Source organism: Oncorhynchus masou, chromosome 25 (assembly GCF_036934945.1).
Source record: "Oncorhynchus masou masou isolate Uvic2021 chromosome 25, UVic_Omas_1.1, whole genome shotgun sequence".
NCBI classification, from domain to species: Eukaryota; Metazoa; Chordata; class Actinopteri; order Salmoniformes; family Salmonidae; genus Oncorhynchus; species Oncorhynchus masou.
Window position 1 is genome coordinate 13,296,380 of NC_088236.1, and position 72,089 is coordinate 13,368,468.

The 72,089-nt window shown below is 44.0% G+C and overlaps 2 protein-coding genes across 3 annotated transcripts in view; both read right to left on the reverse strand.

The window, feature by feature from the left end:
* selenoe (selenoprotein e) overlaps positions 1 to 1,874 on the reverse strand; it is a 2,055-nt gene extending 181 nt beyond the window's left edge. The window contains exons 1-4 of the mRNA XM_064936376.1: positions 1,677 to 1,874; positions 1,407 to 1,483; positions 768 to 846; positions 1 to 105 (exon numbers count right to left, since the gene is read on the reverse strand). The exon at positions 1 to 105 is cut by the window's left edge and continues 181 nt beyond it. Coding sequence (XP_064792448.1) covers positions 1 to 105; positions 768 to 846; positions 1,407 to 1,483; positions 1,677 to 1,790 — 375 coding nt within the window. The 5' untranslated portion in view covers positions 1,791 to 1,874. The remainder of the gene's footprint in view (positions 106 to 767; positions 847 to 1,406; positions 1,484 to 1,676) is intronic.
* Positions 1,875 to 26,484: 24,610 nt separating this feature from the next.
* On the reverse strand, positions 26,485 to 56,510 carry LOC135513803 (scavenger receptor class F member 2-like). Of its 2 annotated transcripts, none has more exons than XM_064936739.1 (11): positions 55,643 to 56,510; positions 49,038 to 49,096; positions 48,780 to 48,881; positions 47,993 to 48,512; positions 45,265 to 45,483; positions 44,422 to 44,550; positions 43,722 to 43,825; positions 40,623 to 40,737; positions 39,868 to 39,953; positions 33,638 to 33,796; positions 26,485 to 31,858 (listed from the first exon to the last, which is right to left on the reverse strand). In XM_064936739.1, exons 1-11 carry the CDS (start codon positions 55,747 to 55,749, stop codon positions 30,618 to 30,620), a joined length of 2,841 nt encoding a protein of 946 aa, XP_064792811.1. In that variant the 5' UTR covers positions 55,750 to 56,510; the 3' UTR covers positions 26,485 to 30,617. The 2 variants fall into 2 exon arrangements, with proteins under 2 accessions (XP_064792811.1, XP_064792810.1); XM_064936738.1 differs by having other exon boundaries at positions 39,868 to 39,980.
* Between the last annotated feature and the right edge of the window lie 15,579 nt (positions 56,511 to 72,089).

The window sequence follows — 72,089 nt, forward strand, 5'->3', positions numbered from 1 at the left end:
AAACTTCTTTGGCACCTCCTCTCCCTTCTGAGATCTCTTGTAGAAACCCAGAGAGTCCAGCAGGCTACTGATCTCATCCACCTTCATCTTCTTCACAGGGACAGTCTGATACAACACACACAAAATGCTTACATTCAGTACATGCAAGCGACCATGATAACCATAATAACCATTATGACCATAATGACCATAATAACCATAATGACCATAATGACCATAATAACTATAATGACCATAATGACCATAATAACTATAATGCCCATAATATCTATAATGACCATAATAACTATAATGACCATAATAACTATAATGACCATAATGACCATAATGACCATAATAACCATAATGACCATAATGACCATAATAACAATAACAACCATAATAACTATAATGACCATAATGACCATACTAACCATAATAGCTATATTGACCATAATAACTATAATGACAGTAATGACCATAATAACTATAATGACCACAATAACCATAATGACCATAATGACAGTAATGCAACAGGTTCACAAAAGACACAGAGGATTTATTAACATCACATTCTGTTTAACTGTTTCAGACTACACTGATATGCTCTTGTTTTTTTCCTTGCGTAATGCCTTCTTTAATTAGTTATTTATCCCTGCCTAATCTTGCAAGGCTTGAGTCAAGCTCGAGAAAATCGATGTTATTTCCCCAAGCATTTTGCTGATAATCTTTGTCTGACACATACAGTAGATGACATGGAACACCTTGAATGGGAATCCATATCTAACCTGAACAACCTCATCCTTATCATCATAGAAGATCAGACGTGGATTCTTCTCCTCTCCTGAATCATATTCCAGGTTGTGACTTCAGTGGAAAGGAGGATCAAGGAAAAAACATGTACAGCCGATATCCTGAAGACAGATTAAACCCAGTCCTGGACTAAACATCTATTTCTAAGAAGATTCTCCATAAAGCATTATCTGATGTTCATTCCCTGATTCTCCAGTTCAAGTCCAGGACTAGGCTCAATCTCTGTCTGTAGAATACAAGAACAATCTACTTATGGATATATTTCCACTGAGGTCAAACATCATTAAACATACTTAAACACTGACACATGATGGTTTCAAATAATTATTTTTCCCGAAGGCCTGGTTAGACACACTTGTGGTTTGAGGCCAATTCATGCTAGTATAAAACTGGGCTGTCGCTAACACAAATTGTCTTGTTTATCTGGGAGGTTGTGAGAAAATACAAAAAGGCTTTCTAACCATATGAGGTAATAACAACTCAGTACAGTTCAATGCAGACTTGATCTGACAAGAAGCGATCAGCCTGTTACAAATCTGCGTAGTAACCACAATAAAATGCTACTGCCCATAATTGTATCTGAAACCTCCACAGAAACCACAATAGAAGGATACTACAATGCCCATCGCTCCATAAGGAACGTATAGAGCTCAGGCATCTTCTTGATGGCTCATCCAACTACACTTGGAGCCTGAGGGAAAGAGGAACAGACAATGAGCATTCGTCATTCACCACGACCACCATGTCTAATGTGCTTCTCTGCAGTTAGATTAAAGATAGTGTAGCCTCCATGTGTTAGCAATAAATGTGTCCTGCTCCGCAGTATAACGTTTAACCAAGTACAGTCATTTGACGATCTGAATCACCACATCGGTAAGACTTACCTTTAGTATGCCCTTGGCTATTACAGGTCTCTCTTCAATAGCTGTATCTGTGACAATTTCTTCCGTCATTCCTGTGGCAGTAAAGGCCAGCGTGAGCAACAAAAAGGTCCACATGTTCGAGCCTATACCTTGCTTCTTGAGTCTTCAGTGGAGTTCTTTCGACAAATGACACAGAAAATTACCTTGGGGGTGACACTAGACCCCTTTGCTCAGGTTGGACTGAACCAGGATGCAGGGCTGAGGGGGGAGAGGGTCCCTTGAATTTTTTTTCTCCTATTTTTTGGGGGGGGTTATACTCAATGACAGACATTATGGGAAATTGTCACCAGATGGGAATAGTACTTGTTCTATTTGCAATGGATTGGATATAAATAAAGATGTTAATGAACACTTTCTATCAGGATTGAAACCCCCTGACTAACTCCGCAAAAGGTCCTCTGTCTCTGTAGTGGTCCACGTAACCCTTCAGCACACCTGTGTCCTTATCACCTTTTCCCAGTGCAGGAAGCTGGTGAAAACACACCTCATGGCACACTGCAGTACATTTACTACATCTTGTTATACCTATATGTATAACGGTCAAATACACGCTAAACTGTGTACTACAGAGAATAGGGAAACATAGTTAAACAAAATAGATTGAGACAACTTTCTCCATTTCCCCACAAATAAATAATACATTAAATGGAACAACAGTAGAACAACAGTATAGCTGCAGTATGTCAGGTTAAAGTAAATGGTTACATTAAATAAGCATGCCTTTAATCCTAGAAGTTTTCTTAAAATGCAGTCCAATCCCATGACACAACAATGCAGTACATGACAAAAGACATGTTTTTTTCATAGTAAAACCTTTGCTTTGACTGTCTAGTAATCAGCAGAATGTACACTAGGTCACCTCTAGGGGGCACTAACAACTGCTTCTTATTTCCTGGCAGAATTTGCGGGTAAAATGTACTTCCAAATTCTAGCCACAGACAATTATGTTTCCAACAAAAATAAACCATGCCGGATTGGAATGCTGAAGCAAAACCATCTATCTTCCTATATTTCCCAGGCTTGGTCCTTAGAACTTGAGGTTCAGTCCCTACACTTTAACCTCAATGTGTGAAAGCGATGATGTGTCAGATGACAGAGCAGTCCCCAATTTAGAAGAGTTTAACAGAGTTTCATCCCCTTGGCTGTGGCTGTAAATCCACAGCCCAAACCGAACAGAACGGAACAGGCCCCTTCCAGCACGGCCTCCATTTGGAAAAAGTGTTTACAGCTTTGTCTTATAAACCCAGACGTGTTTCTCACCATGTACATTTTCCAAAATTGAGCATCAGAACAATCAAATAACAACTAATTTCAGAGAGAGAAAGAGGAGAAGAAAACAGAGCGAGAGAGTAAGAAAATAAGAGATGGTGAGATAAAGAGAGTGAGAAAGAAGAAGAAAACAGAGAGCAAGAGAATAAGAGAGAGAGAATGAGAGAGTGTGAAAGAGAGAAAGAATGAGAGAAAGAGAGAGAGAGAGAGAGAGAGAGAGAGAAAAGGTGAGAGAAAAAGAGAGAGAAGATAGGGTGTGGTATCCTTGGCATGCCTCTGTGAGACTAGTACTGTTTATGTGTAGATGCACACCATATGTACTCTCCCTGTGTGTGTGTGTGTGTGTGTGTGTGTGTGTGTGTGTGTGTGTGTGTGTGTGTGTGTGTGTGTGTGTGTGTGTGTGTGTGTGTGTGTGTGTGTGTGTGTGTGTGTGTGTGTGTGTGTGTGTGTGTGTGTGTGTGTGTGTGTGTGTGTGTGTGTAGTGTGAGACTGAGATACAGCAGGTCACATGGTGATCACTAATTCATGTGATAAGACAGGGAAAGAAATGCAGTTAAGAGTCATACCCAACATACACACCCCTCCATTCATATCATATCATACACACACCTTTCATATCATGTCATATCCTGTTCCCCATTCAACATACACACACCTCCATTCATGTCATATCATGCACACACCTCCATTCAACATAACATTTTGCCCAGTGTCAAGCCTAAACAACTTCAGACTGTATGCCCCTATATGCAGCATATCACCATCAGTTTTGTCAAATCATCTCAGAGTATCGCACCGTAATCAAACAGAGTATACTTATTTAGGACCACAGGTATGTCCTTAGCACGTGATCAGACCAGGGACAACCCATGGGCCCTAGGGCTGGATATACAGCAACAGAACCAAAAGCAGGATCAAACATCCACCTCAATAATACTCTTCCCTACCTGCTTCCTATGATGTCAACACGCCGTCCTGTACACCGTGCATAATGTTGGAGCCCAAACTGAAGGCCCTCTCTCTTCTCCCAACACGCCGTCCTGTACACCGTGCATAATGTTGGAGCCCAAACTGAAGGCCCTCTCTCTTCTCCCAACACGCCGTCCTGTACACCGTGCATAATGTTGGAGCCCAAACTGAAGGCCCTCTCTCTTCTCCCAACACGCCGTCCTGTACACCGTGCATAATGTATTAGCCCAAACTGAAGGCCCTCTCTCTTCTCCCAACACGCCGTCCTGTACACCGTGCATAATGTTGGAGCCCAAACTGAAGGCCCTCTCTCTTCTCCCAACACGCCGTCCTGTACACCGTGCATAATGTTGGAGCCCAAACTGAAGGCCCCTCTCTTCTCCCAACACGCCGTCCTGTACACCGTGCATAATGTTGGAGCCCAAACTGAAGGCCCTCTCTCTTCTCCCAACACGCCGTCCTGTACACCGTGCATAATGTTGGAGCCCAAACTGAAGGCCCTCTCTCTTCTCCCAACACGCCGTCCTGTACACCGTGCATAATGTTGGAGCCCAAACTGAAGGCCCTCTCTCTTCTCCCAACACGCCGTCCTGTACACCGTGCATAATGTTGGAGCCCAAACTGAAGGCCCTCTCTCTTCTCCCAACACGCCGTCCTGTACACCGTGCATAATGTTGGAGCCCAAACTGAAGGCCCTCTCTTCTCCCAACACGCCGTCCTGTACACCGTGCATAATGTTGGAGCCCAAACTGAAGGCCTCTCTCTTCTCCCAACACGCCGTCCTGTACACCGTGCATAATGTTGGAGCCCAAACTGAAGGCCCTGTCTCTTCTCCCAACACGCCGTTCTGTACACCGTGCATAATGTTGGAGCCCAAACTGAAGGCCCTCTCTCTTCTCCCAACACGCCGTCCTGTACACTGTGCATAATGTTGGAACCCAAACTGATGGCCCTCTCTCTTCTCCCAACGGGACCGGTTCTGCAGGCCTGTGTGGGTCCATCCTGTCTCCTGCCTTAGGTTCCTCACACTCAGCAGTCATCGGGGCTTGTTATACAGACACTCATTAGTCTCCACAGCTACACAAAAGGACGAGAGTAGACTGGGGAGACTACGGGGGGATTGACATCATGGCGGATGTGGGAGCTTTGTGATGATCGATGTCCTGTCCAGCCGCTGACCATGTCAGAGAGGCTATGGGACAGATTACCACTGCCCCTCTCTGATATCAGACTGCTAATGGAAAACACATGGCTGTGTGTGTGTGCTAAATACATGGTTGGGACACACACACACACACACACACACACACACACACACACACACACACACACACACACACACACACACACACACACACACATACACCAGCATGGTCGCTCAAGATTCACAACGAAATTCAATGTAGGTCCAGGTAAGCAGCACATTGGGAGATGACTTCCACCAGGAACAACAGTGAGTGTACTATAAAGTCATCTTGGGTTTAGCCACAAACTCTCATGTTGAATTCTAATGCTAGGGACACATATTTTACGTTTGGGTTTTAACCCTATCCCAAACCTTAACCCCTAACTTAACCATTCGGAACTAATGCCTAAATCGTTGAAATGTGATGTTTATGGACAAATGTCGGATTCTACAGTGAGACTGTGGGAGCTTGTTACACACACACACGCACGCACACACACACACACACACACACACACACACACACACACACACACACACACACACACACACACACACACACACACACACACACACACACACACACACACACACACACACACACACACACACGTATACAAAGCAGTGACTCACGGTGTTCCAGCTTTGAGAGTGAAATGTTCATTTTTAAACCCTGGAGTCTCCAAAGCAGTGACTCAACTTCCTTGTGTTCAAATCAGAGAGTCAGACAGCCATTATTAAACCCTCAGGCAGAGTCTCAGGCAGAACACTGGGAGGGCAGACGGAGAGCTGTATCGTATGAGGCAGAACACTGGGAGGGCAGACGGAGAGCTGTATCGTCTTAGGCAGAACACTGGGAGGGCAGACGGAGAGCTGTATCGTATGAGGCAGAACAACGGGAGGGCAGACGGAGAGCTGTATCAAATGAGGCAGAACACTGGGAGGGCAGACAGAGAGCTGTATCGTATGAGGCAGAACACTGGGAGGGCAGACGGAGAGCTGTATCGTATGAGGCAGAACACTGGGAGGGCAGACGGAGAGCTGTATCGTATGAGGCAGAACACTGGGAGGGCAGACGGAGAGCTGTATCGTATGAGGCAGAACACTGGGAGGGCAGACGGAGAGCTGTATCGTATGAGGCAGAACACTGGGAGGGCAGACGGAGAGCTGTATCGTATGAGGCAGAACACTGGGAGGGCAGATGGAGGAGTCTCAGGCAGGGAGAGCTGTATCGTATGAGGCAGAACACTGGGAGGGCAGATGGAGAGCTGTATTGTATGAGGCAGAACACTGGGAGGGCAGACGGAGAGCTGTATCGTATGAGGTAGAACACTGGGAGGGCAGACGGAGAGCTGTATCGTATGAGGCAGAACACTGGGAGGGCAGACGGAGAGCTGTATCGTATGAGGCAGAACACTGGGAGGGCAGGGCAGAATGAGAGCTGTATGAGGCAGAACACTGGGAGGGCAGACGGAGAGCTGTATCGTCTCAGGAGGCAGAACACTGGGAGGGCAGACGGAGAGCTGTATCGTATGAGGCAGAACACTGGGAGGGCAGACGGAGAGCTGTATCGTATGAGGCAGAACACGGAGAGCTGGGAGGCAGAACACTGGGACAGACGGAGAGGGTATGAGGCAGAACACTGGGAGGGCAGACGGAGAGCTGTATCGTATGAGGCAGAACACTGGGAGGGGACGGAGAGCTGCGTATGAGGCAGAACACTGGGAGGGCAGACGGAGAGCTGTATCGTCAGGCAGAACACTGGGAGGGCAGAAGCTGTATCGTATGAGGCAGAACACTGGGAGGGCAGATGGAGAGCTGTATCGTCTCAGGCAGAACACTGGGAGGGCAGACGGAGAGGGATGAGGCAGAACACTGGGAGGGCAGGAGAGCTGTATCGTATGAGGCAGAACACTGGGAGTGCAGATGGAGAGCTGTATCGTATGAGGCAGAACACTGGGAGGGCAGACGGAGAGCTGTATCGCATGAGGCAGAACACTGGGAGGGCAGATGGAGAGCTGTATTGTATGAGGCAGAACACTGGGAGGGCAGATGGAGAGCTGTCTCAGGCAGAACACTGGGAGGGCAGACGGAGAGCTGTATCGTATGAGGCAGAACACTGGGAGGGCAGATGGAGAGCTGTACTGGGAGGCAGATGGAGAGCTGTATCGTATGAGGCAGAACACCGGGAGGGCAGACGGAGAGCTGTATCGCATGAGGCAGAACACTGGGAGGGCAGATGGAGAGCTGTATTGTATGACAGAACACTGGGAGGGCAGATGGAGAGCTGTATCGTATGAGGCAGAACCGGGAGGGCAGACGGAGAGCTGTATCGTATGAGGCAGAACACTGGGAGGGCAGACGGAGAGCTGTATCGTCTCAGGCAGAACACTGGGAGGCAGAGAGAGCACTGGGAGGGCAGACGGAGAGCTGTGAGGCAGAACACTGGGAGGGCAAACGGAGAGCTGTATCGTCTCAGGCAGAACACTGGGAGGGCAGAGGGCAGGAGAGCTGTATCGTATGAGGCAGAACACCGGGAGGGCAGAACACGTATGGGAGGGCAGACGGAGAGCTGTATCGTATGAGGCAGAACACTGGGAGGGCAGACGGAGAGCTGTATGAGGCAGAACACTGGGAGGGCAAACGGAGAGCTGTATCGTATGAGGCAGAAACTGGGAGGGCAGACTGAGAGCTGTATCGTATGAGGCAGAACACCGGGAGGGCAGACGGAGAGCTGTATCGTATGAGGCAGAACACTGGGAGGGCAGACGGAGAGCTGTATCGTATGAGGCAGAACACTGGGAGGGCACTGGGAGGCAGAACACTGGGAGTGCAGATGGAGAGCTGTATCGTATGAGGCAGAACACTGGGAGGGCAGACGGAGAGCTGTATCGCATGAGGCAGAACACTGGGAGGGCAGATGGAGAGCTGTATTGTATGAGGCAGAACACTGGGAGGGCAGATGGAGAGCTGTATCGTCTCAGGCAGAACACTGGGAGGGCAGACGGAGAGCTGTATCGTATGAGGCAGAACACTGGGAGGGCAGATGGAGAGCTGTATCGTATGAGGCAGAACACTGGGAGTGCAGATGGAGAGCTGTATCGTATGAGGCAGAACACTGGGAGGGCAGACGGAGAGCTGTATCGCATGAGGCAGAACACTGGGAGGGCAGATGGAGAGCTGTATTGTATGATGCAGAACACTGGGAGGGCAGATGGAGAGCTGTATCGTATGAGGCAGAACTGGGAGGGCAGACGGAGAGCTGTATCGTATGAGGCAGAACACTGGGAGGGCAGATGGAGAGCTGTATCGTCTCAGGCAGAACACTGGGAGGGCAGACTGAGAGCTGTATCGTATGAGGCAGAACACCGGGAGGGCAGACGGAACACTGGGAACAGGGCAGACGGAGAGCTGTATCGTATGAGGCAGAACACTGGGAGGGCAGATGGAGAGCTGTATCTCAGGCAGAACACTGGGAGGGCAGATGGAGAACACTGGGCAGAACACTGGGAGGGCAGATGGAGAGCTGTATCGTATGAGGCAGAACACTGGGAGGGCAGATGGAGAGCTGTATCGGAGGCAGAACACTGGGAGGGCAGATAGAGAGCTCGTATGAGGCAGAACACCGGGAGGGCAGACGGAGAGCTGTATCGTATGAGGCAGAACACTGGGAGTCTCAGGCAGACTGGGAGGGCAGGAGAGCTGTATCGTGAGGCAGAACACCGGGAGGGCAGACAGAGAGCTGATGGGAGGCAGAACACTGGGAGGGCAGACGGAGAGCTGTATCGTATCATATGAGGCAGAACACTGGGAGGGCAGACTGAGAGCAGATGAGGCAGAACACCGGGAGGGCAGACGGAGAGCTCGTATGAGGCAGAACACCGGGAGGGCAGACGGAAAGCTGTATGTATGAGGCAGAACACTGGGAGGGCAGACAGAGAGGGAGAGGCAGACTGGGAGGGCAAACGGAGAGCTGTATCGTATGAGGCAGAACACTGGGAGGGCAGACTGAGAGCTGTATCGTATGAGGCAGAACACCGGGAGGGCAGACTGAGAGCTGGAGGTATGAGGCAGAACACCGGGAGGGCAGACTGAGAGCTGTATCGTATGAGGCGGGAGGGCAGACGGAGAGCTGTATCGTATGAGGCAGAACACTGGGAGGGCAGACGGAGAGCTGTATGTATGAGGCAGAACACTGGGAGGGCAAACGGAGAGCTGTATCGTATGAGGCAGAACACTGGGAGGGCAGACTGAGAGCTGTATCGTATGAGGCAGAACACCGGGAGGGCAGACGGAGAGCATCGTATGAGGCAGAACACTGGGATGGCAGACGGAGAGCTGTATCGTATGAGGCAGAACACTGGGAGGGCAAACGGAGAGCTGTATCATATGAGGCAGAACACTGGGAGCGCAGATGGAGAGCACGTATGAGGCAGAACACTGGGAGTGCAGATGGAGAGCTGTATCGTATGAGGCAGAACACCGGGAGGGCAGACTGAGAGCTGTATCGTATGAGGCAGAACACTGGGAGGGCAGACGGAGAGCTGTATCGTCTCAGGCAGAACACTGGGAGGGCAGACGGAGAGCTGTATCGTATGAGGCAGAACACTGGGAGGGCAGAAGGAGAGCTGTATCGTATGAGGCAGAACACTGGGAGGGCAGACGGAGAGCTGTATCGTCTCAGGCAGAACACTGGGAGGGCAGACGGAGAGCTGTATCGTCTCAGGCAGAACACTGGGAGGGCAGACGGAGAGCTGTATCGTATGAGGCAGAACACTGGGAGGGCAGATGGAGAGCTGTATCGTCTCAGGCAGAACACTGGGAGGGCAGACGGAGAGCTGTATCGTATGAGGCAGAACACCGGGAGGGCAGACGGAGAGCTGTATCGTATGAAGCAGAACACTGGGAGGGCAGACGGAGATATCGTCTCAGGGAACACCGGGAGGGCAGACGGAGAGCTGTATCGTATGAGGCAGAACACCGGGAGGGCAGACGGAGAGCTGTATCGTATGAGGCAGAACACCGGGAGGGCAGATGGAGAGCTGTATCGTCTCAGCAAATTACGTCTGGATATAGAGGGTTTGAATAACCATGACTTGGCTGGAAAGGGAGAGAGGGAGAGAATTATACGACAAGATAGATCCCGCAAGGGGACAGCCTGAGAGGGGAAATCCCGACATACATTTTTTGTAACAATTCGTGGCACAGAAAAGAGTTCAAAGAATGGTTGCATCTCGTACATGTACAATGTACACAAGGTGTTCAACCACTTCAGGCTTAAGTGTAAGTATTAGAATGCTTTGATTAGATTTACTCTAGGACCATTGCTTCAGTGAATACAAATATACATACACTCTGTTGAATTGTTTCCCTTCTCCCGGTTTTGGGCAGAAGAGAGCTGAATCTTGTGATCCTTTTGGAGCATGGGTTCTTTACTCAAAAATGAGGATCTTTACTCAAAAATGAGGTTCTTTACTCAAAAGCTCTGGGCCTAACTCTGGAATATGTGAAAGCGGAAACATGGTTAGAGACACACTGTTCAGTGGGGGTGTGGGAAGAGATGGAATGAGGGAAAGGGAGGGAAAGAGGGTGTGAGGATTAAGAGAGAGAGATATGAAGAAAGAGAGAGAGAGAGAAAGGTAAGGAAGGAACAGAGTGAGAAAGATGGACGGGGGAGAGAGAAAGGGAGGGAGAGAGAGATGGAAAAAGAAAGAAACTGACGTGTTTTCTACTAGACCCAGATCTCCTTAATACACTCAGCAGAAGTATGCTGACAAAGGGGGAAAAATACATTTACGCAATTTAATGTCCCAGACAACTGTTTTTCACACCCCTCTCTTTCCACCAGAAAACATTCTGGATGGAGAGGGACTGTAGATTATTCACATTCATCTGTAATGCCATGTTTACGTCAAGATGAGATGATAAACTAACGAATCATACAAGCATAATTGCCAGCTCAGTGTCTGTGTTACAGAAGCTGTGTCTTGAATGGTAATAGCATGCTGAGTTTACTGTCTCTGTGCATGTCACAACTTTGTTAGCCTACGCAATACATTGTAGATTCAGTAGAGCTAGCCTACGCTTTAAATGCCTTGTAGTTTCAGAAGTGCTAGCCTACGCTACAAATGCCTTGTAGTTTAAGTAGAGCAGATGTAATTTAGTTATCATTTTCAGAAAAGGAATAATACTCATGATTCAGAGAAAGAGGGATACCTCAACAGCTGTCCTACTGAATGTATTCAAATGAAATGTGTCTTCCACATTTAACCCAACCCCTCTGATTCAGAGAGGTGCTGAATTAGTTGACATCCACAGCGCCCAGGGAACAGTGGGTTAACTGCCTTTCTCAGGAGCAGAATGACAGATCTCTAATTCATCAGCTCATCTATTCAATCCAGCAACCTTCTGGCCCAACCAGAAGGTTACTGGCCCAACGCTCTAACCACTAGGCTACCTGCCACCCCCTTCATGTCTGCTGACACTTCAAACCCCACATGTAGCTTAATTACGTTATTGCAGACTTATTTAAAACACTATTTACTCCTAATCCCTTTATGTCTTTATATGATGCATCGCTACATCATAATAGACATGAGTGATTTAGAAAATGAAAGTAAAGTGTTGACAAATGTCTATCTGGGACGTCATGCAATCTGGTTGTAGTCAACCAACAATGGCTACAGAATGTCAGAATGTTTTATTTAAGTGTGGTGCCATGAGTTTTGGGCAATATTATACAATTATATAAATCACGAAGCGAGTAGATGGCACTGGAAATATATAAACACACATGGGATCCCAGTGCTACTTCCTTATGGTGATACACTGACCTCAGCATGGGGTGGTTAGTGTGTGTGTGTGTGTGTGTGTGTGTGTGTGTGTGTGTTTTGTGTGTGTTTATGTGTTTGTGTGTGTGGTTTAGGGTGAGGGGAAACGCCAGTTCCACTTCCAGTAAAGGTAATCTCATAAACTCTACAAAAAAAGAAACGCCCTCTCACTGTCAACTGCGTTTATTTTCAGAAAACTTTACATTAAATATTTGTATGAACATAAAAAGATTCAATAACTGAGACATAAACTGAACAAGTTCCACAGAAATTAAAAAAATTGTCCCTGAACAAAGGGGGCAGGGTCATAATCAAAATCTTGTGTGGCCACCAGCTGCATTAATTACTGCAATGCATTTCCTCCTCATGGACTGCACCAGATTTGCCAGTTCTTGCTGTGAGATGTTACCCCACTCTTCCACCAAGGCACCTGCAAGTTCCCAGACATTTCTGGGGGGAATGGCCCTAGCCCTCACCCCCTAGCCCTCACCCTCCAACAGGTCCCAGGCGTGCTCAATGGGATTGAGATCCGGGCTCTTTGCTGGCCATGGCAGAACACTGACATTCCTGTCTTGCAGGAAATCACGCACAGTATGGCTGGTGGCATTGTCATGCTGGAGGGTCATGTCAGGATGAGCCTCCAAGAAGGGTACCACATGCGGGAGGAGGATTTCTTCCCTGTAACACACAGCGTTGAGATTGCCTGCAATGACACCAGCTCAGTCCGATGACGCTGTGACACACCGCCCCAGACCATGATGGACCCTCCACCTCCAAATCAATTCGTGCTCCAAAGTACAATCCTCGGTATAACGCTCATTCCTTCGACAATAAACGCAAATCCGAGCATCACCCCTGGTGAGACTAAACTGCGACTCATCAGTGAAGAGCACTTTTTGCCAGTCCTGTCTGGTCCAGCGACAGTGGGTTTGTGCCCATAGGCAACGTTGTTGCCGGTGATGTCTGGTGAGGACCTGTCTTACAACAGGCCTACAAGCCCTCAGTCCAGCCTCTCTCAGCCTATTGTGGACAGTCTGAGCACTGATGGAGGGATTGTGCGTACATAAAAAGGTGTAGAACCTTTTTCAACACCAAAGGTGTCTACCGGGAACCAAAAATGGTTCTCCTAATGGGACAAAGCCTTTTTTTTCTAGAAGTGAGACTTTCTTCGTATCCCCTTAGGTTAGAGGCCTTGTGTATATCTTAACCTGTACTGCCCCCTCAATGTTGAAATACTCTGCTTTGTCCAATATGTCAGCCTACAAGTAGTACATGTCAAACAGTGGAGCTCACTCTAATACCGATAACTTATGGGGAGATATAAAACATGTTCTACACGCATTCTAGCCGCCAGAAACATTTATATTTTCGACTCCTTTCAAGTGTAACCTTACCCCAGTTCCATTTCTGCTTTGCATTGCAAAAATATTTGTATTTTTTCTCTCACCCATAAATGTATTTCTTCCACTTTTTTTAGCAGCAAAGGCTGAAATGGCTACCAGATGTGGATGCAATCTGTTCATGTTACCATGGTAATGCAGGCTACTGAACAAGACATCCAGGTTATAGGGCTGTTAGCTTGGCTGACTCACTGCAGCTCTCGTTTTTAAGGCCTAGTTGCGGTTTCTATAGACCTGGTACAATAAACACTCTTAGAAAAAAAGGTGCTATCTAGAACCTAAAACGGTTATTCGGCTGTCCCCATAGGATAACCCTTTTTGGTTCCAGGTAGAACTCTTTTGGTTCCATGTTTAACCCTTTTAGGTCCAGTTAGAACCATTTCCACAGAATATTCTACATGGAATCAAAAAGGGCTCTAATCAGAACCAAAAAGTGTCATCCTATGATGACAGCTGAAGACCCCTTTTGGAATTCTTTTAGTAATATGGGCCACGATCCAAGTTCTGTTTAGACGGGCAGTCAACTTGTCGTTGTAGTTCCCACGTATTTTATTCGCCCCCAAACGTTTAAACTGCCAAACCTAGAAGATATTCTGCATGGTTCTTTTGTTTTTCTTAATGCTGTTGCTGACAATTTGCACAAGAAGCTTTGATCATCTGAATAAAGAGAGAACAAATATTTTCATATTTCTCTAAACAATGTTTCACTTTGGATGGAATCACAACTCAGTCCAAAACCACAACATTTTAAACAGGAATGTTTCAGTACGTAGAAAAAAAGTAATTGTCTAATTTCAACTAAAGACTGGTATTTTAACTGGCTGAGTTACAAGAAAAGACTTAAAACACTATCTGCACACTTACTGGTACAAAAACATTGTGGTTGAAAGTCAGATTGCGCATGTCATTCTCAAAGCCACTGACAACATGCCAATATGCCTTCTCATTCCTTTCTGTCTCATAGGGCATGTTGAGGGAGAGCAACTGTGCGACAGATGTTGCAATTCTAGGCTGAGAACCTCCACCATCTGCAAGTTACACGACAGTAAGTTCTACTCAGGGCCATGTATTTACATGTAACTTCATGGCTCTGTTTCTACTCTGACAGTAAGTTCTATAGCATTCTAACATTCAGTAAGTTCTACAACATTTTAACATTCAGTAAGTTCTACAACATTCTAACGTTCAGTAAGTTCTACAACATTCTAACATTCAGTCAGTTCTACAACATTCTAACATTCAGGAAGTTCGACAACATTGTAACATTCAGTAAGTTCTACAACATTTCAACATTCAGTCAGTTCTACAACATTTTAACATTCAGTCAGTTCTACAACATTTTAACATTCAGTCAGTTCTACAACATTCTAACATTTAGTAAGTTCTACAACATTCTAACATTCAGTAAGTTCTACAACATTCTATCATTCAGTAAGTTCGACAACATTTTAACATTCATTAAGTTCTATAACATTTTAAAGTTCAGTAAGTTCTAGATTACATTTTATTCTGTCAATTCTATAAACATTCCAATGTTCTGTAAGTTCTAAAACATTCTAACACTCAGTAAGTTCTATAACATTTTAATATTCAATAAGTTTTATAACATTCTAACATTCAGTAAGTTCTATAACGTTCTAACATGCTGACCAGACCGGACAAGTCGAGTGCGCGAGCATCGCAAAATACATTTAGAAATCCATGTTATTCAATTATTGCACCCACACTGCTCACGTGCGCCAACGAGTGTCTACGATTATTTCTGACGCAGATCGCGCTGAAAGTCCTGCCTCTCCCATCTCCTCATTGGTTTATAGAAACAGGTACCCACGTGCCATCTCCTCATTGGTTATACCCACGTGGGTGATTGAAAGACGTGGGTGATTGAAACTGTTTTGCCGGTCGTTGTGGTAATACTATGAAAGTTTAGATGCCAATCACCATATAAGTTCAAAGATGAAAAAGCCTGGAAGGAGCAGAGATGACTAGAAACGATTCGGTTGGCCGTTTTATGTGTGGATTAAATCAAATCAAATTTATTTATATAGCCCTTCGTACATCAGCTGATATCTCAAAGTGCTGTACAGAAACCCAGCCTAAAACCCCAAACAGCAAGCAATGCAGGTGTAGAAGCACGGTGGCTAGGAAAAACTCCCTAGAAAGGCCAAAACCTAGGAAGAAACCTAGAGAGGAACCAGGCTATGTGGGGTGGCCAGTCCTCTTCTGGCTGTGCCGGGTGGAGATTATAACAGAACATGGCCAAGAAAACAATAGTGGTCCTAAAACGGAACATTGAGGAACACTGAAATTTACAGTTGATTTGTCAGAGGACAAACCATTCACAGAGACAAACTGATATCTTTATGACAGATAAGATCTAAACCAGGCCAGAACTTGTCCGTGTAGACCAATTTGGGTTTCCAATCTCTCCAAAAGAATGTGGTGATCGATGGTATCAAAAGCAGCACTAAGGTCTTGGAGCACGAGGACAAATGCAGAGCCTCGGTCCGATGCCATTAAAATGTCATTTACCACCTTCACAAGTGCCGTCTCAGTGCTATGATGGGGTCTAAAACCAGACTGAAGCATTTTGTATACATTGTTTGTCTTCAGGAAGGCAGTGAGTTGCTGCGCAACAGCCTTTTCTAAAATCTTTGAGAGGAATGGAAGATTCGATATAGGAAGATAGTTTTTTGTATTTTCTGGGTCAAGGTTTTTCAAGAGAGGCTTTATTACTGCCACTTTTAGTGAGTTTGGTACACATCCGGTGGATAGAGAGCCGTTTATTATGTTCAACATAGGAGGGCCAAGCACAGGAAGCAGCTCTTTCAGTAGTTTAGTTGGAATAGGGTCCAGTATGCAGCTTGAAGGTTTAGAGGCCATGATTATTTTCATCGTGTCAAGAGATATAGTACTAAAACACTTGAGCGTCTCTCTTGATCCTAGGTCCTGGCAGAGTTGTGCAGACTCAGGACAACTGAGCTTTGAAGGAATACGCAGATTTAAAGAGGTGTCCGTAATTTGCTTTCTAATAATCATAATCTTTTCCTCAAAGAAGTTCATGAATTTATCACTGCTAAAGTAAAAGTCATCCTCTCTTGGGGAATGCTGCTTTTTAGTTAGCTTTGCGACAGTATCAAAAAGGAATTTCGGATTGTTCTTATTTTCCTCAATTAAGTTAGAAAAGTAGGATGATCGAGCAGCAGTAAGGGCTCTTCGGTACTGCACGGTACTTTCTTTCCAAGCTAGTCGGAAGACTTCCAGTTTGGTGTGGCGCCATTTCCGTTCCAATTTTCTGGAAGCTTGCTTCCGAGCTCGGGTATTTTCTGTGTACCAGGGAGCTAGTTTCTTATGAGAAATGTTTTTAGTTTTTAGGGGTGCAACTGCATCTAGGGTATTGCGCAAGGTTAAATTGAGTTCCTCAGTTAGGTGGTTAACTGATTTTTGTCCTCTGGCGTCCTTGGGTAGACAGAGGGAATCTGGAAGGACATCAAGGAATCTTTGTGTTGTCTGTGAATTTATAGCACGACTTTTGATGTTCCTTGGTTGGGGTCTGAGCAGATTATTTGTTGCAATTGCAAACGTAATAAAATGGTGGTCCGATAGTCCAGGATTATGCGGAAAAACATTAAGATCCACAACATTTATTCCATGGGACAAAACTAGGTCCAGAGTATGACTGTGGCAGTGAGTAGGTCCAGAGACATGTTGGACAAAACCCACTGAGTCGATGATGGCTCCGAAAGCCTTTTGGAGTGGGTATGAGGACTTTTCCATGTGAATATTAAAGTCACCAAAGATTAGAATATTATCTGCTATGACTACAAGGTCTGATAGGAATTCAGGGAACTCAGTGAGGAACGCTGTATATGGCCCAGGAGGCCTGTAAACAGTAGCTATAAAAAGTGATTGAGTAGGCTGCATAGATTTCATGACTAGAAGCTCAAAAGACGAAAACGTCATTTGTTTTTGTAAATTGAAATTTGCTATCGTAAATGTTAGCAACACCTCCGCCTTTGCGGGATGCACGGGGGATATGGTCACTAGTGTAGCCAGGAGGTGAGACCTCATTTAACACAGTAAATTCATCAGGCTTAAGCCATGTTTCAGTCAGGCCAATCACATCAAGATTATGATCAGTGATTAGTTCATTGACTATAATTGCCTTTGAAGTAAGGGATCTAACATTAAGTAGCCCTATTTTGAGATGTGAGGTATCATGATCTCTTTAAATAATGACAGGAATGGAGGTGGTCTTTATCCTAGTGAGATTGCTAAAGCGAACACCGCCATGTTTAGTTTTGCCCAAACTAGGTCGAGGCACAGACACGGTCTCAATGGTGATAGCTGAGCTGACTACACTGACTGTACTAGTGGCAGACTCCACTATGCTGGCAGGCTGGCTAACAGCCTGCTGCCTGGCCTGCACCCTATTTCATTGTGGAGCTAGAGGAGTTAGAGCCCTGTCTATATTGGTAGATAAGATGAGAGCACCCCTCCAGCTAGGATGGAGTCCGTCACTCCTCAGCAGGTCAGGCTTGGTCCTGTTTGTGGGTGAGTCCCAGAAAGAGGGCCAATTATCTACAAATTCTATCTTTTGGGAGGGGCAGAAAACAGTTTTCAACCAGCGATTGAGTTGTGAGACTCTGCTGTAGAGCTCATCACTCCCCCTAACTGGGAGGGGGCAAGAGACAATTACTCGATGCCGACACATCTTTCTCGCTGATTTACACGCAGAAGCTATGTTGGTTGGTGATCTCTGACTGTTTCATCCTAACATCGTTGGTGCCGACGTGGATAACAATATCTCTATACTATCTACACTCGCCAGTTTTAGCTTTAGCCAGCACCATCTTCAGATTAGCCTTAACGTCGGAAGCCCTGCCCCCTGGTAAACAGTGTATGATCGCTGGATGATTTGTTTTAAGTCTAATACTGCGGGTAATGGAGTCGCCAATGACTAGAGTTTTCAATTTGTCAGAGCTAATGGTGGGAAGCTTCGGCGTCTCAGACCCCGTAACGGGAGGAGTAGAGACCAGAGAAGACTCGGCCTCTAACTCCGACTCGCTGCTTAATGGGGAAAACCGGTTGAAAGTTTCTGTCGGCTGAATGAGCGACACCGGTTGAGCATTCCTACAGCATTTCCTTCCAGAAACCGTGAGAAAGTTGTCCGGCTGCGGGGACTGTGCCAGGGGATTTATACTACTATCTGTACTTACTGGTGGCACAGACGCTGTTTCATCCTTTCCTACACTGAAATTACCCTTGCCTAACGATTGCATCTGAAGCCGGGCTTGCAGCACAGCTATCCTCGCCGTAATGCGATCATTCTCCTGTATATTAGTACAGTGACTGCAATTAGAAGGCATCATGTTAATGTTACTACTTAGCTTCGGCTGTTGAAGGTCCTGACGAACCGTGTCCAGATAAAGCGTCCGGAGTGAAAAAGTTGAGGAAAAAAACAAAAATATAAAGTAATTAAAAAGTAAAAACCATAAAGTTGTCAGGTAGCAAAATAGGTTGGCAACAAAACAGCAACTCGAAAACAAGTCTGCAAGTTGTGACCGGAAATGACGAGGTGGGCATCGACTCCATGGGCTCCCGTGAGGTGCAATTAATTGTCGGAGTAGAGGACCTTGTGCATTTCAGGTAAAATAACAACTCAATGTTTATATCCCATGACAAATTAGCTAGCAAGTGCAAGCTAACTAGCTAAATTGCCATACATGTTTAATGCTTTTCGACCTGTCCCCAAATGAATGTAATTGGTTCAGAGTTTGTTTTGATAATTTAACCTGCGTGGTGTGATCGCGTTTGGTGTAGGGGGACAAAATTAATTCATGCACGATGGCACACGTGCGCAGCCGGTTTGGGTTCTGTATTACTGTCACACCCTGATCTGTTTCACCTGTCTCGTGCTTTTGTCTCCACCTCCCCAGGTGTCTCCCAGTGGTTCCCATTATGCCCTGTGTATTTATACCGGTGGTTTCTGTTTGTCTGTTGCCAGTTCGTCTTGTCAGGCCTACCAGCATGTTTTTCCATACTCCTGTTTGTCTAGTCCTCCCAGGTCCGACCTTTTCTGCCTGCCCCCACCTGCCATACTATTCTGCCTGCCCTGAACTCACCTGCTATACCACTCTGCCTGCCCTGAACTCACCTGCCATACCATTCTGCCTGCCCTGAACTCACCTGCCATACCACTCTGCCTGCCCTGAACTCACCTGCCATACCATTCTGCCTGCCCTGAACTCACCTGCCATACCATTCTGCCTGCCCTGAACTCACCTGCCATACCATTCTGCCTGCCTTGAACTCACCTGCCATACCATTCTGCCTGCTCTGAACTCACCTGCCATACCATTCTGCCTGCCTTGAACTCACCTGCCATACCACTCTGCCTGCCCTGAACTCACCTGCCATACCATTCTGCCTGCCCTGAACTCACCTGCCATACCATTCTGCCTGCCTTGAACTCACCTGCCATACCATTCTGCCTGCCCTGAACTCACCTGCCATACCATTCTGCCTGCCCTGAGCTCACCTGCCATACCACTCTGCCTGCCCTGACCTGTAGCCTGCCTGCTGTCCTGCACCCATCTGACTCTGACCTGGTTTACAAACTTCTGCCTGTCCTTCACCTGCCCCTTGTCTATTAATAAATATCAGAGACTCCAACCACCTGCCTCCTGTGTCTGCATTTGGGTCTTGTCCTGTGTTGATCTACTAATGTTCAGTAAGTTCTATAACATTCTAACACTAAGTAAGTTCTAGGTAACATTCTACTCGGTCAGTTCTATAACCTTCTAACATTCAGTAAATTATATAACCTAACATTCAGTAAATTGTATAACATTTCAACATTCAGTAAGTTTTCTAACATACATTAAGTTGTATAAATATTCTACTCTTTCAGTTCTATAACATTCTACTCAGTCAGTTCTATAACATTCTACGCTGTGAGTTCAATAACATCCTACTCAGTCAGTTTGATAACATTCTTCTTTGTCAGTTCTGTAACGTTCTATTCTGTTAGTTCTGTAACACTCTACTGTGCCAGTTCTATAGCATTCTACACTGTCAGTTCTATAACGTTCTACTCTCAGTTCTATAACATCATACACTGTCAGTTCTATAACATTCAACACTGTCAGTTCTATAATGTTCTACTCTCAGTTCTATAACATTCTACACTGTCAGTTCTATAACATTCTACTCTCAGTTCTATAACATCATACACTGTCAGTTCTATAACATCCTACTCTGTCAGTTCTATAACATACTACACTGTCAGTTCTATAACATTCTACACTGTCAGTTCTATAACATTCTACTCTCAGTTCTATAACATCATACACTGTCAGTTCTATAACATCCTACTGTGCCAGTTCTATAGCATTCTACACTGTCAGTTCTATAACGTTCTACTCTCAGTTCTATAACATCATACACTGTCAGTTCTATAACATCCTACTCTGTCAGTTCTATAACATACTACACTGTCAGTTCTATAACATTCTACACTGTCAGTTCTATAACATTCTACACTGTCAGGTCTATAACATCCTACTCTGTCAGTTCTATAACATTCTACACTGTCAGTTCTATAACATTCCACTCGGTCAGTTCTATAACATTCTACTCTGTCAGTTCTATAACATTCAACACTGTCAGTTCTATAACATTCTACTTGGTCAGTTCTATAACATTCTACACTGTCAGTTCTATAACATTCTACTGTGTCAGTTCTATAACATTCAACACTGTCAGTTCTATAACATTCTACACTGTCAGTTCTATAACATTCTACACTGTCAGTTCTATAACATCTACACAGTCAGTTCTATAACATCCTACTCTGTCAGTTCTATAACATTCTACACTGTCAGTTCTATAACATTCCACTCGGTCAGTTCTATAACATCCTACTCTGTCAGTTCTATAACATTCTACACTGTCAGTTCTGTAACATTCTACACTGTCAGTTCTATAACATTCTACACTGTCAGTTCTATAACATTCTACTCCTTCAGTTCTATAACATTCTACTCTGTCAGTTCTATAACATTCTACACTGTCAGTTCTATAACATTCTACTCTCAGTTCTATAACATTCTACTCTGTCAGTTCTATAACATTCTATTCTGTCAGTTCTGTAACATTCTACACAGTCAGTTCTTTAACATCCTAGTCTGTCAGTTCTATAACATTCTACACTGTCAGTTCTATAACATTCTACTCTGTCAGTTCTATAACATTCTACTCTGTCAGTTCTATAACATTCAACACTATCAGTTCTATAACGTTCTACTCTCAGTTCTATAAAATTCTACACTGTCAGTTCTATAACATTCTACTCTCAGTTCTATAACATTCTACTCGGTCAGTTCTATAACATTCTACTCGGTCAGTTCTATAACATTCTACTCGGTCAGTTCTATAGCATTCTACTCAGTAAGTTCTATAACAGTTTCGTCTCAGTTCTATAACGTTCTACTCCTTCAGTTCCATGGCCAGACAGTAAATACTTTAGTTTAGAGTTTTCTTGCCACATGGACAGGTACAGTGAAATGCCTTTCTTATAAGCTCTTTTCCCAACAATGCAGTAGTCAATGTCAACATATAGTACTCTAAAATAAAGTATAACAAAAACACACATCGAAATAAGAAAAACATGACAAAGTATGGCATCAATATACAGGGTCAATTCCAATAACATATTTACAATGTGCAGGGATACTGGAGTTGTAGGGGTAGATATGTATAGAGTTAACGTGACTAGGCATGAGGAGTAGCATCGGGAGTAGTAGTATATACACTACAAGTATGTGGACACATGCTTGATCATTCCAAAATCATGGGCATTAATATAGAGTTGGTCCCCCCTTTGCTGCTTTAACAGCCTCCACTCTTCTGCGAAGGCTTTCAACTAGATGTTGGAACATTGCTGTGGGGACATGCTTCAATTCAACTATAAGAGAATTAGTGAGATTGGGTATGCTTAGGGTTCTTGTCCTGCTGGAAGATGAAGCTCCGTTCAGTCTCAAGTCTCTGGAAGACTGAAACAGGTTTCCCTCAAGAATTTCCCTGTATTTAGTGCCATCCATCATTCCTTCAATTCTGACCAGTTTCCCAAAGTGGTCCTATGGACAGATACTCCAATCTCTGCCGTGGAGCTTTGCATCTCCTTTAGGGTTATATTTGGTCTCTTTGTTGCCTCTCTGATTAATGCCCTTTATGCCCTCCTTTCTTGGTCCGTGAGTTTTGGTGGGCGGCCCTTTCTTAGCAGGTTTGTTGTGGTGCCCTATTATTTCCATTTTATTAATAATGGATTTAATGGTGCTCTGTGGGATGTTGAAAGTTTCAGATATTTTTTTATAACTCAACCCTGATGGTTACTTCTCCACAACTTTATCCCTGACCTGTTTAGAGAGCTCTTTGGTCTTCATTGTGCTGCTTGCTTGGTGGTGCCACTTGCTTAGAGGTGTTGCAGACTCTGGGGCCTTTCAGAACAAGTATATATATATACTGAGATATACACTGCTCAAAAAAATAAAGGGAACACTTAAACAACACAATGTAACTCCAAGTCAATCACACTTCTGTGAAATCAAACTGTCCACTTAGGAAGCAACACTGATTGACAATAAATGTCACATGCTGTTGTGCAAATGGAGTAGACAACAGGTGGAAATTATAGGCAATTAGGAAGAAACCCCCAATAAAGGAGTGGTTCTGCAGGTGGTGACCACAGACCACTTCTCAGTTCCTATGCTTCCTGGCTGATGTTTTGGTCACTTTTGAATGCTGGCGGTGCCTTCACTCTAGTGGTAGTATGAGACGGAGTCCACAACCCACACAAGTGGCTCAGGTAGTGCAGCTCATCCAGGATGGCACATCAATGCGAGCTGTGGCAAGAAGGTTTGCTGTGTATGTCAGCGTAGTGTCCAGAGCATGGAGGCGCTACCAGGAGACGGGCCAGTACATCAGGAGACGTGGAGGAGGCCGTAGGAGGGCAACAACCCAGCAGCAGGACTGCTACCTCCGCCTTTGTGCAAGAAGGAGCAGGAGGAGTACTGCCAGAGCCCTGCAAAATGACCTCCAGCAGGCCACAAATGTGTATGTGTTTGCTCAAACGGTCAGAAACAGACTCCATGAGGGTGGTATGAGGGCCCGACGTCCACAGGTGGGGGTTGTGCTTACAGCCTAACACCATGCAGGACGTTTGGCATTTGCCAGAGAACACCAAGATTGGCAAATTCGCCACTGGCGCCCTATGCTCTTCACAGATGAAAGCAGGTTCACACTGAGCACATGTGACAGACGTGACAGAGTCTGGAGACGCCGTGGAAAACGTTCTGCTGCCTGCAACATCCTCCAGCATGACCGGTTTGGCAGTGGGTCAGTCATGGTGTGGGGTGGCATTTCTTTGGGGGGCCGCACAGCCCTTCATGTGCTCGCCAGAGGTAGCCTGACTGCCATTAGGTACCGAGATGAGATCCTCAGACCCCTTGTGAGACCATATGCTGGTGCGGTTGGCCCTGGGTTCCTCCTAATGCAAGACAATGCTAGACCTCATGTGGCTGGAGTGTGTCAGCAGTTCATGCAAGAAGAAGGCATTGATGCTGTGGACTGGCCCGCCCGTTCCCCAGACCTGAATCCAATTGAGCACATCTGGGACATCATGTCTCGCTCCATCCACCAACGCCACGTTGCACCACATACTGTCCAGGAGTTGGCGGCTGCTTTAGTCCAGGTCTGGGAGGAGATCCCTCAGGAGACCATCCGCCACCTCATAAGGAGCATGCCCAGGCGTTGTAGGGAGGTCATACAGGCACGTGGAGGCCACACACACTACTGAGCCTCATTTTGACTTGTTTTAAGGACATTACATCAAAGTTGGATCAGCCTGTAGTGTGGTTTTCCACTTTAATTTTGAGTGTGACTCCAAATCCAGACCTCCATGGGTTGATAAATTTGATTTCCATTGATATTTTTTTTGTTATTTTGTTGTCAGCATATTCAACTATGTAAAGAAAAAAGTATTTAATAAGAGTATTTAATTCATTCAGATCTAGGATGTGTTATTTTAGTGTTCCCTTTATTTTTTTGAGCAGTGTATATACTGAGATCATGTGACACTTAGATTGCGCACAGGTGGACTTTATTTAATTAACTTCTGAAGGTAATTGGTTGCACCAGATCTTGTTTAGGGGCTTAATAGCAAATGGGGTCAATACCAACGCACACACAACTTTTCATTTTTTTTAACAGTTTTTGAAAAAAGTAATTTTTTTAAATTTCACTTCACCAATTTGGAACATTTTGTGTATGTCCACTAGATGAAATCCAAATAAAAATCCTTTTAAATTACAGGTTGTAACGCAACAAAGTAGTTAAAACGCAGGTTGATGAATACTTTTGCAAGGTACTGTACACCAAACTCCTTAATATACAGTTGAAGTCAGAAGTTTACATACACTTAGACATTAAAACTCATTTTTCAACCACTCCACAACTTTCTTGTTAACAAACTATAGTTTTGGCAAGTTGGTTAGAACATCAACAAAATAGGAAAAACACCAAGGGGGATGAATACTTTAGCAAGGCACTGTATATAACGTATATGATGATTATATGTGAGTGTGTGTAGTCAGTATGAATGTGTGTGCGTCCTATGTGTGTGTGTGTGAGCAAATCAAGTGTTTGTGTGTTTGAGTTTCTTTGTGAGTGACTGAGTGTGCATAGAGTAAGTACACAAAATTTGGGTGGCTGGGCCTTCCTTTCACACCACCTGACGTACTGTAGAGGTCTTGGATGGCAGGGAGCTCAGCTCTGATGTACTGGACTGTCCGCATCACCCTCTGTAGCACCATTCGATTGAGGGCGATGAAGTTGCCATACCAAGCAGTAATGCAGCCAGTCAAGATGCTGTCAATGGTGAAGCTGTAGAACTATTTGAGGAAAATCTTTTCAACTCCTGAGAGGGAGGATACGCTGTCGTGCCTTCTTCATGACTGTGTGCTTGTGAGTGGAGGGACAGTTGAGAGTCAACTCTTTGGGATGTGGTGAGTTAGTATGACAGACTTTAGCCCTGTTTATACCTGGTTCTAACATGCAGCCTTTGTCCTGATCTTGTCCACATTCTTATTGTGCCCCATTTTTAGAGGATTAAAAGACAAATTGTGATCAGATCTTATAAGTGTAAACAGACAAGATCAGACTCGGTTAAGATTATGATAAGATCAGGATGAAGGACGCATGTTAGTGGCAGGTATAAACAGGGTTTGTATGTGGTAGGTAGTGGAGGGAGGGCCTATTCTAGAAAGGTCATTACATTAAAAAAACAGTGTAGAAAATCCATGTGTCAGTCAAGACAAATTAAACTGCTGTTTTTTTCGGGTCCGTCTGGGTATGAATGGATCAGACTCTCTCTTTGTAGTCACAGTGTGGTCTGAAGCTGCGGTCAACCTCTGTGTCATGTCTTGACCGTGCCCTAGTTCGCAGTCTAGCTGAGCTTGGGGGGGGGGGCTTTGTTTAGTCTGTTACTCACACACACAAGTTAAAAAACGTGTAAGTGGAGCAACATGTCAGGCCAAAGCAAACGGCCCAGTCTTCTGGATTCAATTACACGACCGCATGATCCATCCATACACTCCTCTACACAGCCTTCTGCCTCGGTCCCAGGAAAATCCCTCTCACCTCCAAAAGAATACAAATATGCAACGTGTGATTCATTAACTCTAGGCCCTAAACACAGAGTTCCCACTGTTATCCCCATGAAAGAGGCTCTTGTCCCCCCCCCCAGGAGGAGCGCAGCAGTGGGCCTAATGGCTATTTTGACTCTTTAATGATCCAGTGTGAAAAAGCCTCTGGATCCTCTTCGTCTTCAGGAGAGCGGTGGCCAGGAGTCACCGGAAACTGTAAAATATCCTTTATTGCTGCAGGGATGGATGGTTTCTAGGCTACAGATGGGGGGGAGGAGCTATATGGCTGGTTCTGAAATCAATACATCAGGGCAGCTGTGAGATGTTTGTGTCATGGGAATGGAAAGTGATTCTCTTTTCACACACAAAAGGTTGACTGAGGTATATGTTCACAGATTAATGTGAGAGGTGTGAATTTCCACATAGCCACTACATGTATTGCTTTTATTTCAAAGTAAATTAATAAAAAAAAAACATTTTTGAAGACAAACAACTGAAAATCTAATCAGACAAACAGAATGACGAGTTACAACCGTATCGCTGCTAATGTTTCCACAGCGTTTTGAGGCCCTGCTTACAAATATGTACTGTAGCCTGTGAAAGCAGGCAGAGGCCAGTCAGTCAGATATAAAAATATTTGTTTCCTGCTTGCTTAAAATGGCACTTTATAATCACACAACTTGTATGGTTTCAGTTACATGTACTTAATAACAGTGGTGACACAATAATACATGTCCTGTACAATACTTTGAAGTTTTGATATTTTATATTACCTAAGGACAAAAGGATTAAGGAAAAGTTGATAAGATAAAAGAGAGAAGGCTATAGGTTTCCATGTAATTTCACTCTGCTTCATAAAGTTTAGTGTTAAACTAACAACATCCACAGAGAAAGAGGAAATGACAAGCTAAGGAAGTACACATACCGTGGCTGCAGAGACCCTGACAGAAAGAAATCAAACGTAACATGAAAGCCAGTTCATTGACACATACAGAGTAAAGTAGCAAAACAATATATATAAGCCCAGCTTACGCACATATACAATTATACTTTCACATGTAGAAAAAAATAACTGATAAAAGAGGAGACTGGCTGTATCGTTGAAACCCACATTTAAAAAAAATGGAAACAAGCAATAACAAATGTGTAGGAATCATAAGCACTCAAATAGCTTTTCAAACTGTGAAAGTGAAATGTAAGTTTGAATCCACAGCATAAACCACTGTCACTTATGTACTATAGTATGCACATGTTATTTTATATGAATATGTTTTATTCATATCCCATACGCTCTAGTTCTGTGAGCTTCCTCTTGCAATGTAGTTACTATCATATGCATAAAAACACAACTATATTACTGTAGCTATCCCCCTCGTCTATTGACGCACCGGTGCATTAATCTAATTACCACGATAAAACAAATCCCCATCAAAATCCTTCAGTTTAAGCTAGAGATATCCGTTCTTGCATGGGCTGCGTCTCAGCCCACCACATCCGCCTATGACGGCCTTCCTCTTCTGTGGTGGAAGGTGGCTACAGGTGGCTACAGTGGTGTTTGTCAGACCATGAGACATCCCGAAAATCGGACTCTCATGAAAACTGCTGTAGAGTCCACTCTATGGATATATGCAGCTCCCACGAACACGATGGGGTCTCCGTTTTGCTCTACGCCCCCACGGGACTCATCTGAATGTAACCGGTACCAGTTTTTTTTTTTAATGAATGGAAGTATGGAGGTAGTTGTGACTACCCAAAAAAAGGGGTTAAATGTGTAAAAAATATATATTTTATATATTTCCTGAGCTTTCTTACATCTCAAAGATATAGGACAGACACTGTAAAACCTTATTCCATTTTTTTCCATTTATGAATGTGTTATTGAATGCGTTTCTATGGGATTTGGTACTAAAGGACAAATTCTATATTTGATCAAATACAAATACCTAAAATTCTAAATCAAATAGTTAAATGATCTAAATGGTATGACCATTAAAACAATTCCACGCCAACTTATCCTATTGCAGCTGGTTGCCTTCCAATTGTACATTCTACTCGTGAGCTGAATTTGAACAGGCTTGTTGAGTAAATGTACATTTGCTCAAAACCACACCCATCATCATATTTCCCATGTCTTAGACTGTAAGACACAATACATTCCTTTGGGTCTAGGATAGGGTGACAATTAGATAATTAGCTTCAATTAAATATATATATTTTTACCATTATTTAACTAGGCAAGTCAGTGGGTTAACTGCCTTGTTCAGGGGCAGAACAACAGATTTTTCCCTTGTCAGCTCTGGGATTTGATCCAGCAACCTTTCAGTTACTGGCCCCATGCTCTAACTACTAGGCTACCTGCCGCCCCAATTAGCTGGCTTTGATAAACTAATTTACCACACTTCAAGTTGGGACAAAGTAAACTGGGCATAAAACCAATATAACATGTCTAGACTAAGTCATGCAATAGTGAATTAAACCACAGGAAGTTTATGACTGAAGTATCAAACAGTTTGTGTTGTATTTCTTCTGCTACGTAATATTTCCTAGTAACAATGAATGGTACCATCAGACATTAGTGGTGTAATCTCTTGGCAAAATAGCAGAAAAGTCATGCACAACAACGTTGCATGTGAAATGATAAAGAATGGTAATTCTTCTGAAAGTTTTAAATTATCTTGAGGTGTAAGACAAGGATGTTCTTTATTGCTTTTCTATTTATTATCGCAATTGAAATACTTGCTATAGCGAGTGTTCCACTATACCATGCCTTTATAAATCAGAGAAGATGTAGCTACTTAGGGCCTTCCACAGAATAATAATGCACTAATGTATCTGAGCAGCAGAAAAGGGAGGTATCAGTTCACAACCAAAAGTTGTTTGTCTGACCAGACTGACTCCATCCATGATCACTGCCTTTTTATAGGGAAACTTGCACAATGCCTTCAACCTTAATAGACAACATTGTGATAAGACCAGATGACTAATCCATCATTACATTTTTTAAATGTTTTACTTAACTAGGCAAGTCAGTTAAGAACAGATTCTTATTTACAATGACGGCCTACTCCGGACAAACCCGGACGAAGCTGGGCCAATTGTGCACCGCCCTATGGGACTCCCAATCACGGCCAGTTGTGATACAGCCTGTCATCACGCCTCTAGCACTGTAGCCATTGTTTCATGCCCTTTATGAAACATTATGCAAGGATGTTCTTTATTACTTCTTGATACGGAGCGTTGCTCACCCGTATGTGGGTGAGATTGAAGGAAGGATTTGGAAAGAACCTAAAAGTATGGCATTTACACGAGCTAGCTATTCGATAAGCACAAGGAAAAAAATAGCTTAGCATTTTTTTTGCTGGTTTTACTTGTAAAAAGAGAGCATATCCAAAAGTTACTCTTATTTTATGTGGAAAATGTATTACACTGCTCTGAAAACTTACCAAAATATTCCTGAGATGTTTACTTATTAGAAACGATTTGAATATCAAACTCACAAAAATGATAACACAATAAAATGTGTTAATTGTGATGGAAATGGTAATAGAGCCATTTTGAACCAGATTTGTTTTTTTATGAAGATGACACCCCCACACATGTGATGATATTGTAAAATTGCAGAATGTCCTCTCAAAAGGGACAACAGGACCTAACACAGTGTATGGCCTTAGAGATACAGACCAAAAACGAATAACAATTAGAGAGGACAAAAAATAATTGCAGTCTCACGAGGCCATAGCTCTGTTAGGAGAAGAATGACAACGTAATGGTTCCTGAAAAAGTTTGCTTGAGTTCAAAAAGCTAATTTGTTTGCCAACAAACCAGGACTGACAAAATTGTGAAAGAATGTACTCTCTGAAGACACTAAAAAATTAAAATGGTTTGTATTCGGTATTACGCAACATATTAACAACAAAAAAGGACAACAAAAAGAGGCCAACAACCCCGTTATGGAGTGTAACTGGCTAATTTAAATCAAACTGAAAAATATTGTACTTGTATTCTCAGTACCATAGTTCAACTTAGCCTTTCTTCACCTCACTTACATTGCATACATTTGATTGCATCACACAGAATATTGAGGAAAAAAGGTTTTAAATTATAATGATACAATGATGAGATTCTTACATGAATACTTAGTTGTGAGTATTGGAGAAATATGGAGGAAATTAAATACGATTGCTTGCCACTGTCAGCACTCTCCCCCAGTTATGTTTGGCGTTGTAGGGGAAAACGGATACATCGCAGGTTTATGAAAAGAGTCCATGAATTTACTTTCAACATTAGTCAATGTAATACTAGCATGGTATACAGTTCAATAGATTACAAACCCACTCCCACACCAATGAGAAGAACCACAGTTTAAAAACAAGTTCCACTTACTTTCCGCTGATTCTGGACACACAGCACACACACACGCGCAAAAATAATACATTCCTTTGATGAACAACCACCAAGTCCTTTTCCATGTCTCCTTTGGAAGAAGTCATTCATTCACCATTGTCACCATTGTCTTGTCTGTGAGAAACAATTTCAAAAACGGTCTATTTGACGATCTGCGGTGGCATAATCGCTGTCTTTGTCGGTGTCTTAGTTTCCAGAGTAGTATCCAAAGTCCCGTCCTTGCCTTTCTTTCGGGGAGGCTTTTTGATGGGGGTCTTCTTTAGCGTGGGGTCCCCCGCACCACCACAACCCTCGACCACTCTAGAGCCGTTCAAGTCCTGCTTCTCCGGGCTCTTGGGGGCGACCTCGGGGGTAGCTGGGTCCTCAACACCCACCATCTTCTGGAGGCTGGTGGTGGTAGGCAGCAGAGGCTTGTTGGAGCCCTGGTGGCCTGGTGTGGGAGCGGTGGTCCGTTTGGCCTTTTGCGGAGGGGTGGGCTTTTCCCGGTCTCCTTGGCCCCGGAGGATCGGGGTAGACAGGCCGTTGGTCTTCACCAGGCCTGTGCCCTCATTCCGGGTGATGCTCTGAGTCTTCTCCTTGAGCTGTGCGGCCAGGAGTGTGGCGGCCTCTGAGTTCATGTGTGGGTGAATCACTTTGGGGCTCTTGGGCGCCTCCTTGGGGATCTCCACAGCGGCTGCCTTCTTATCGGAGTTGTGGAAGTTGCCGATCTTCTTGAGAGCGTTTTGCACCACCCCATTGATGTGCTCCATGTGGTTCATGTTCTCTCTGGACCTCCCCACCCAGTGGGCCTTGTGTTTGCTAGGGGAGCCATTGACCACCGTCCCCTTTTCCTCTCGGTTGCTCTTCTCCTTGGAATTCTCCTTCAGCCTCTGCCTCTCTTCGCTCTTGGCTGGGCTGTTGCTGGAGCTCCTGGTTGTCTTCACCTTGGGAAATGTTAGCCCCTTGTCCCCCTGGTTCGGCTTCTCCACCTGGAGAGTGGTACCCCCGTTGTTCCCATGGATCCACGACACCTTGGGTTTGGTGGAGGGGTCTGGCGGGCGTGGTTTGGTCCTGGTCTTTCCCCCCGGGGACGGTGGTTTCCTTTTACCCTTGACCTCGATGGTGACCATGCTGTCGCCCCCATCTTCTTCCTCCTTGGAATTCTTGGAGAGGTGTGCAATGCGGGCATAAAGGGCCCCAATGGCTGACTCAGAACTGCTGGTGGAGCCCTCACTGTCTGAGGACTTGAGGGGCGCTTCACTCCCATCCTGGGGTTTGTAGGTGGTGGCGCTGGTGTCTTTTAGGGAGGTATACCCACCTGTATCATCCTCACTGTGGAAGGCTGCTGCTGGCATCTCAGCCAGAGGGGGAGTGCCCTTCACCTTATTCTCATTCAGCGACTCTATAGGACAGGAAGAGAGAACATGGATGAGAGTCAGGTTTAGATTGGATGGTAATGGTGGTCATACATAGGTGGTCAGGAAATACAGTATGACTGCATCATCAGGGATAAAGGATGTAGATGTGAGGCATGTTTACAGTATTTAGAATGTGTGGTCATTATAAATACAGAATTACAACATAATGTATCATACAGTATCTCTTCTTACTGCCATTTGAAAATAATATCAAGCGATATTGAGACCTCCAAGAATTGTTAAATATATTCTACGGTACTATTGTGCTCCCAAAAACGTCACATATGTGCAGATATGTGTGCCACACCAATTATCTCTCTCTCTCTCTCAGGTACAGTGGGGAGAACAAGTATTTGATACACTGCTGATTTTGCAGGTTTTCCTACTTACAAAGCCCACCTTGCAACCTCATTGGAAAACACTGAGCAGGTGTCTTGCTAGCTGTTACTCAAATGGCAAGGGGTGGAACCTCATTGGAAAACACTGAGCAGGTTTCTTGCTAGCTGTTACTCAAATGGCAAGGGGTGGAACCTCATTGGAAAACACTGAGCAGGTTTCTTGCTAGCTGTTACTCAAATGGCAAGGGGTGGAACCTCATTGGAAAATACTGAGCAGGTTTCTTGCTAGCTGTTACTCAAATGGCAAGGGGTGGAACCTCATTGGAAAATACTGAGCACCTAGCTGTTACTCAAATGGCAAGGGGTGGAACCTCATTGGAAAACACTGAGCAGGTTTCTTGCTAGCTGTTACTCAAATGGCAAGTGGTGGAACCTCATTGGGAAACACTGAGCAGGTTTCTTGCTAGCTGTTACTCAAATGGCAAGGGGTGGAACCTCATTGTCTGGAACTCAAATTGCTACGGGTCAAAGCTTGCAGTACTCAAAATTGCGAGCACAGCTTCCAGAAAACAGTCACTTTCAAGCTAGGGATTCATAGCTAATTGAGGTAAGACAGTAATTCTGCTCATAGATTACGCATGTATGAATTACACATTGACACATCCAGCCCAAAGCGGGAAGTTTAAATACTTACGTACTTGGTCGCCAAAGTACCAGAGTACTATTGAGCATTATTCTGTCAGGAAAAGAAATTGAGCTAATGTATGAATGTTTGTTCATCCAACAAATTTGCTCACATGTATAAATGTATAAGAACTATAAGAATAAAAAAAAAACATATGTTTCACTTTGGAAGGTTACACTGTACTTTGGTTCAGCTCCGCTCAAATGTTGAGCAAACTCACAATCCTACTGCAACTGGTTGCCTTACAATTGTACATTAAACCAACACATACTACCCGAGGTGAGCTGAATTTAAACAAGCTTGTTGAGTAAATTTACAAATGTATGTTTGCTCAGAACCACGCCCATCATCATATTTTACAGCATTCTCTATTGTAGGTAATAATTTGAACTTTATTTTTTATTATAACAAAGTTACACATGGGGGAAGGAACTGGGCTCAATGGCACACGATAAGGAGAACTTACTATCCTATTCATCTAATTAGCTTTCCAGAGGTATGTGACTCACAGTGCCCTTGTGACAAACAAATCCCACTCCAAGAGAGTGTTAGTACGTGTGAGTGTGCATGCATCCGTCCGTGCCTACATGTGTTCATTTGTGAAGTTGCCGTGTCAAATCAAATCACAGTGTTTGTTTTTCTGTCCTGATCACTTCATGGGGTTTCACATTGTTTAGACAGGGCCACCTTCACTGTGTGTGTGTGCATGCGTCCGTGCTTGTGAGGGCGTAATAACTCACCTTCATGGGGAACACAGTACACAGGGCCATCATCACTGGGTTCCTCTTCGAAGGAATCAAAGGACTCCTGGGAGGACCAGGAGGAGGGGCTGGGCAGCTCGGCTACAGAGGGGGGCTCGATGAAGCTGCAGTTGAATGTGTTCTCAGGGTGGTGGGCTACTGGAGGGTTTAGGACACAGAGAAACAGGGTCAGAGAAGGAGGGGGAAGGGAATGGGACTACCTAACAAGAATTACAGATGGAGATGTGGGGTTTATTGGGGTTGTAATGAAAGATAAAGGATGGCTTGAGACAAAGTTATGTTTGAAAAGATATAAAACTGTTGTGTGATGACGTGAATGATCAAGTCTTTGATTTGTGGGTGTGTATTGGACATTTTAATATCTGGTCTATCTATTCTTTGAACAAAAGCATTTACTGACTTAAATGTAAATGTAGTGAATGACATTTTTTCCTAATTCTTTGGGTCATTTACTCCCTAGCCCTCCCTATTTTCCCTCCCTCCCTCCCTCCCTCCCTCCCTCCCGGTGTATTCTGCTGACCCTTCAGTCTGAGGACAGCTGTGATCTGTTTGTGACGCCTGTGGTTGCTCTTCTCCTTTCCCCATCTGGCAGTGGACTAACTGACTGTGTGTGACTGGGCGTTAACTGGACACATCAAATTTGTCTACATACATCCCCCCTCCACCCGATGACACATGAGCCCATCCATTTGTTCTCCGCTGACGCTAAGCTAACCCTAAACCATGTTTCGGCTGAAAGATCCCCACTAACTACCCTGAGTCTCTATGTATTGGATTTGATTTATTTGACAGTTTGAAACACAATTCCGCCACACAAGCAGATTTACTGCATGTAAAATCATCGAGGAAGAACCAATAAAGTTTTCCAACATATTTCCATGTTGGTCCTTATTGTGGTATAAGATATGGTTGTCATCTTCCAAACTGTAAAACAACTGACTTCTAGTAACAACAACATGGCCAGGTGTAGTACAGCTACAACTAAATGACTAGCAGGAAATGTGTCAACACAAGGGCAGCAGAATTCTATTACTCTCACAACGCTAGTGAAATCAGGGGACTTTATTGGTGGGAATTTCCACTGACAGCTGAGCTTATTATAAGGATATCCAGCAGACTGCACAGTCTAGGAATGAATACTTTGGATATTGTTCCTGGAAAAATTGCAATACTACTGTACAATGGTGACTGGATGATCATATTAAAAAAACTTGACTTGATGTAGATTACATTGGTTGGATTGTAGCAATGGCAGTAAGTTAGAAACAATATACTGGAAACAATACCCACCCAGATATTTATCCAGGAAAATAACTTCATAGCTGCTTTTCTTCAAGACAAACAAATATTTTGCTCATATTCAATGAAGGCCATACATACATACATACATACCCAAACTGTTACAGACCTATATCCATCCTGCCTTGCCTAAGGTCTTCGAAAGCCAAGTCAACAAACAGGTCACTGACCATCTCGAATCCCACGTACCTTCTCCGCTGTGCAATCTGGTTTCCGAGCCGGTCACGGGTGCACCTCAGCCACACTCAAGGTACTAAACGACATCATAACCGCCATCGATAAAAGACAGTACTGTGCAGCCGTCTTCGTCGACCTTGCCAAGGCTTTCGACTCTGTCAATCACCATATTCTTATCGGCAGACTCAGTAGCCTCGGTTTTTCGGATGACTGCCTTGCCTGGTTCACCAATTACTTTGCAGACAGAGTTCAGTGTGTCAAATCGGAGGGCATGCTGTCCGGTCCTCTGGCAGTCTCTATGGGGGTGCCACAGGGTTCAATTATCGGGCCGACTCTTTTCTCTGTATATATCAATGATGTTGCTCTTGCTGCGGGCGATTCCCTGATCCACCTCTACGCAGACGACACCATTCTATATACTTCCGGCCCGTCCTTGGACACTGTGCTATCTAACCTCCAAACGAGCTTCAATGCCATACAACACTCCTTCCGTGGCCTCCAACTGCTCTTAAACGCTAGTAAAACCAAATGCATGCTTTTCAACCGATCGCTGCCTGCACCCGCATGCCCGACGAGCATCACCACCCTGGATGGTTCCGACCTTGAATATGTGGACACCTATAAGTACCTAGGTGTCTGGCTAGACTGTAAACTCTCCTTCCAGACTCATATCAAACATCTCCAATCGAAAATCAAATCAAGAGTTGGCTTTCTATTCCGCAACAAAGCCTCCTTCACTCACGCCGCCAAACTTACTCTAGTAAAACTGACTATCCTACCGATCCTCGACTTCGGCAATGTCATCTACAAAATTGCCTCCAACACTCTGCTCAGTAAACTGGATGCAGTTTATCACAGTGCCATCCGTTTTGTCACTAAAGCACCTTATACCACCCACCACTGCGACTTGTATGCTCTAGTCGGCTGGCCCTCGCTACATATTCATCGTCAGACCCACTGGCTCCAGGTCATCTACAAGTCCATGCTAGGTAAAGCTCCGCCTTATCTCAGTTCACTGGTCACGATAGCAACACCCATCCGTAGCACGTGCTCCAGCAGGTGTATCTCACTGATCATCCCTAAAGCCAACACCTCATTTGGCCGCCTTTCGTTCCAGTACTCTGCTGCCTGTGACTGGAACGAATTGCAAAAATCCCTGAAGTTGGAGACTTTTATCTCACTCACCAACTTCAAACATGTGCTATCTGAGCAGCTAACCGAACGCTGCAGCTGTACATAGTCTATTGGTAAATAACCCACCCATTTTCACCTACCTCATCCCCACACTGTTTTTATTTATTTACTTTTCTGCTCTTTTGCACACCAGTATCTCTACCTGTACATGACCATCTGATCATTTATCACTCCAGTGCTAATCTGCAAGGTTGTAATTATTCGCCTACCTCCTCATGCCTTTTGCACACAATGTATATAGACTCGCCTTTTTTGTACTGTGTTATTGACTTGTTAATTGTTTACTCCATGTGTAACTCTGTGTTGTCTGCTCACACTGCTAAGCTTTATCTTGGCCAGGTCGCAGTTGCAAATGAGAACTTGTTCTCAACTAGCCTACTTGGTTAAATAAAGGTGAAATAAATAAAAAAATACATCTGACTGTCTTTATGAGTGGTTTGCACTTTCTCTATTGTAGCAGCCCTTCTGTGATAGACTAAAGAGAACAGACAATACCCATGCAATGTGGGTAGCAGAGTGGCCCTAAACTCATTGACTAACTAACCAAATGCTGTACTAGACTATAGCAGACAGACAGTACTGGTGCAGTGGCCATTTTGTATAGCATAGGACGGGGGGAGGCAACTAGGTGGTCGGGGGGTCGGAACATAATTATAATTTGAACATTGCAAATTGACCACAACTAAGCCCAAAAAGAGGTTGCATTTAAAAATAAGTCATTTCCTACCCTGGTTACATTGAGACACAATCACATACATCTCTTTTTTTATTTTATTATCGGGAATACTTTTCTAAATTATTATTTTTTTTAAATCTGAATTCCTGGTGATTTTACAGTCTTCTTTGTTTTTGTTTTTTTACAAAAACTAAAATCATAGTTTTACTAAAAACTTTGGGGGGCGTCGCCTGTTGCCGAGCCCTGGTATACACTCTTAGAAAAAAGGGTTCCAAAAGGGGTTTTGGCTGTCCCCATAGGATAACGTATGAACCGACAAGTAGAACCCTTTTTGGTTCCGAGTAGAACCCTCTGTAGAAATAATACACGGTTCTTCAAAGAGTTCTCCTATGGGGAGAGCAGAAGAACCGTTTTAGGCTATTTGTAACTGTAATTATTTCTATGAGTCTAGGGTCTATTGTAAAGTAACTAAGCATCCGTTTTCTTAACGCAACAGTAAACAAACAACTGCTGTCCTTGGATGTTCACACCAGACTAAATGTCCAGAGCCGCATTCATTCTTGGAGAGAATGGACGCCACTGAAAGCCCAAAGCCCTGCCTACACAGAGGCCAACGTTGGACAACCGTACCCCAGCTGCACAGTCCTATAATAGCTGCCTGTGAGGCCAACAACACTGGAGCAGGTGGTCCCACTCTACATCACTTTTCACAGGGAAGCATCCGGACATGTAACTGCATCCCAAATGGCACCCTATCCCCTATAAAGTACACTATTTTTGACCAGAGCCCACACACAGAGTGCCACGGAATGGGAATGGGGGAAGCCAGCCGAGCGTCAGATAGCTAGCTATAGTACAGGGCATGGAATGACAAAGTCTAAGCAGTTTGGAGGTTTAATAAGTAGAGGAGTGGGATGGGGGAACGTTTACATATTGAGAAGCAGAGGAGCGGAGGAGCTATGCAAAAGACAGAGCAAACATTTTCTTCCTCGTCCTCCATTTGTTTCTCTTTCCTTTTATCTTGGGATGGGTGAGAGTTTGTGTATGAAGGAGCTAAATTACCTATGCAAAAACAGCACACGTGATTTCTTCCTATTTCTCCCCTGTTCCTCTTTCCTTTTCCACATCTGTTGTAGTGTGTTGACCCCAGTGTGGATAAATCATAGGTCTGACACAGGTTGGGGTAAATTTGGCCACTTCCTGTTTTGAGTCCAGTGGGCCTCCTGCGGAATGTTGCAGGGACTGAAGGAGCCCCTGGGAGGGTAGAGTTTCAAAACGCTGGCAGGCAGGCCACGCTTCTGTAGGCAGGCAACGAGGAAAGCAGAGCAGAGTGACCTGGCTCTGGGGAGGGAGGGAGAGGCTGACCAGTTTATCCCCCTTATGAACAAGAGGAGAATCTATAAGCTTCAGTGGGAGAATGACTGTAAAATGAATTGGGTTGTCGTTTAATAGCTGTGTGTTGTCTTGTATTCTTGAATGTGAGGGAGGAAACTTAAAGAGAGAATTGGTTTTGGCTTGGACCAAAAACTCTATTCTACTCTTTGAAATTCCCAAAGTGGTAGTTTGTTCTAGTTGATTGCAACCCAGGCATGGCATATGCTTTGTGTATACAAGAATGAAAGGGCTTGTTTGTTTGAAAGGAGGTCGGACGCTCTGACTTTTAACAAATGCAATTTCTAAAGCCTCGGGCCGATTGTTTATAAGTTACAGTAAACTTTGAGGGTGTTTAAAAAATACTGTTAATGTGCCATGACACAAGACAAGTCTCTGACAAAGACAATACTGTTCCAGTGTGTGTTTCTATGCAGGCGTGATGAAGACAGCTGTTAGCTGAAGAAGAGTAGCACATGCTACTCATTGTGAAAGAGAGGAGATGTGAAACAAGGCCACCACTGTTTAACTCCTTCATCACCACTGGTGTTTTAAAGGCCTTTAAAAGGTGTAATATTACTCCATAGAGTGACTCAATGATGTCCACAAATAGGGCACTTCTCCAGCCCTTCAAAATATACTATACTCAGACCATCCACGCATTCAGAGGCAGATGTCCATGATTCAATTGATCTCCTACATAGCAGAGCCAATGCATCCTGGCCAACGTCAATTCAGAACATGGACTGTCTTAATATTCCAGAAGGCATCTGGGTAGAAAGGGAAGAGTTATTCAGTATGTAAGCCATGTGTAATGTCCTTAAAGCTGACCTGAGATGGGTCCTGACAGACAGACAATCCAAACCTCCCTCCCTCCACACACACAGACAGACAGACAGGAGCTACTCTCCACATTACAAATAACACAGCAGCCTTTGATAAGGTATCACTCAACACCAATCAGACGTACCGGAGCACCACACCACTACACTGACCCTTTCTGTCTCAGCCTTCATCCCACTAGATGAGGAGCTCAGGAGGGAGGAAGTGAGGGGTTGTAATAATATGAACACTTGGTATTTAAGAGGTGCCAAGAATAATAAGGCCCGCAACCATTGCATTCCTCTCAGATGAAACCCCAAACCCATTTAGCAGCTGCAGTACACTTTTCAACCCTATTTATTGTCTGAAAACCACTCAACATAGTCATAGAGACAGGTCACAGAGCAAAGGGGAAATGAAAACGCTCTCTCTCTCTTTTGCTGAAGAGATCGAGGTATGTAATGACTAGAGACACAGAAACTATTAGGTCATCAAGAGACCTGAACTAAAGAGGTATAAGGACAGCAACAGTGGCTCTGTTCATGTCCAAAATGGCACTTCTTTTCACCAGAGCCCTTAAGAAATAGGGTGCCATTTGGGACACAAACGCAGCCTCTGTCTTGGCATGGTGAAGGCAGTAGCCTATCAGGGAGGAGGGATTAGGGCTTACCGACTACTTTAGGCAGCTTCTGCCGTCTCAGTGGGATCCGGGGGAGTTTGGTGCTGATTCGGCTGAATCGTCCACACAGGATCCGCCTGTTGGTAGAGTTGTCTTGGTCAGGACTGAGGGAAAGAGGGAGGGTGACGCCATGGAAAACATACTAAATTACTAAACCATACAAACCGATTCAAATGTGGGTGATGTTCATCTACATTGACACGCTTGCAGTACGAGCTACAGGCCATGGGCCACTTGAAGAAAAAGACCACACACACCATCATACTGACCCATTTTGGATTTGGCAACATAAGATATACTGTGTAGGATCTTTAAACTCGGTTGTAACCTATAACAAGGACCCACAGTCTTTCCTGATCAGGTATCACGACCAGGAAACACTCATGGCCCTAACTATACTGTATGTACTGTAATACTGTATATCAAAAAACCCATAACCCTAACTATACTGTATGTACTGTAATACTGTATATCAAAAAACCCATAACCCTAACTATACTGTATGTACTGTAAATCAAAATACTCATGGCCCTAACTATACTGTATATACTGTAATACAATATTTTTATTTTGACAGCAATTATATATAGTAACTCCATTTGTGCCTTTTTTCTCCCGACAGTGACAATACAAGATAAAAGGGTAAAAACTTTTTAAAGGATGTAGCCCTCTGCTATTTAACAAGGAATGGCCCTCCATCCCATCACGCGTCCTCACCCTACAGCAGGCCTGTGTCTGTCACTCACTTCTGGTGGTTTTTATTTCTGCAGAGGCAGCAGCAGCAGAGGAGTGAGAGGAGGACAATGAGCAGAAAGAAGACCAGGGTTCCCGCCGCGATCACACCCATCCTCTGGTTAGGCTCTGAAACAGCAGACAGACAGATACAAGCAGGGGTTTATGGGTGTGACACACTGGTACAGATTGCCAGTGCCAACCAGAGCCATCTGTATATATCTGGTGCCAACTGACATTCTGTCAGAACTCCCTGAACTCCCAGAACCAAGACTATGGAGCTGAAACTCAAGCTTCTGTACCATGATGTGGGCATTGAAGAGATATCCAATAGAGTTACGTAATAGATGTTAAATTCAGCCATGCATGCAACAGCCCTCCTCTCTATAAATCACCAGTCTCTTTATCCATCTCCTGTTGTGGATCAACTTAACTGACTTCTAGAAGCATCCACTGAACCCTATCCTTCACTCACTCTATTACCCCTCTGCTATGATTCCCTTTACTCCCATAATTCCTTCATGATTTAGAAGCACTCTCCCTTTCTAGGCTGGTTACACATAAAACTCAGTGTCTCCCGACCCCTCCAGTCTCAGCCTCCAGTATTTATGCTGCAGTAGTTTATGTGTCGGGCGGCTAGGGTCAGTCTGTTATATCTGGAGTATTTCTCCTGTCTTATCAGGTGTCCTGTGTGAATTTAAGTATGCTCTCTCTAATTCTCTATCTTTCTCTCTCGGACCTGAGCCCTAGGACCATGCCCCAGGACCACCTCGCCTGATGACTCCTTGCTGTTCCCAGTCCACCTGGCCGTGCTGCTGCTCCAGTTTCAACTGTTCTGCCTGCGACTATGGAACCCTGGCCTGTTCACCGGACGTGCTACCTGTCCCAGACCTGCTGTTTTCAACTCTCTAGAGACAGCAGGAGCAGTAGAGATACTCTGAATAATCGGCTATTAAAAGCCCCTGAGGTGCTGACCTGTTGCATCCTCTACAACCACTGTGATTATTATTATTTTACCCTGCTGGTCATCTATGAACATTTGAACATCTTGGCCATGTTCTGTTATAATCTCCACCAGGCACAGCCAGAAGAGGACTGGCCACCCCTCATAGCCTGGGTCCCCTATAGGTTTCTTCCTAGGTTCTGGCCTTTCTAGGGAATTTTTCCTAGCCACCATGCTTCTACACCTGCATTGCTTGCTGTTTGGGGTTTTAGGCTGGGTTTCTGTACAGCACTTTGTGACATCAGCTGATGTAAGAAGGGCTTTATAAATACATTTGATTGGCAAGCATCTCTAGGCCTATGGAGCCCTGATCAAAAGTGGTGCACTGTAAAAGGAGAGCAATTTCAGACGCAGCCTTAATCACCACAGACACACTGCAGCCAGATGGCATCGTCACTAACCTAGCAGTTAGATAAATACTGGTGGCCCCTGGCCCTCTATGCCCCTCTGCTGTCATAGAGGCTATGGAAGAATGGTTGTGTGTCCTTGGTGTGGCGTGTTCACAGCTGGATAAAGGAAGGGACTGACCTGGCACAGCTGAATGGCCTGACCCAGTGACATCCTCGCCGCTTCCCAACATGCCCGTTTGCCGAAACCTCTGGTGACCTTGTTTCCTCTCCTCCCGCTATCCCATCTCTTTTCCTCCTCCAGTTCTCTCCCTCTTTCTCTCCACCATCCTCGCTCACTCGCCCTCTTTCTCTCTCCACCATCCTCCCTCACTCTCTCTCCACCATCCTCCCTCACTCTCCCTCTCCCATCCTCCCTCACTCTCTCTCTACCATCCTCCCTCACTCTCTCTCTCTACCATCCTCCCTCACTCTCTCTCTACCATCCTCCCTCACTATGTATCTTTTAACTCTCGCTCTCCCTTTCTTTCCCTTACTTTCCTTCTCTCTCTCACCTACCTCCGTCTCTCCCTCCTACCCCCCCCCCCCCCCTGACTCCCTCTCTCCGGCTGGATAGGAACAAGGCCAACAAACACAGTCGTAAAAAAGGACACCAGGCATTCTGGAAAGGCCATCAGGCCTCCTTCATGTTAACTCTACTACAGTAACCTGAATAAACGTGTGTTAGTGCTTGCAGTCTCCGTCCAACTCACAGACAGACAAGCCATACATGTGCTGCGTCACTGTTAGCAACTGGCTATTTAGACATTTGGGACCTTCATGTAGATTGCACACATTTTATATGATCTCTATGGTCGCGTGTAGGCAGGGGTGAGCTTTCTTTAAATCCTGCATTCCTTTAAAAAAATCTACTATACGTTTTTTAACATTAGAATCACCAGGGTTTTTTAACACTAGAAGCACCAGGGTTTTTTAACACTAGAAGCACCAGGGTTTTTTAACACTAGAAGCACCAGGGTTTTTTAACACTAGAAGGACCAGGGTTTTTTAACACTAGAAGGACCAGGGTTTTTTAACACTAGAAAGACCAGGGTTTTTTAACACTAGAAGGACCAGGGTTTTTTAACACTAGAAGGACCAGGGTTTTTTAACACTAGAAGGACCAGGGGTTTTTTAACACTAGAAGGACCAGGGGTTTTTACCACTAGAAGGACCAGGGTTTTTTAACACTAGAAGGACCAGGGTTTTTTAACACTAGACGGACCAGGGTTTTTTAACACTAAAAGGACCAGGGTTTTTTAACACTAAAAGGACCAGGGTTTTTTAACACTAGAAGGACCAGGGTTTTTTAACACTAAAAGGACCAGGGTTTTTTAACACTAGAAGGACCAGGGTTTTTTAACACTAAAAGGACCAGGGTTTTTTAACACTAAAAGGACCAGGGTTTTTTAACACTAAAAGGACCAGGGTTTTTTAACACTAAAAGGACCAGGGTTTTTTAACACTAAAAGGACCAGGGTTTTTTAACACTAAAAGTACCAGGGTTTTTTAACACTAGAAGCACCAGGGTTTTTTAACACTAGAAGGACCAGTGTTTTTTAACACTAGAAGCACCAGGGTTTGACGCCCTTAGTACTCCGCTAAGAACACCTTTTTTACATCTTAATATTCAGTCTTGCGGCGTGGCTGCCTTCAAAAACAACAACCTAACGTTCTCCCAGATCTGGAAAAGTGAATGAGGAAATAGAGAGCGGTTTCCTTACGCAGGTTGCATGCCCCAGACACTGGGTGACAGTTGTTGTCGTGACAGGTGCAGGTCTGGGCACAGTTCCCTCCATACTGACCCATCTGACACCTCATGTTGCAGCTTAAACACAGACAGATACAACATCTTAGTGACTGAGACAGGTGCATTGAAATAGACAGGGAATAAACTAGTAATGTACTACAATGACTATATGAAGCTCCCTCTGCACTGACTAACCACTTCTACTGGCGCTGACTGAATAATGCTTTCATGTATAGGATCTTAATTTGATCACTCTTTTGTTGCTGAGAATTTTCCTGGAATGCAGATTCACAGAAAACCCACACAAACAAGGTTATATTAAAAATGTAATGTAGCCTACTTTTTGCCAAATAATAGCCTAACCACCGATCAAGCGACATTATGGACTAAACGTTCAAATCCTGTGCTGCAGGATTATTTTACTGTGACAAAAGGGGTCAAATTAAGATCCTACATCTGTACGTACAAACATGAGTTTTTCCTAACCACTAGTGACCTGGGCACTAGAAATATGTTAGGGTCTAAAGGGTTTCCTGGTTTGGCCATGTAATCAGGAAACCTCTAGGCGTGAAGCATGAGTGCGTACAAAAAAAAAAATGTTGAACGTTCTGTCTGAGTATTGTAGACATGAGGGGAGGCATAAACAGGATACGAGTTTCATTCACATGACTTACTACGTCCCGTAAAATCCTGGGTCACACAGGCACTCTCCGGTGGCAATGTGACAGACGCCGTTAAAACAGTGGCTGCAGTCATTCTCACAGTTGTCCCCATAAGTCCCGTTGGGACAACGCACCTCACACCTAGGGGACAGGACAGGATGGGACACAACAACAAGCAATATTGATTATAGTCATTGTAATGATAAAAAAATAACAAAGAAAATAGTGAGTCTCAGAGCCATAAGCAATGCATGCAAGCACAAGTTCAAACCTCTGATGTATTGACTATAATACAGAATCTACGTAAATCACATACTGAAAAGTACTGTTTACACTCAGAACATTAGCACAGCACGAGTGCATTGGTTAGTACAAGTTCAAATCTTAGAAATGATTCTTTCAAGTGCTTGAAATGGAAACACAAAAAGTCTGTGAATGATATGTTGGCATGAGAACAAGTGGACAACATGACTGCACTAAACAATAAAGATAATGTGTTTTTCCACATCATCTGTCGACATGAAATGTCATTTGAAATTCTACAAAGTTAAATACCCATTAGGGCAATAAATATTTAGTCTCCTACTAAACAACTACAATGAACCCTAATGGAATGTGAACATGTGTGTCTGTGTGTGTGCTTGTCTGTGTGTGTGTGTGTGTGTGTGTTTGTCTGTGTGTGTGTGTGTGTCTGTGTGTCTGTGTCTGTGTGTTTGTCTGTGTGTGTGTGTTTGTCTGTGTGTGTGTGTTTGTCTGTGTGTGCGTGTTTGTCTGTGTGTGCGTGCACACACACACACACACACGTTTGTGTACCCCTGTCCGTGGTTCCAGGTATATACAAGAGGCCTCTCTCACCTGTCCCCGATCCAACCGGGGTTGCAGTGGGAGCACTTTCCGTCGATGCGGTTGCAGAAGTGGCCGTCTTTACACGGAGGACACACATCCAGGCAGTTCTCTCCGAAGAAGCCTGACAGGCACATCTGGTCACACTTGGTCCCGTTCCAGCCCCTCTCACAGGTTACACACCTGCCCTCAGTTATCTTACAGGGCTGCTGCCCCTTACAGTGCCCACACCTGGGGGGGGGGGGAGAAAGACATTAGAACACCTGGGGGGAGAGAGGCCGAAAGAGGGGGAGACATTAGAATAGAAGTGGAAACATTGGTTGTTTGGAAAATGGCACCATATTCCTTATGTAGTGCAGAGAGAAAGTATTTCACTATATGGAAATAGGGAGCTTTTTGGACGAAGCCGAGTCTCATCACAATTTGGGAGCAGCATGACTACTGGATGACATTTTGGTCAGTTTTGGTAATATCTCTTAGTTTTAGTGCTGTCAAAACAATGCCTTATGTGTAAGACAACACTTGATGATTTGCTACATTTGGGACCTTCAATGTGTATAGTACAGATGTAGGATCTTAATTTGATCACCCTGTTGCAGAACATTTAATGTATTTGAGGTTTTAAAAAGGCTTCTGAAATTTGTAATTTCCACTTTTACATTTTATACCTGATTTTCCCTTAAGAAAAATGTATCAACTCCTCCAAAATTGTCCATTAATTATAATCCACATAATAATTCACATGTCCTGTTGCAGCAAACTGGCTCAAATTAAGATTCTACACATGTACCTAACCATAGAATATCAGCAACACTGAGGTTAGAGAGGTGTGGGAAAGTTGCTACATTGCAATTGTACAGTCGTGGCCAAAAATATTGGCACCTTTGTACTTTAGTAAAATAATACACCATTTCTTCCAGAAAACCATTGATATTAAAACATATTTTGGTATCCACATACTGTATGTATGCGTTTGGTGTGCAGTTGGAAAAAAAAGAAGAAAAAAAAAATCGGAATGATATAGTAAAATTATTCCACAAAGAGATCCTAAAATATCCCTGACAATATTATTTGAACCTTCTAGAAGTAGTTAGAAATAATTAAATTTCAAGCATGTGATTCTCCTTTACTTTGGAAATGAGCTCACTTGTGGTGAGTTGCAGGTGCCTGCAATATATAAATCATTAAAATAGGAGGTCAGACACAAGATTGTAGCCAAGCATGGACAATCTGAATGCTACAAGTCCACCTCTAGAGACCTTGAAGTTACTTTTCCACTGTATGTATCTAGAAGTTTAAGGCCATTGCCATTGTAGCCAACCTCCCTGGACGTGGCCACAAGAGAAAACTTGATGTAAGATTGCAGTAAAGGATTGTTACAATGGTGGAGAAAGCACCTCGGTCAACTGTCCCACAGATTCAAGCTGACGCTTAGACACAAGGTAGGACAGTTTCAACGCACACCATCGTTGCCAACTCAATGAAAGGGGTTTATATGGTGGGAGACACAGGAGGACTCCACTGCTGTGAGAAAGACATAAGAAAGCCTGAATTTAATTTTCCAAAATACACCTGAACATGCCCAAATCCTTCTGGGAGAATGTCAGTACTGAGGTGCAGGAAGCTCATCAATGGCTGTAGGAAGCACTTGATTGCAGTTATTTTTACCAAAGGCTGTGTTACCAGATATTAAGTCTAGGGTGTCAAAAAATGTGCCATTTCTGTTTATTTTCTGATTTAAATAAATATATTAAGTTCTGAATCAAAACAAAGGTTATGTAATATTAACAGTGAAATAAAGAATTCTGGAGACCAAATACTTGTCAATTTCAACTTATTTTTTTGTGGTGTCCAATTGGTAGTTACAGCTTTTGTCTAATCACTGCAACTCCCGTACGGACTCGGGAGAGGCGAAGGTCGAGAGCCGTGCGTCATCCGAAAAACAACCCAACCAAGCCTCACTGCTTCTTGACACAATGCCCACGTAACCTGGAAGCCAGCTACACCAATGTGTCAGAGGAAACACCGTACACCTGGCGAACATGTCAGCATGCACTACGCCCGGTCCACCACAGGAGTCGCTAGCGTGTGATGGGACAAGGACATCCCTGCCGGCCAAACCCTCACCTAACCCGGACGACCCTGGGCCAATTGTGCGCCGCCCCATGGGTCTCCCAGTTGCGGCCGGCTGCGACAGAGCCTGGACTCGAACCCAGAATCTCTAGTGGCACAGCTAGCACTGCGATGCAGTCCAATTTCAACTTATTTTTAGGGAGAATTGTGAGTTACCTGAAAAAAGTACAAGGGTGCCAATATTTTTGGCCACGACTGCATAACACCAGTTCTGCAGACCCTGAACAAGGTTATCCACTTCAATTGAATGGCTTCAGCATATTGGATGATTATTATGAGATAATGTGATCACAAATTCCCCAGTATTTCCCTATTAAACTGTTGCTCCATGACCTAACATGTTGAAGATATGTTAGGAGTTATCAGCTGGAGCTTATGTCAATTCATATTTTCAAAAAACACTGTATAATATAGATAGACTATAATATGGATTTGAACGTTAAGATCCTTAGCAAAAATAAAGAGAAACTTGTGCTTTAGGATCATTGGCTTTTTATGTTTCACATCTGTTACATTTTCCTTAAAAATGTATGTTCCCTATTCTGTTGGAATAATACTCCCTCTCCAGTGAACTCAAATGTTTCCCTCCAGTGTTTTGGTTCCTCACCTGTTCTTGCAGTTCTGTCCATAGAATCCAGCGGGACACGGTTCCCTGCAGAACTTCCCTCTGTACCCCGGCGTACAGGTACACGAGCCGTCCGCCTGGTTGCACTTCCCATGGATACACTGACAATACCTCTCGCACCGTTGGCCCCAATGTCTCTCCTGGCACTGGCACCGACTCGTAAACTGCTCGCATGGTGAGTTATTGCAGTTACACTGTATGGCACAGCTCCTCCCCGACCAACCTAGACTACAGTTACACCTTCCTGTGTTTTGGTTACAAACAGAGTTGAGACTGCAGTAGCAGTTGTTAGCACACTGAGGGCCCCAGAAGCCATGGTGGCATGCGCACGAGCCCGTGTCCTGGTCACACTTGCCCTTCTGGCAGAGGCAGGGCTTCTCGCAGTTGGGCCCCCAGCGGTTGGGGTTGCACGTGCACTTGCCCGTCATGTCGTCACAGTGGCCGTTGGGGAAGCACTGGCACTTGCCCTTGCAGTCGGGGCCCCAGAATTGGGTTGGGCACTCTGGGGAAGAAGGATAGAGACCTTTTCAGATGATCACCAGAACTTCACAAGTCAAGGAATATAATGTAGAATGGCTTCAACATGTCCCTTCTGTTGGTTTAGGACAGCATATTCAACACCATTTATTCAGAGCTGACAGTTCAGTTTAATTTCAACTATTAACTGTAACATAATGGTTCCCTTGACAATGAAAGTACAAGTCAAGGCCATGAAAGTTATTTGAATATATACATTTCAGATATAGTATCACAAAAGCAAGTTGCTTACTTGTATCACAACTGGCTCCGAAATATCCATGGCGACAGCGACATTCATTGGGCCTGACACACACCTCATTCTCCTTACAGGTAAAGTTCCCTACACAAAGAGCTGGTGGGAGGAGGTGAATATTGAATTATTATTAGCAATATCCACAACATGAAAACCTGCCATGTTGTAATACTTTGTTGTGATGTTACTGATACATTACAAATGTGAATATGAAGAGGTATGGAAATACTGTGTTTTGATGATATGTATACATACGTGTCAAACACTCATTGCCTAGCTGCCCCCACCCGCTGCAGCATACCAAGCCCGGTGACCTGAAACAGAGGGGAAGAAAACGGAGCGTGTCAGAGAGGAAGATGATAAGACAGGAAACACTCAGTGTAGCACAACAACATGCCACAGCCCTGAACCGCCACCATCACCACCTCCAATACCATCTCCAACACCACTATACCACCACTGATACCAACACCACAACTACTACCCCCACCCCCACCACTGATACCACAACTGCTACCATCACTACCACCACCATCGCCACTGATACCACCACCACAACTATCACCACCACTAAAATCCCCACCACCACCCCCATTACCCACACCAGCATCAACTACCATCACTACCATCCCCCCTACCAATACTACCACCACTGATACCATCACCACTATCACCAACACCAACAACACTACTACCACCATCACTACTACCATCAACACTACCACAAACATCACTACCACCACCACCACCATCACTCCCACCACCACCACCACTACTACTACCATCACTACCACCACCACTACTACTACCACCAACACTACCACCACCATCAATCCCACCATCACTATGACTACCATCACTACCACCACCACCATCACTCCCACCACCATCACTACTACTACCACCATCACCACCATCACTCCCACCACCATTACTACTACTACCATCACTACTACTACCACCATCACTACGGCTACCATCACTACCACCACCACCATCACTCCCACCACCATCACTACTACTACCACCATCACTACGACTACCATCACTACGACCACCACCACCATCACTCCCACCACCATCACTACTACTACCATCACTACTACTACCACCATCACTACGACTACCATCACTACCACCACCATCACTACTACTACCATCACTACTACTACCACCATCACTACTACTACCATCACTACTACTACCACCATCACTACGACTACCATCACTACCACCACCATCACTACTACTACCATCACTACTACTACCACCATCACTACGACTACCATCACTACCACCACCATCACTACTACTACTACCATCACTACTACTACCACCATCACTACGACTACCATCACTCCCACCACCATCACTACTACTACCATCACTACTACTACCACCATCACTACGACTACCATCACTACCACCACCACCATCACTCCCACCACCATTACTACCACCATCACTACTACTACCATCACTACTACTACCATCACTACTACTACCATCACTACTACTACCACCATCACTACGACTACCATCACTACCACCACCACCATCACTCCCACCACCATTACTACTACCACCATCACTACTACCACCATCACTACTACCACCACCTCACAAAAGTATTTGTTTTCTTTTCAAAATGTTCAGTGTTTCATTGAGCCTGGAGTGTCAGATGGACAGGGTTTTGCACTAATCTATTGGTTCCATTGCGCCAGGCAAGCTACAGCTAAAATATCTTACAGAAAACAAATACTGTTTTAAGATGACCCCACGTCTAGCCAGAAAGTAGTGGGGAGTGTGAGTTTAGAGAGGCATGGCGGTCTAGTTGGTGGCAGCAACACCGTGCACTGCACTGACCTGATCTCTCCTTTTGCTTCCACACCACTGACCTCCCAGAGGACCAATCCACACTTTTCCTTCCCCTGAAGGGTTGGGGATGGCATTCTGCCTTCATTCAGACACAGGGAGTGCACGCATACACACACTCACCAAGAGACACAAACTTTTTTCACTCTAAAACTACACCAGCTTATCTCCTCTTATGTCTCAAAGCTACTCCTGTGACACGGAGTAGGCTGAGTTTGAGAGATTCTTTACAATTCTGGATTTAAAGGTATGCAAACATGGTTCAAAAGCTGTGCAGTTTACTTTAATGCCATGAACCTTTGTAAACTATGAACCAGGTCTACTCTCAGTGAGGTGTTTCCAAGGTGGTCAATGGTATCTGTGTAATGTAGATAAATCACATGTTTTTGTTCATGTACGGGGTTGAACCCATCTGACCTTCGATACACAGTTCAATCCATCACAGCTCTGGAGAAGACCGATTTTTTTTTCTTTGTGTGAAAGATTTGGTTTTGAAATAAAGTAGGACCCACATTTGTATTTCGTAACTCCTATATTTGTTATTTGCCACTTTGAAGGGCGTCTAGTACGGAACTCCTCATTCAACATTATATTCATTTCTTGAGCCTGACTTTTTTATGTGTTTGCTTTGCATTTCTCACTTTCCCATGGTACTTTATGATGCACTGAATACTGACAAACAATGACGTGTGAACAGGCATTGTTGATGTTGTCAATGGCCCATTTACAGTCAGCGAACTGATTTATCCCAGCTACAGTAGAGCTGATTTAGCAAACTCCCAGCTACAGTAGAGCTGATTTAGCAAACTCCCAGCTACAGTAGAACTGATTTAGCAAACTCCCAGCTACAGTAGAACTGATTTAGCAATGCCTAGCTACAGTAGAGCTGATTTAGCAACGCCAAGCTACAGTAGAGCTGATTTACCAATGCCTAGCTACAGTAGAGCTGATTTAGCAACGCCAAGCTACAGTAGAGCTGATTTACCAACACCAAGCTACAGTAGAGCTGACTAGGAAACGCCCAGCTCCAGTAGAGCTGATTAGGAAACGCCCAGCTCCAGTAGAGCTGATTTAGCAACGCCCAGCTACAGGAGCTGATTTAGCAACACCTAGCTACAGTAGAGCTGATTTAGCAACGCCCAGCTACAGTAGAACTGATTTAGCAATGCCTAGCTACAGTAGAGCTGATTTAGCAACGCCAAGCTACAGTAGAGCTGATTTACCAACACCAAGCTACAGTAGAGCTGACTAGGAAACGCCCAGCTCCAGTAGAGCTGATTAGGAAACGCCCAGCTCCAGTAGAGCTGATTTAGCAACGCCCAGCTACAGGAGCTGATTTAGCAACACCCAGCTACAGTTGAGCTGATTTAGCAACGCCCAGCTAGCTACAGTAGAGCTGATTTAGCAACGCTCAGCTAGCTACAGTAGAGCTGATTTAGCAACGCCCAGCTAGCTACAGTAGAGCTGATTTAGCAACGCCCAGCTAGCTACAGTAGAGCTGATTTAGCAACGCCCAGCTAGATACAGTAGAGCTGATTTAGCAACGCCCAGCTAGCTACAGTAGAGCTGATTTAGCAACACCCAGCTAGCTACAGTAGAGCTGATTTAGCAACGCCCAGCTAGCTACAGTAGAGCTGATTTACCAACGCCCAGCTACAGTAGAGCTGATTTACCAACGCCCAGCTACAGTAGAGCTGATTTACCAACGCCCAGCTAGCTACAGTAGAGCTGATTTAGCAACACCCAGCTACAGTTGAGCTGATTTAGCAACGCCCAGCTACAGTAGAGCTGATTTACCAACGCCCAGCTACAGTAGAGCTGATTTACCAACGCCCAGCTACAGTAGAGCTGATTTACCAACGCCCAGCTAGCTACAGTAGAGCTGATTTACCAACGCCCAGCTACAGTAGAGCTGATTTACCAACGCCCAGCTAGCTACAGTAGAGCTGATTTACCAACGCCCAGCTACAGTAGAGCTGATTTACCAACGCCCAGCTAGCTACAGTAGAGCTGATTTAGCAACGCCCAGCTACAGTTGAGCTGATTTAGCAACGCCCAGCTACAGTAGAGCTGATTTACCAACGCCCAGCTACAGTAGAGCTGATTTAGCAACGCCCAGCTACAGTAGAGCTGATTTACCAACGCCCAGCTACAGTAGAGCTGATTTACCAACGCCCAGTTACAGTAGAGCTGATTTACCAACGCCCAGCTAGCTACAGTAGAGCTGATTTAGCAACGCCCAGCTAGCTACAGTAGAGCTGATTTAGCAACGCCCAGCTAGCTACAGTAGAGCTGATTTAGCAACACCCAGCTAGCTACAGTAGAGCTGATTTACCAACGCCCAGCTACAGGAGCTGATTTAGCAACACCCAGCTACAGTTGAGCTGATTTAGCAACGCCCAGCTAGCTACAGTAGAGCTGATTTAGCAACGCCCAGCTAGCTACAGTAGAGCTGATTTAGCAACGCCCAGCTAGCTACAGTAGAGCTGATTTAGCAACGCCCAGCTAGCTACAGTAGAGCTGATTTAGCAACACCCAGCTAGCTACAGTAGAGCTGATTTAGCAACGCCCAGCTAGCTACAGTAGAGCTGATTTAGCAACGCCCAGCTAGCTACAGTAGAGCTGATTTAGCAACACCCAGCTAGCTACAGTAGAGCTGATTTAGCAACACCCAGCTAGCTACAGTAGAGCTGATTTACCAACGCCCAGCTACAGTAGAGCTGATTTACCAACGCCCAGCTACAGTAGAGCTGATTTAGCAACGCCCAGCTAGCTACAGTAGAGCTGATTTAGCAACGCCCAGCTAGCTACAGTAGAGCTGATTTAGCAACACCCAGCTAGCTACAGTAGAGCTGATTTAGCAACACCCAGCTAGCTACAGTAGAGCTGATTTACCAACGCCCAGCTACAGTAGAGCTGATTTACCAACGCCCAGCTACAGTAGAGCTGATTTACCAACGCCCAGCTACAGTAGAGTTGATTTACCAACGCCCAGCTACAGTAGAGCTGATTTACCAACGCCCAGCTACAGTAGAGCTGATTTACCAACGCCCAGCTACAGTAGAGCTGATTTACCAACGCCCAGCTACAGTAGAGCTGATTTACCAACGCCCAGCTACAGTAGAGCTGATTTACCAACGCCCAGCTACAGTAGAGCTGATTTACCAACGCCCAGCTACAGTAGAGCTGATTTACCAACGCCCAGCTACAGTAGAGCTGATTTACCAACGCCCAGCTACAGTAGAGTTGATTTACCAACGCCCAGCTACAGTAGAGCTGATTTACCAACGCCCAGCTACAGTAGAGCTGATTTACCAACGCCCAGCTACAGTAGAGCTGATTTACCAACGCCCAGCTACAGTAGAGTTGATTTACCAACGCCCAGCTACAGTAGAGCTGATTTACCAACGCCCAGCTACAGTAGAGTTGATTTACCATGCCCAGCTACAGTAGAGCTGATTTACCAACGACCAGCTACAGTAGAGCTGATTTACCAACGCCTAGCTACAGTAGAGCTGATTTACCAACGACCAGCTACAGTAGAGCTAATATAGAAACCCTGAGGACAGACATAAGAAATGCTGTGCAGCAATGATAAATTAAAAACAACTTCCCTCAATTCATCCTGTGACTCAACCCAGTAAAAATATAAAACAAAAGGCACAAATGAAAGATGATAGGGATGGTGCACTGCCATTAAGCAAGCACTCAAGCTTGTAAAAAACAACAACTAAGGATATGATTGTGATTGAGATTTGGACCAATGCCAAATGTGTATGTGGTCAGGATGAAGAATGGAGAGTTTACTATACCCTAAACAAAAACACTCCATAGAGATGCTAAAAGTCTAAGTATTGACCATCAAACCAACTATATAGACTTGGGCAACAACTACAACAATAAAGAAACATGTTTTATCCAGACTACACGAGGTACTGTAAATGCTCACCATTGGCTATCGGAGTTGTATTGTCAGGGGACATTCTAACAGGAAAGGTAAGGATAGAAGCAGGCTGGGCCCTGGGGTCTCCTTTCTGATGTCAGTGTGTTGAAGGGCAGAACACAGACGGGCTATGACTTCTACTTTGGATCCCATACACTCTTCTCTTGCACCTGACCCTCCTTTGACATGCTTGCATAGTAAAGGTGCTTACTGGAGAGTAAGTAATGAATGCTTCAGCTAATAGATTGTGTGCGTGCGTGCACAGCAATGACACACACACACACACACACACACACACACACACACACACACACACACACACACACACACACACACACACACACACACACACACACACCATGGGTGTTCAGAATCAAATGAAAACATTGGAAGACTGAGCTGTTTACGTTCAGTCTATAACTTTCCTTTGTGTCTGGCAGCTGAAGCCATAACATTTTGTGTGGTTATTTTCAGTCATTTAGATTAATGTTTCCAGCTCCAGTCCTTCAGTACCTCTGACAGAAAAAGTTTTTGTTGTAGCCCCGGACAAACTCCCCTGATTCAACTCATTCAGGGCTTGATGATTTGTTGACAAGTTGAATCAGATGTGCTTGTTTGGGCTACAACAACAAAAGTCTGTGCTGTTGGGGTACTCAAGGACCGGAGTTGGGAAACACTGAACTATCTGATGCCACGACTTCAGGCCAGTGTCACTCAATATATAGCGCCCCCTATTAGAAAATATGGAACATTATCCACGGTTCCAGATGCATATCGCATCTGGATGGGATGGCTGTTCAGATGGACTCCTTCTTGTGTAAGGAGCCGTTGTACATATGAAAATAAATACGACCAACTAGTACTCAATATCAAAGATGTAAAGTGTTAGTGGAGGGAAAGACAACTTCAAAAAAAAGTATTTTGCAACGTGAGCAATCAATAAATAAAAGCACAATGCATCAAGTACGTTAGCTGCACGATATGGAGAGCGATAGAGGCAGGCAACTCCTTTTTTACTCGACAGTACCGTTATTCTACTTACCCTGGTAGTTTGCATACATTCCTGCCTTTGGGAATGAGTTCTTGGCTGAAACTCGAAAAAAATGAACAAACCACCACAACAACTGCAAAAAAAATATTCAATTCCATTTTACAAGAAACAGCATCCTTCTAGACGCATCTTACACTCTGCGTTCCTCCTCTCCAGAAAACAACACTTTCTCCTACTATTGTGTTATCCAGGGTTTCTTTATGTATAATCCACGGCGGTAAAATGTGTTTATTTGTTATTGTGGGAACTTCAGAAACGTTATCCAAGTATGGTATAATACAGGTTCCAGTTGAGGAGAAAATGTTTACCACTGCGCAATCTACGCCAACGATGTACCCAAGAGTTGAAAGAAAGTGTAGCGACACCAAACCACACAGAGTACTGTTCCAAATAAATTATAAAATCCAAAAATGTGCACACAAATCGATCTCCTCGAATGATGACTTTCGTTCATTGCAGATTTGTAACAGAACTATTCGTTATTCCATACATTTTCAAAAGACTAAGCAAGCAGGAAAGAGGTATCAGGAAAGTAGCGGAAGCCAACTGCAGGCATCCTCCTTCGACAATATAAGCAGGCGTTTATTGCCACCAACCATAATTTGGCCACAAATCTTGTTTTGTGCCCCGCGGAATAACTAAACTAGCAGCAAACGAGTAGAAAACTAAATATGTCAACAGGCCGAGTCAAAATGACTTTAAATCAAAGATTAATACAGTTTTATTCCGTTATTGTCTTCTCTTTCTTGGGCTCTCACGTGTGTCTGGGGAAAATTCCAATTTAGCCTAGTCTATCCTTTGCTGTCGTTACACAGGGTCAAGTGGATTTACTTTTCGTGCGCCACAGTTCATTTCTTGTTCTGAGAAAAGAAGCCATAAGCAACTAAAAAAAGTGGGTGTGCCACAAGTGGACCAATAGACAATATTATGATATAGGCCTATGTCTGGTTCTTCAATGTCCACATTTCCTCAAAATATAAGAAAATACTTAAATAATAATAATATTTTTGTTTAAAAAAAGTGGTTTTATTTATAGTAAAATAATAGGAGTAATTAAATTTAGGCAATGAGGTACCCAAACTGTATTTATTTATTCAAATGTTTGTAACATTAATGTTAATCCCAATCAATCGTTATTCAAGGCCAACTTCATTGGGTCGAAATTTAACAGAAAGAAAAAGCTCTTGGCAGCACCCTTCCTACAGTTAACTTCCGCAAGGCAATGGCGCCCCCGTCTGTTTCATTGAATGAACTGACAAAATAACCGCATGACATAACTATGAATTATTACAATTTCACCATAGTTTTCAATACTTTACTGTGCGATTAATACAATAGTTATGTTCATCAACTTGTTACATTAATTTGGAAAATAAAAACGACGATTTTCTGTTTGATGGGATATTTATTGGGACAGGTGTTTTCAATTTTCGAGCTGGAATCCACCTGAAAGTCTTTACCAAGGAGGAATACACACGTGTTTTACGTCAAAACTGTATCCGCCCTTGCACGGGCAGGCGCGGATATAAACATCTGAAGACAATGTCCTTTCTAAGCGGAGTAGGACGCGAGCACACAGTTGGACTCCACGGAAAAGCAGAAACGCTTCCCCCTCTCCAAAGACCTCTATTGATTTTGAGCATACACAGGAAGCATACAAGAGTAAATACAATTTAGAACTGTTCAGAAGTTTGGTGGTTTTCACACTACGCTATTATGACCTTTTGATTGATAAGGAGGTTTGGTAGGCCTATACTAATCAAGCCTTTTTTGTTTTTCTCCCCCTGTTGTAAAAGCTCAAACTGGCGAAGTGCATATAAATCAAAATTAGAGGGGCGACAGGTAGCCTAGTGGTTATAGTGTTGGACAAGTAACCAAAAGTTTGCCAGATCAAAACCCTGAGCTGACAAGGTAAAAATACAAGGCAGTTAACACACTTTGTCATTGAAAATAAGTAATTTTGCTTAATGACGATTTCTCTTGCCTAGTTAAATAATAAATAGGCACATCATGCTATCTTCTCTGTTTACATCAAAGGTTTCCTTCTGTGGTTTCACTTTCTGATATGTCTGTCCTGCGATGCTGACTTTAATTATACTGAACAAAAATATAATGTTGCATTTCTGCAACACTTTCAAAGATTTTACTAAGCTACTGTTTATGCAAGGAAATCAGTCGACATAAATTCATTAGGCCCTTCAAGCCCCTGATTCAGAAGAACAGGGCTCCATCCTGGTCCACAGTGTTATTTTACCTTTATTTAACTAGGCCAGTTAAGAACAAATTCTTATTTTCAATGACAGCCAGTTCAGAGGCAGCACAACAGATTTGTACCTTGTCAGCTCAGGCATTTGAACTTGCAACCTTTCAGTTACTAGTCCAACACTAACCACTAGGCTACCCTTCCACCCCATGTAAAGGAGGACCTCACACAGGAGGCAGTGACTTAAGAGATTTGCTTATTACTTTAAATGCTCTTCCTAACCTATTTCATAGACCAAAAAACAGAATGTTGCTAGAACTTCAGGTTTTACTATATGTTCTGGTGGGGTCCCAGCAGCCATCGTTAGTAGAACAACATCACATGTTAATGTTGGCTTATAAGAAAACAGGTGTGTGTGTGTCCCTTTATCAGAATGAAAATAGGGGATTGTTTTGTGTATGAATTCGAAGGTCTATATACTTCTGAGAGCACACAGACATCTTGTTAAGCAAACAAGTTTTTATTTTTCACACATCAAAAATGTTTCCGCAAACAAAGGTTATTTCCATATTCTGAAAGAAAGGCATCCAGATCTAACCAGGGTGAACGACCACAGTATGATTTTCCCCTCGTTTGAAGCCAGGGACAGGCTATAATTTGACATCCCTCTCAGGATGTAAACACTAGTCTGTCCAGACCCCATTGGTCGGTTGGGTCAAGGCCCTCCTCGCCTGATTGGCTGTCCTCTCGGAACTCTCACTCTTCAGGAATTCTGTCACATGAGGCAAGCTGCAGCAGCACAAGACAGAGAGTCAGTAGAGACAGTCGGATCCCTGCTCTGATATAAACCTGTATGACAGGCCAGGAAAAACTTACCCAACCGTTCTCTCTGAGGAGAGCTAGGCTTCACATGGGTTAGATCATGCAGCTATGTAGTCACACTGAGTTAAGCTACGTTTTTCTTTTGAACTCACCTTCATTAGCCCCTCTTTGGAGGATAACTTTAACTTTGAGATGACATGCCTAAAAAATAAGTAAATTGGTCTGAATTGCATCCAGTGCGAGAGAGCGAGTGAGAAAGAGAGAGAGAAAGAAAGAGAGGGAGAGTGTGAGCGAGAGAGAGAGAGCAATAGGGACATAATGCCAAAGGACTGAGTGTTTCTCTGTGTCTGTCTCTCTCTGAAAGAGGTCACTGTGGTCAGGTACATTTCAGAATCAGCAAGCGATCAGCTCTGTTGACTCAGATCAATGGCGGCCTGAGATCTTGTTTAATATGCAAAAACAGATGTAAGACAGTGTGGCTTTTACTCACTCCCTGCCCTGTTTGAAAAATCTCCTAACTCTACCATGAAAATAATATTAGGACAGGACACCCCAGTCACTTCTGCTGTTTAGTTTTCGGCTTAGTCTGGACTTTGTCTGCCATCAGAAGACAGTTAGACCTTTGTGTTGGTAAAAAACAGACTTGCAAGACATAAGCCAGGAAGAGTTAGCTTGTCCACTTTGATGCAAGACCACTTTCTGATACAATTGTGCTTGACATGTACTCATGTGACTAATCAAAGACACTTGCACCAGGCAGCATCTCAGCAGCATGTGAGTGAGAGACAGTATGAAAAAGAGGGAATGGAATGGAATATAAAATAATAGAATAGAATCGTTCCCGAGAAGAAAAAAAAACATTTTTCACAACAAGCTCATACATTTACACACAAATAACCAACCAACAACCCACCCCCTAGATATTTCCATTTCCATCTCATGTATGATGAATGTATTCCACTTACAGTCCAGACATGCCATCATACCATCTACCCCGTTACCAAACTTTCTTACGTCCAAACACCCCAACAATATCTCACGGTCTGACACGGTATTCGACCATGGTCCAAATGGGAGATAAAGTTTGACGGTTAAGTTTAGGCATTGATTCCGATTGGTTAAGGGTTAAGGTTTGGGAATAAAAGAAAAAGAAGAAAAGAGTGCCTAGCAGTGGGATTGAACCTGCAATCCTTGGAGCCGGAGCTCATGGCTTACGTCCATCCCCATCCACAACGCCCACTTGATGGTAATAGTGCTCACCATTGCCCCTAGTGGCCCGGTATTGAAGGCATCTCCCAACATTCTGTGGACCAGGATGAATGTCGAATACTGCTTTGGATCTGGTGTGACCAGGCTGAATAGCCATCAAGCTTACCACCCTGGGTGGTCGTATGAGTCAGACCTAATTTCTGTGATCTGTAATGGTATGGACATAGGTCCAGCTGTATAGTGTGTCTGAGTGCCCTTCGTGAAGGTCCAATTTAAACATGGGCAGGGACAGCTCAATCAGTCTATCTGGGGCCACCTGTGGTGAGATGTGTCCTATATCCACCGGCTGGTGCCTCAAGGGCAATACAGTTCATGGAATTGTGGTTATTTGAACAAATGGAATGGGATTTGATGTGCCAGGCTCATGTTCACCAAGGAATTTAATGTCAATGTTTGTGTGTGTGGACTGTGGCGAGCTCCAACATAATGAACACTATAATACTGTTCACATCCATAACGAGTGAATCATTCAGCTTTCTTTTTCTCTCCTTTTTTTTGACAGATCACGTGTGTCCGCTGCAGAGAAAGAAAGCTTAAGCAAGTCCGTCTGTTGGGGTGTTGGGCTTACATTTGAGCCACTAACTACATTGCCTTGCAAAAGTATTCATCCCCCTTGGCGTTTTTCTTATTTTGTTGCATTACAACCTGTAATTTAAATGGATTTTTATTTGGATTTCATGTAATGGGCATGAATAAAATGACTTGTTTCAATAAATTAAAATATGCAAAACAGAAAAGTGGTGCATGCATATGTATTCACCCCTTTGCTATGAAGCCCCTGAATAAGATCTGGTGCAACCAATTACCTCCAGAAGTCACAGAATTAGTTAAATAAAGTCCACCTGTGTGCTATCAAAGTGTCACATAATCTTTCACATGATCTCAGTATATATACACCTGTTCTGAAAGGCCCCAGAGTCTGCAACACCACCAAGCAAACGGCACCATGAAGACCAAGGAGCTCTCCAAACAGGTCAGGGACAAAGTTGTGGAGAAGTACAGATCAGGGTTGGGTTATAAAAAATATCAGAAACTTTGAACATCCCACGGAGCACCATTAAATCCATTATTAAAAAATGGAAATAATATGGCAACACAACAAACCTGCCACGAACGGGCCGCCCTCCAAATCTCATGGACCAGGCAAGGAGGACATTAATCAGAGAGGCAACAAAGAGACCAAAGGTAACCCTGAAGGAGCTGCAAAGATCCACCGTGGAGATGGGAGTATCTGTCCATAGAACCACTTTAAGCCATACACTCCACAGAGCTGGGCTTTATGGAAGAGTGGCCAGAAAAATCCATTGCTTATTAAAGAAAAAAATAAGCAAACACGTTTGGTGTTCACCGAAAGGCATGTGGGAGACTCCCCAAACATATGTAAGAAGGTATTCTGGTCAGATGAGACTAAAATTGAGATTTTTGGCCATCAAGGAAAATGCTATGTCTGGCGCAAACCCAACTCCTCGCATCACCCAGAGAACATCATCCCCACAGTGAGCATGGTGGTGGCAGCATCATGCTGTGGGGATGTTTTTCACCGGCAGGGACTGGGAAACTGGTGGAAATGGAAGAACGTATTCAAGAAAGATCCTGTGTAATATATTATAAAAAATAAGGCGAAATGGAAGGAATATGGGGAATAATGCAATCTTAAATATAGAAATTATACAAAAAAATGTTTTCAAACTGGTTACAAATGATGGAGTCATGCATGATTCACAGAATGATATTTTGAAAGAGGAAGTAAAGTACTTTTAGAATATGTTTTCATTTCAGTCTCCATCTCCACTAACTGAAACTAGTTGTATGGATTTTTTTCTTACTAATAATGTAATATTAACATCTGTACAGAAAGACTCATGTGAAGGCCAAATTACAGAGGAGGAACTTCTTGATATAATTGGGGCCTTTAAGGATGGGAAAACTCCAGGGCTGGATGGCATACCAGTGGAAGTATACAAAACGTTTTTTGATATACTCAGAGGACCATTAGCATATTTTAACCACTCCTATATAAATGGTAGATTATCAGACACCCAACAAGAAGGTTGGATATCATTATTCCTGAAACAGGAAAACAGGAAAACAGGAAATGGTATATAAAGATCCAGTCCATTTAAAAAATTGGAGACCGCTTACACTTCTGTGTTGTGATGCAAAAATTCTATCAAAATGCTTGGCGCATAGAATTAAGAAAGTATTGTCAGATATTATTCATCCTAATCAGACAGGTTTTTTACATGGACGAAACATTGGAGATAATATAAGACAAGCACTGGAAACAATAGAACACTATGAAATATTGGGGACACCAGGCCTGGTTTTCATAGATGATTTTGAAAAGGCTTTTGATAAAGTATGACTAGAGTTTATATATATATATAAATGCCTAGAATATTTCAATTTTGGGGACTGTCTTAAAAAATGGGTTAAAATTACGTATAGGAACCGTAGGTGTAAAATAGTAAATAATGGCTACATCTCAGAAAGTTTAAAACTATCTAGAGGAGTAAAGCAAGGTTGTCCAAAATCGGCATATCTATTCATTATTGCCATCGAAATGTTAGCTATTAAAATGAGATAAAATAATAATATTAAGGGATTAGAAATCTGTGGTATAAAAACGAAGGTGTCATTGTACGCTGATGATTCATGTTTTCTTTTAAAACCACAATTACAATCTCTTCATGGCCTCATAGAGGATCTAGATGCTTTTGCTATCCTCTCTGGATTAAAACCAAATTATGATATGTGTACTATTTACGTATTGGATCACTAAAAAATTGCAATTAAATGGTCTGACGGAGATGTGGACATACTCAGTATACAAATCCCAAAAGAAAGAAATCTCATTCCAATAAATGTTTATAGAAAGATAGGAAAAATAGATAAGATCTTGCTAACATGGAAAGGAAAATACCTGTCTATTTGTGGAAAAATCGCCCTGGTTGACTCTTTAGTCATATCACAGTTTACCTATTTCCTTATGGTTCTGCCTACACCTTGTGACCTGCTTTTTAAATTATATGAACAAAAAACATTACATTTTATTTGGAACGGCATGCCAGACAAAATTAAGAGGGCCAATTTATAAAGGGCAGAAATTATTAAATATTAAAGCATTAGACCTCTCACTAAAGGCATCAGTCATGCAAAAGTTATACTTAAATCCAAACTGGTTCTCTAGTAATTTGGTAAGAATGTCTCATCCTATGTTCAAGAAGGGCCTTTTTCCCTTTATTCAGATTATACCTGCTGTGATAAGGTGTGTCTCGGTGAGAGGTGTAGGAGTCAGGCGCAGGAGAGCAGGGATTTCTGAGAAGTGTGTTAAATATAGATATATGTATACATATATATATACACACATAGTCCACCAATACAAAATTGGCACAGATGAAAATCCAAAACTACGCTCTGGAAGGAACAGAAACTGGTGTCAATACACCGGAACAGCCACAGTTCCGACACTACATACACGTACGTAATAGCGAAAACAATAAACAGCATAGATAATCGAACGGAAATACCCACAAGCTTAATCCTGCACGAATTAAGGCAGGTAACAGGTGCCCTATATACACACAGAAATAAAAGCAATTGAAACCAGGTGTGAAAATGAACACAGACAAAACAACCAGAAAAGGAAAAAGGGATCGGTAGCGGCTAGTTTACCGGCGACGCCAAGCGCCGAGCGCCGAGTGCCCGCCCGAACAGGGAGAGGAGTTACCAGTACCCACCCCCCCCCAGACACGCGGCTCCCGCAGCGTGACGACGCTGGCCTCGAGGACGACCCGGAGGACGAGGCGCAGGGCGATCCGGATGGAGGCGGTGAAACTCCCTTAGCATAGGTGGTTCCAGTACGTCCTCCAACGGCACCCAGCATCTCTCCTCCGGACCGTACCCCTCCCAGTCCACGAGGTACTGAAGACCCCCCACCCGACGCCTCAAGTCCAGTATGGACCGAACTGCATACGCCGGCGCCCCTCCGATGTCCAGGGGGGGGCAAAGGGACCTCCCGCACCTCATCTTCTTGAAGCGGACCAGCCACGGTAATACGGTAATAAGGGGGAGCTGTAACCTATAACACACCTCGTTTATTCTCCTCAGGACTTTGACTGGCCCCACAAACCACGGACCCAGCTTCTGGCAGGGCAGGTGGAGGGGCAGGTTTCGGGTCGAGAGCCAGACCCGGTCCCCCGGTGTGTACACGGTGGCGGTCGGTACTGGCCTTCTGCTGCCCTTCGGCCAATTTAAGGTACCCGTGGGCGGCCTCCCAGGTTTCCCTTGAGCGTCTCACCCAATCGTCCACCACAGGAGCCTCGGTCTGGCTCTGATGCCATGGTACCAGGACTGGCTGATAGCCCAACACACATTGGAAGGGCGACAGGTTCATAGAGGAGTGGCGGAGTGAGTTCTGAGCCATCTCTGCCCAGGGGATGTACTTCGCCCACTCCCCTGGCCGGTCCTGGCAATACGACCGCAGAAACCTACCCACATCCTGGTTCACTCTTTCCACCTGCCCACCTTACCACAAAAAATGGAAGAGGCAAGTAGAAGTGGAAAAAAGTATGAAACTTGTATGTCGGCCCTGTATTAAAGAACATAAATGGTTAAAGAAAAGTGTGATAAATAAAAACATATACCAATTTAATTTAAGGACCAAAAAACTGACAGCTGTGCCATATAAATTGCAAAATAGTTGGGAAGAGATTTTCAATGTACCTATTCCATGGCACATGGTTTATGAATTGACATGCAAAACAACGACGGATTCAAAACTTCAAATTTTTTCAATTTAAATTACTATTACTATTACTACATTTTTCTATTACTAAATTCTTGCAACCAATAAAATGTTAAATATATGGGGGATACAATCTTCCCAGCTCTGCAGATTCTGCTGTGATGAAGCAGAGTCATCAGATCATTTATTTTGGTATTGTCCATATGCAGCTCGTTTTTGGTCACAGGACCAGGAATTGCTGAATAATTGCAACATTTGCCTAGAACTAATGCTGCAGATAGCAATACTGGGTGATTTCTGCAACCATTATAGCAACCAAAATTCTAGATCACCTGTACTCCACACACAGAGATACATACAGGGGTCTCCCTCGCGCCCTCCATTTGGTAAATCCAACCACAACTCTATCCTCCTGATTTCTGCTTACAAGCAAAAATGAAAGCAGTAAACACCAGTGTCTCGGTCTATAAAAAAATGGTCAGATGAAGCAGATGCTAAACTACAGGACTGTTTTGCTATCACAGACTGGAACATGTTCCGGGATTCTTCCGATGGCATTGAGGAATAAACCATATCAGTCACTGGCTTTATCAATAAGTGCATTGAGGATGTTGTCCCCACAGTGACTGTAAGAACATACCTCAACCAGAAGCTATGGATTACAGGCAACATTCACACTGAGCTAAAGGGTAGAGCTGCCTCTTTCAAGGTGCGGGACTCTAACCTGGAAGCTTACAAGAAATCCCGCTATGCCCAGCGACAAACCATCAAATAGGCAAAGCGTCAATGGAGGACTAAGATTGAATCATACTACACTGGCTCCGATGCTTGTTGGATGTGGCAGGGCTGGCAAACTACTACAGACTACAAAGGGAAGCACAGCCGCGAGCTGCCCAGTGACACAAGCCTACCAGATGAGCTAAATCACTTCTATGCTCGCTTCGAGGCAAGCAACACTGAGGCATGCATGAGAGCATCAGCTGTTCCGGACGACTGTGTGATCACGCTCTCCATAGCCAATGTGAGTCAGGCCTTTAAGCAGGTCAACATTCACAAGGCTGTGGGGCCAGATGGATTACCAGGACGTGTGCTCCGGGCATGTGCTGACCAACTGGCAGGTGTCTTCACTGACATTTTCAACATGCCCCTGATTGAGTCAGTAATACCAACATGCTTCAAGCAGACCACCATAGTCTCTGTGCCCAAGAACACAATGGAAACCTGCCTAAATGACTACAGACCCGTGGCACTCACGTCCGTAGCCATGAAGTGCTTTGAAAGTCTGGTAATGGCTCACATCCCAGAAACCCTAGACCCACTCTAATTTGCATACCGCCCAAACAGATCCACAGATGATGCAATCTCTATTGCATTCCACGCTGCCCTTTCCCACCTGGACAAAAGGAACACCTATGTGAGAATGCCATTCATTGACTATAACTCAGCGTTCAACAACATAGTACCCTCAAAGCTCATCACTAAGCTAAGATACCTGTGACTAAACACCTCCCTCTGCAACTGGATCCTGGACTTTCTGACAGGCCGTCCCAAGGTGGTGAGGGTAGGTAGCAACACATCTGCAATGCTAATCCTCACCACTGGAGCTCCCCAGGGGTGCATGCTCAGTCCCCTCCTGTACTCCCTGTTCACCCACGACTGCATGGCCAGGCACAACTTCAACACTGTCATTAAGTTTGCTGACAACATAACAGTGGTAAGCCTGATCACCGACAACGACGAGACAGCCTATAGGGAGGAGGTCAGAGACCTGGCCGGGTTGTGCCAGAATAACAGCCTATCGCTTAACGTAACAAAGACTAAGGAGATGATTGTGGACAACAGGAAAAGGAGCACCGAGCACGTCCCCATTCTCATCGACGGGGCTGTAGTGGAGCAGGTTGAGAGCTTAAAAGTCCTTGGTGTCCACATCAACAACAAACTAGAATGGTCCAAACACACCAAGACAGTCGTGAAGAGGGCACGACAAAGCCTATTCCCCCTCAGGAAACTTAAAAGATTTGGCATGGGTCCTGAGATCCTCAAAAGGTTCTACAGCTGCAACATCGAGAGCATCCTGACCGGTTGCATCACTGCCTGGTACGGCAAATGCTCGGCCTCCGACCACAAGGCACTTCAGAGGGTAGTGCGTACGGCCCAGTACATCACTGGGGCAAAGCTTCCTGCCATCCAGGACCTACACCAGGCGGTGTCAGAGGAAGGCCCTGAAAATTGTCAAAGACCCCAGCCACCCCAGTCATAGACTGTTCTCTCTACTACCACATGGCAAGCGGTACCGGAGTGCCAAGTCTAGGACAAAAAGGCTTCTCAACAGTTTTTACCCCCAGGCCATACGACTCCCGAACAGGTAACCAAATGGTTACCCGGACTATTTGCATTGTGTGCCCTCCTCTACCCCTCTGCTTCTCTCTGTTTATCATACTGTATATGCATAGTCACTTTAACTATACATTCATGTACATACTACCTCAATTGGCTCGACCAAACAGTGCTCCCGCACATTGGCTAACCGGGCTATCTGCATTGTGTCTCACTACCCGCCAACCCCTCTTTTAACGCTACTGCTACTCTCTGTTCATCATATATGCACAGTCACTTTAACCATACCCACATGTACATACTACCTCAATAAGCCTGACTAACTCGTGTCTGTATATAGCCTTGCTACTCTTATTTTCAAAAGTCTTTTTACTGTTGTTTTATTTCTTTACTTACCTATACACACACACACACACATACCTTTTTTTTTCTCCGCACTATTGGTTAGGGACTGTAAGTAAGCATTTCACTGTAAGATCTACACCTGTTGTATTCGGTGCACGTGACAAATAAACTTCGATTTTTTATTTGAAAAGCCATAGTCAATCAATCAATAATGAAATAATTATTTTAGCAAAAATGTTTATTTTTAATTTACAATCTGTTGAAGCTATGAGAATAGAAAGGTTCAGTAATTTTGTGAAGCAGCACAGTTGGAAAATATATGGCAAATAGAATAGTTATAGTTGAGAGATAGATGAGAGGGGTTGAATGGAGCTGAAGGGTGGGACTAATAACAAGATAACCAATGTAAAACATACGGGGTCTGTAAAATGTATATAGGTTCAGAAATTTTGTGAAATAGCATAGTTACAAATAGAAATCAAACTGGATGGACATCAGAAGTAGAGGAAGGACTAAAAACAAACAAAATATAACTATTGTAAAATAGATTGTGTCTGTAAAATGTGTATAAGATTTATAAACCGAAGGTAGAAGCCTAAGTGTTTATTAGTTTACTGCAATTGGGGGATCGGTGGAAGGGTTTGGGGATTATTTTGGGGAATTATGCAGACAATTATATTGATGGAAGCAACAATCTTTCCGCAATATAAAAAGTTATTTGTGACAGGGGGCAGTATTTTCACGTCCGGATGAAATGCTTGCCCAAATTCAACTGCCTGCTACTCATATTACTCATAATTCAACTGCCTGCTACTTATGGATAGAAAACACTCTGACGTTTCTAAAACTGTTTGAATCATGTCTGTGAGTATAACAGAACTTATTTAGCAGGCGAAACCCAGAGGACAAACCATTCCAATTTTTATTTGAGGTCACTCTCCTTTCAATGAGGTTTCATTGGGAATCCAGATTTTTAAGGGACCTTCTTGCAGTTCCTACCACTTCCACTGGATGTCTACAGTCTTTAGAAATTGGTTGAGGCTATTACTTTGTGTAATGAAGAAGTACGGCCATCTTGAACGAGGGTCACTTGAAGTGTACTGTTAGATAGACGCGCGTGACCAGAAAGCATGCTACAGTTTGTTTTCCTCCTGTATTGAACACAGATCATCCTGTCTTCAATTTGATCAATTATTTACGTCACAGAATACCTAAAGTTCTATTACAAAGGTAGTTTGAAATGTTTTGGCAAAGTTTACAGGTAACTTTTAAGTTGGAACCAGTGTTTTTCTGGATCAAACGCGCCAAATAAATGGACAGTTTGGATATATATTGCCGGAATTCATCGAACCAAAGGACAATTTGTGATGTTTATGGGACATATTGTAGTGCCAACAAAAGCTTCTCAAAGGTAAGGCATAAATTATATTTTTATTTCTGTGTTTTGTGTCCCGCCTGCAGGGTTAAAATGTGCTTCTCTCTCTTTGTTTACTGGGGTGATATCCTCAGATTATAGCATCTTTTGCTTTCGCCGAAAAGCCTTTTTGTAATCTGACATGTTGGCTGGATTCACAACAAGTGTAGCTTTAATTTGCTATCTTGCATGTGTGATTTAATGAAAGTCTGATTTTTATAGTAATTTGTTTGAATTTGGCGCTCTGCATTTTCCCTGGTGGAAGGGTTTGCAGGGAATAATAATACATATATCCCAGAGAGGTTTTGAGCTGATCCACCCCTTAAAAAAATATTGCAGAACACATCCAACTTGAAGGAGCTGGAACAGTTTTTCCTTGAAGAATTGGCAAAAATCACAGTGGCTAGATGTGCCAAGTTTATAGAGACATACTCCAAGAGACTTGCAGCTGTAATTGCTGCAAAAGGTGGCTCTAGAAAGTATTGACTTTGGGGGGTGAATAGTTATGCACGCTCAAGTTTTCTGTTTTTTTGTGTCTTATTTCTTGTTTGTTTCATTAGAACAAATATTTTGCATCATCTAAGTGGTAGGCATGTTGTGTAAATCAAATGATACAAACCCCCCAAATCTATTTTAATTCCAGGTTGTAAGGTGACAAAATAGGAAAAATGCCAAGGGGGTGAATACTTTCTCAAGCCACTGTATACACTACCGGTCAAAAGTTTGGACATGCCTACTCATTCAAGGGTTTTTCTTTATTTGTATTATTTTCTACATTGTAGAATAATAGTGAAGACATCAAAACTATGAAATAATACATTTGGAATCATGTAGTTTAATAAATGTTTAAGTGTTTAATAAATCAAAATACATTTTATATTTGAGATTATTCAAATTATATAACTTTTGCCTTTTGCCTTGATGACAGCTTTGCCTTTTGCCTTGATGATAGCTTTGCACACTCTTGGCATTCTCTCAACCAGTTTCACCTGGAATACTTTCCCAACAGTCTTGAAGGAGTTCTCACATATGCTGAGCAATTGTTGGCTGCTTTTCCTTCACTCCGCGGTCCGACTCATCCCAAACCATCTCAATTTGGTTGAGGTCGGGTTATTGTGGGGGCCAGGTCATCGGAGGCAGCACTCCATCACTCTCCTTCTTGGTCAAATAGCCCTTACACAGCCTGGAGGTGTGTTGGGTCATTGTCCTATTGAAAAACAAATGATAGTCCCACCAAGCCCAAACCAGATGGGATGGTGTATCACTGCAGAATGCTGTGATAGCCATGCTGGTTAAGTATGCCTTGAATTCTAAATAAATTACAGACAGTGTCACTGGCAAAGCACCACCACACCATAACACCTCTTCCTCCATGCTTTACGGTGGGAAATACAAATGCAGAGATTATCTGTTCACCCACAACGCATCTCACAAAGACACGGTGGTTGGAACCAGTTTGGACTCCAGACCAAATTACACATTTCTACTGGTCTAATGTCCATTGCTTATTTTTCTTGGCCCAAGCAAGTCTCTTCTTCTTATTGGTGTCCTTTAGTAGTGATTTCTTTGCAGCAATTTATCATGAAGGCCTGATTCACGCAGTCTCATCTGAACAGTTGATGTTGAGATGTGTCTGTTACTTGAACTCTGTGAAGCATTTATATAGGGCTGCAATTTCTGAGGCTGGTAACTCTAATGAACATATCCTCTGCAGCAGAGGTAACTCTGGGTCTTGCATTCCTTTGGCGGTTCTCATCAGAGCCAATTTCACCGCCTGGTACGGCAACTGCTTCGCCCAAAACCGTAAGGCTCTCCAGAGGGTAGTGAGGTCTGCACAACGCATCACCGGGGCAAACTACCTGCCCTCCAGCCAGGACACCTACACCACCCGATGTCACAGGAAGGCCATAAAGATCATCAAGGACAACAACCAACCGAGCCACTGCCTGTTCATCCCGTTATCATCCAGAAGGCGAGGTCAGTACAGGTGCATCAAAGCAAGGACCGAGAGACTGAAAAACAGCTTCTATCTCAAGGCCATCAGACTGTTAAACAGCCACCACTAACATTGAGTGGCTGCTGCCAACACACTGACTCAACTCCAGCCACTTTAATAATGGGAATTGATGGGAATTGATGTAAAATATATCACTAGCCACTTTAAACAATGCTACTTAATATAATGTTTACATACCCTACATTATTTATCTCATATGTATATACTGTACTCGATACCATCTACTGCATCTTGGCTATGCCGCTCTGTACCATCACTCATTCATATATCTTTATGTACATATTCGTTATCCCTTTACACTTGTGTGTATAAGGTAGTAGTTTTGGAATTGTTAGCTAGATTACTCGTTGGTTATTACTGCATTGTCGGTACTAGAAGCACAAGCATTTCACTACACTTGCATTAACATCTGCTAACCATGTGTATGTGACAAATAATATTTGATTTGATTTGAATTCATGTGAAAGCTATGATTCCTTATTGAAGTCTCCTGTTAAATCCATTTCAATCAGAGTAGATGAATGGGAGGAGAAAGGTTAAAGAAGGATTTTTAAGCCTCGACACAATTGAGACGTGGATTGTGTATGTGTGCTGTTCAGAAGGTGAATGGGCAAGAAAAAAATATTTAAGTGCCTGTGAACAGGTTATGGTAGTAGGTGCCAGGCGCACCGGTTTGAGTGTGTCAAGAACTGCAACGCTGCTGGGTTTTTCATGCTCAACAGTTTCCAGTGTGTATTAAGAATGGTCCACCACCCAAAGGACATCCAGCCAACTTGATACAACTGTGGGAAGTATTGCAGGCAACATGGGCCAGCATCTCTGTTTCAAGCTTTCGACACCTTTTAGAGCCCATGCCCTGACGATTTGAGGCAAAAGGGTGTACAAACCTATTCCCACTAAGGAGACTTGATATGGCTAGATTCCTCAGATCCTCAAAAGGTTTTACAGCTGCACCATCGAGAGCATCCTGACAGGTTGCATCACTGCCTGTTATGGCAACTGCTCGGCCTCCGACCGCAAGGCACTACAGAGAGTAGTGCGTACGGCCCTGTGCATCACTGGAGCCAAGCTTCCTGCCATCCAGGACCTCTATACCAGGCGATGTCAGAAGAAGGCCCTAAAAATTGTCAAAGACTCAGTCACCCGAGTCATAGACTGTTCTCTCTGCTACCGCACAGCAAGCGGTACCGGAGCGCCAAGTCTTGGTCCAAGAGGCTTCTAAACAGCCATAAGACTCCTGAACAGATATTCAAATGGCTACCCAGACTATTTGCACCCCTCCCC

Coding starts and splice junctions, on each gene's coding strand:
- LOC135513803 (XM_064936738.1), bottom strand. CDS start 55,749: ATGGAATTGAATATTTTTTTTGCAGTTGTTGTGGTGGTTTGTTCATTT. Junction 48,513..48,779: donor CGGAGCCAGTTGTGATACAA/GTAAGCAACTTG, acceptor CTTCTTCCCCAG/AGTGCCCAACCCAATTCTGG. Junction 33,797..39,867: donor GAAGCTGCCTAAAGTAGTCG/GTAAGCCCTAAT, acceptor TAAACCCTCCAG/TAGCCCACCACCCTGAGAAC.